Source organism: Neolamprologus brichardi, chromosome 15 (assembly GCF_056152115.1).
Source record: "Neolamprologus brichardi isolate AB-2024 chromosome 15, ASM5615211v1, whole genome shotgun sequence".
NCBI classification, from domain to species: domain Eukaryota; kingdom Metazoa; phylum Chordata; class Actinopteri; order Cichliformes; family Cichlidae; genus Neolamprologus; species Neolamprologus brichardi.
The window spans coordinates 5,763,502-5,835,590 of NC_142118.1; the positions used below are offsets into that span (position 1 = coordinate 5,763,502).

The following is a 72,089-nucleotide window of genomic DNA, read 5'->3' on the forward strand; positions in this document are numbered from 1 at the left end:
TTCTATTGAACATTCACACACATTCCCACTCCAGTGAATGCACTGGGAGCATCTGAGGGTTCAGTATCTTACCCAAAGATACTTTGGAGTGAACCAAAAAACCTTCCAATTAGCAGATGACCTGCTCTACCTCCTGAGCCACAGCCATCCCTAAGAACTAGTAAGTGTAGCAAACAGCAAACAAACTCTTCTAGTTATGAGCTCAAAATTAATAAATGAAAGAAATGAGTGACCTGAATCCAATAATACAAATCTCTAGATTCTGGTTCACTGACTGAGGCTGAGACAATGCAGCTGGCCATCTGAAACCCTCCAACAACACAGAAGTAAAAAGAAGGAACCTATGACTTGAATGCACGTGAACAGAAGAATGGCAGCTGCAGGGGGTGTTCCTACAGAGCCAGGTGTGCCGTGTAAGATAATGAAAGAAACAAGCGTGGGCGGCTGGTGCATTATTCAAAGTGTTGCTGTTTCCATTTCACGTTGCCTTTCGCCGCACGCTACTTGAGGCCTCGTCTAGGCTGGTGAGCAGAGAAACTGTAATAAAACTCCCGCTGAGATACTGTCAACTCAATCAAGCATGAGCACACCGAGGACAAGGAGTTCCAGATGCCATTTGACTGTAATGCTGTAATCTTTTAAGAATCATTAATGTGACAGTTGTCTGGCTGGAGGTACAAAAAGTGGACAGATTTATCACTTGACAGCTTCGCATGGTATCGTTCTTAAAATTTAATGAGGATTTTATGACTACCTTCTCATTAAAATGAGAATGTCTGTCTCTCATAAAAATGGCCCCGAATCCACTAATGATATTGTACCTGCATATGTAGATCTGCAAATTTCTTGTAAGAACAGGGAAAGAAACAAAAGGACGTACTTGTCTTACTCAGTCGAGAATCCTATTCTCGTTTCGGTGACATTCAGAAAGTCAGGCTGGCCTTGTTAACATGTTTAAATTGGCACTATACAGAAATAAAAGGTATGAATGTCCACATTTCCTGTGCAGTGCATCACTGCTTGAGGCAAACTGCTAGTTCTGATGAACTGCTGCTCTGCCATGCCTCTGCCGCTATATCAGGTCTGTTTGATGGCAGAGCTGAGCCCACTTTAATATTTCACTTAATAAAACAGTATCTTAATCCAACTTGTGAAACATCTACCTGCGTAGTTCTATTGCTTTCCCCGCAAAATCTCTATTTCTGTCAACAAGAAGACTAAAGTATGCCTTTTTATTTGAGTGTTGAGGGAGAAAACTGGGCTTTAGGCAGCTCCCAAGGACTGTGGGCAGACACTACTTTGACCTCGTTGCTTTGCTTTGAGTTATCCATTTATTTTGTTGTATTCACGTTTTACCCCGTCCACTTTAGTCCCGGGGAAGATAGCTTTTGAATTTCATAGGCAGTCATGACTGTGCTTGGAGCTTAAACGTTTATTGGAAAGACACATACAAAAGCCAATATAGAAGCAAAAAGAGATTAGTTTTCACTTCTCCTAAAACATGTGTTTTTGCCAAAAGGGAGGAATTTAAATGACTCTGTGTGTGTGTGTGTGTGTCCCTTCTCGGGTGTGTTGGAATGTTAATCAGTTGTATTTGAGACATGAATAATCTGACACTGTTTCAGCCTGTACACATTCCCTGTGGCATCTTATTGTTAGACCTATTGTTACTGTTACAAAGGAAATGAATGGACTGTAGCATGAAGCAGATTCCTGAAACCCTTTTAACCAATGGGAGTTAAGGTCACATGAAGGTAAATGTAAAGGCTTTCTCTCTGGGTGGCCCACGGATGTGCGTGAAAGTTGCATGTTTGGACTTGCTGCTATTTCCCCCAGCTGGAACCTATAAATACATTACCTGTTGGCAAAAAGTCTCTTTCCCCACAGACCACTATTATATTGTAAAATGGAAGTCTGCAAGAAATCAACAAAAATATTTGTATCCTCTGAGGTTTTCAGCATGCCCAGTCCCCAAAGATTATCAGTGTGTTTATTGATCACAATTTCCGCCGTTTATTTTGATGCCGGGAGGAGACTCAAATCCCCCGGTTGTGTCAGGAAGGGCATCCTGCGTAAAAATCTGCCAAATAAAACATGCGGCTCTACCCGCTGTGGCGACCGCTTGCGAATAAAGGAGCAGCCTTAGTTTATTTTGGTTTATGGCTTGGATCTGTTAATTCAACTGAGTTGGGTGTTTTGATTCAGTGTTATTTTTCCTGTTTTCCTCTGCGATTTATTTGTGTTTCCTGTGGAATCTGCAGTTAATCAGTAGTGGCGAAGTCGGGTTTGCATGATTAGATCCTGAGCTGTGAGTGATTGGGGCACAGGAGCAGAACGGGGAGAGAATAGGTGAGTGCTTTTCGGTAGTCATTGACATTCTGTGAATATGTGGATGCACAAGATGTCACAGGTATCAATTTTTAAGGAGAGCCTGGGCAGGAACCAGGATGACCTTTAACCTTATTGTTGTAAATATATTTTGTGTTATTTGTGTGTTGATCATCCTCATTCCTGAAAAATGGCACATGCACAAATTTATTAAAATTTAATATTACCCAAAATGTGTGCCTGATCCAGTGTACCCAAGTGGTCAAATGCACTGCAACTCAAGAAAACACAAGAAAACAAAAAAAATGTAACACTGAAACGAAACAGAAGTGTTTCTGGGGAGACAATAACCTGACAGAGCAGCTGTGGAAGTGACAAGCTAGCAGTAAAAGGCTAATGGCAAACATGTATCTACAGTAGGGATGCAACAATACCAATTTTTTCAAACCGATACGATACCGAATCTTGGATCTGAGTACTTGCCGATACAGAGTACAAAAACCAATACTTCTACCACACACACACACACACACACACAAATGCAATGAATTGGAAGACAGGTTTTATTTTATTATCTGCCAAAAAAAATTAAATCTTAATAAAAATGACCACAAAAAAATTTCAAGTGAAAAATAAGCACTTCTGTTAAATTATTGCAGAGTCTCCACATTGTAATTTAACAAAATACCACTGAACTATTGGCACTGTCTCGAGCTTTCAGAATAATAAATAAACACTTCTGTTTGGAATCAAATAAATACAAATTAGGTTTGAGAATAAAATAAACTTTTAAATTATTGCAATGTCCATATTGTAAACAAACAAACAAAATAACGAAAGTATTTGGCATTAACGAACTCCTCATCTGCCCGTGGATCATCAGTCCACTGTGCCGTTAAACCAAGGACTGACATCGCACACACACCGCTTGTCTTTACCTCTTCAGAAAGTTTTGGCACCATTATCTCCCTGATGTATGGGCGGTTGGGAATTTCATATCGCGGCTCGAGTATGCTGAGAAGACGGTGCAATCCTATGTTTTCCACGACCGGCATTGGCTGGTCATCCAGAGCGATAAAATGAGTCAGAGCCTCTGTTATTTAAACTGCCCGTGGATTTTCTCTTGACATTTTTCATCGCTTTTCCAAAACCTGAGCTAAAGTTGGCTGTTCCGGTCCACACTGCTGACATTTTGCTTAGCCTAGCTACAGCAGCCGTCAGTTTGTCTTTTTTATCTGGAGCCACCAGTCTCACTCGCCTAACCCTGTGCCTGTTTAGCATGGGATGTCCCCCTAGTGGCCAATCTAATAAACTACAACAGAAATGACAAGCCACCCTCTGATTAATGAAATAAGTTAGTATCGGTTCATGGTATCGGTTAACTTTTACGAGTATGAGTACACACACATTTTACAGTATCGGCCCCGATACCCGATACCAGTATCGGTATCGGTGCATCCCTAATCTACAGTATTATATGAATCATGTGATTAAAGCACATATTACCTGCATCTTTCACTAATTCCCAACACTAATGAATCCACCACTTCTTCTAAGTGTGTCTCAGCGCATTGCTTCACTCATTTGGATTTCTTTCACTTCAGCAGCCGGTGCATTGCGTTTTTCAGTCCGCAGAAATGTTTCTTTTGTGTTCTGTTCAGTTCCTTTGTGCTTTGTGTGCTGTTACTGCATTTTTCTATTTGCTGGCATTTTCTTGAGTTGCAGTCTGTTCGATCTCTCAGGTCCACCATAGTCTGAGAACATTTTTCCACATATTTCACTGGGATCATTAGTCTTTTTGCAGTTTCGGGTATCGTCCCCTGGTGGTGTTTAAAAAGAATGCAGGTTATAGGAACCTCCATGTCGGCATCACTTTTCAGACCCAGAAGCTACATCCATCTTTTATTCCGTCTATGCTCTTGATCTAGCTTGCAGTGGCAATCTGCTTTTTACTCCCATGATTCTTAGCTATCATTTTATTTTATCTTCTGATCACCTCAACCACCCAGTTGCTGCCTTTGACCAACTTTGAATAACTGCACAAATTCCTCCTCTAATCCCACACTTCCTTCTTGACTTCGTTTCCCCTTTGCTTGCTTTTGAATTGATAGATAAATCTTTACAGATGTATCTGGGTCTTTCCCGGGGGATTGAAAATCCATAAAATTAGCTCTCTCTTGCCTCTGTTCTTTCCCATGGTTACAGACAAACGGACGAGTGCAGCAGCAAGATAAAAGCCAGTGTTATGTGAAAACATGAAATCACTCACTTTCATTTCATTTGAAAGGATCTTCCTAAAAAACACCACTCCCTTTAGTCAAGGAGAGGTGGAGAGTCATGGATAGAGCAGCACAGCAGTAGTATGGTTTCAGGCTTTACTAAAAACAGAGATTTTTGTCTGTATGAGATGTTCTCAGCCAGCTCTGTGTTATTCACCTGCTCTGTAGCCTTACTATCCACATGCTTTAGTGAGAAACTGACTGAATATGTGTTAATGCACATCCTCCTCGACTCAAAGCGCCATAGCTTTTTGCAGGCACGTAAAAATAAATGTATTTCACAATAAGCTCCTCAGTCTTACGAGTGCACAGAGTCATACACATTCCACAGTTTTGACAATATTCATTTAACTGCAGCCAATTAAAACGCAGGTAACAAAATGAATGGCTCTCTGGCCCTCACTCTAAAGACATTTTTTTAACTATTTCTCATGAATAACTGACAAATTCAGTTATTCAGCAGGGACATAATTTTATTCTCTCTGCTGAGGTTTCTTTATTGAAAGAGATAAGTGAAAGCAAATATACCCACAAAGAATATCCAGTCTAAATATATTGGCAGGAATAGGAGAGATAGATAAAGCTCAGTTCAGTTTGAAAATGCAAATACTTCTGTGGGTTTTTTTGAGGGTGTGTGTGGGTGATGTGATGTAAACTGTATCCTTGGGGTCTGCTCTGGAAATAAAGCTGAAATAGCCCCGGCTTGGCTAATACTGTCATCTGAGATGGAAACATTTAGAAAACACAACATCTGTGAGGCGTTTTTGTTTTTTTCTTAAACTGTTTTGGAGATCTCGGTAGAAAGAAAGGCAGCACACACTCCTCTAAGCTCTTTTCCCTGAATAATCTAGCATTGCAAATTCACAAGGTATGCTCAAAACCAGCACCTGCTCTTCGTGCTATTTTTATAGACAGCGCCTGAGTCACATAAGCTAAATGAGCCTCTTTTTAGAGTTTGCAGTCTGTCCAAAAACCTCCTTAATACCCCAAGCAATTTCATTAGAATCCAAAATTAGCATGTTGTTATTGTTTTTAAAATGAGACAACGCAATAACAATCCAGCCCAAATCAATTATGTTAAACGTACTTCTTATTTTACAGCTGTAGGGAAATATCATATAGTGGGAGGAGACGAGGGGGTGCTTGCTCTTCAATTTTCATTTCCATCAGTCTCCTCTACCGATATGGAATCCTCATGGGTGTCTTGGAGCAAGTTATCTCCTCAAAAAAAAAAAAAAAAAAAAAAAAGACAATTGTTGATGGGGTGGGGGTGCTGGAAATATCTGGGTTGCCATGCATTACATCCCTAAATCTATGTGCAGAACATTTCTGCAAAAAGTTTATTTTTCCCACCAGCTTCATTTTCATCTTTGTCTCCTTCCGTTTGCAGGAAAATGGAAAAAATGCAGGAATGAGAATTGGTAACTGCAGTGCACGGCAGCTGAGAAGGAAATCACACTTAAAACCACGAGGGACATGTAGTGTTGACACTGTAATTAATACCCAAATTGTTTCTGTAGTTTGGAAGCTGCTCCACATGTCTTTTTTTGGCTTAATCCACCGCTAAACATGATTACTGGAACAACTCCACTTGCTCACAGATTTTGTTATGCATAAGGGTTCATAAAGGGAGGTTTCCAAAGAACCGCACCATCCTTGAGTGAAACACAAAAACGCATCTCGAGAAATCCACTTGTAGACTGCAGTCCAGTGCTGTAGCTTCCAGTCAGAAACATGAGGTGAGCAAATACAGCCAGCCTGTTTCTCTCCTGGAGGAATCTCTGGCATTGCCAAGAAACGCTCGTTGAAATGATGAAAAGTGACTCATCCACAGATGAGAGCAACCGAGGAAGTTGCTTTGCTTTTTCTTCTTTGTAAACTCTCAATAATTGACAGTCTGTGAAGATTTTATTAGTGACTTCATAACAACAGGCCCCCTTTCCTGCACCTTCACAAATGATTTAATTTAATCTAAATGTACAGAAGAAATCCCTCGTGCACAAATCAGACACAAAATATTTTTCCCACTCACTGTCTTGTTTTCTCTGGCAAAAGCACGGAGCATTGGCAAACACAACAGCCTTCTTTTGATCTATACTGCTTATTAATTCAATCTGCTTGTTTGTCTGCCTGTTCAGCATATCCTGATGGAAAAAAAAGTGAAACAAGCTCTTTGTTTTGTTTCATATGAGCACTTTTCACCCTGGATGACTAGGCAAGCATCTCATCATTGGTTATTGTGCTGCAGCATGTTCACTGACAAAGACATCAGCATGTGACTCACTCCTCACTCTCCTACTGTAATGAGAGCTCTTCCCCAGCTGGTGCTGCAGTCGCTGCTGTTGCATGTATGCTGGCACGGCAGAGCTGCATTTAACCCTCTCACAGAGGAGATTCGGCTATGCAAATTTAGTTTCTTCATTCTTAAGGAGGAAGGCGTACTTCAGTTTTTGTCAGCATAACTAAAAAAAAAATGCACATTCATCAACCTGATTCAGCTGCAGGATAGTGACACCAACAAATGCTTACAAACTGGAACATGCACAGAACCGGCTGGCTACAAGTTACAAATTAGCAGCTTTAAGAAATAAGTAATTCAAATAGCTGTGTGAAATGTTTGAAATTGTAAATAAAACAAGCTGTTGAAACCAGCTAAAATGATTGTAATTAATGTGCATGTTAGCTAATGTAATAGCTAACATATGGTGTATTGTACGCCTATTAAGGCCCCAGTTTGAATTCACCCCAGGTTTACTGGCTGTCATTCCCCTGCTGTTTCTCAGCTTCCTTATCTTCTGTCTACTGTCCTATTCAATAAAGAAAAAAAAATGAAATGATAGAGATTAAGCTACATACTAACCTTTATTATAGTTGGTTAATAGACAACAGAATTAACTGTTAGCTAGTGTAAAAATTGAAAAGCAGTAGCTTGAAACTGTAAATACTAAAGGGAAATTAATCAGTTACTAAGAGTAGGAAAAAGTTGCAGCTGATGGTGACTTTGAAAGAAAATGCAAATAAAATATCAAAAATGTAATGATGAACTGAAATAGCTGAGCTTAATTCAGGGAATAATCCTTTTACAAAATTCATGTGATACAGCCAAAGATTGAGCTTGAGAATCTTGGTAAATACAGCCAAGCAATGATGCGATGCAGAGTTCTAATACTTTGACTTCACCATTTGCAAACATTTTCAAAACTATGTGTGATAAATGTAGTCTGCTGAGCAGTTTGTGATGCATAAATTGCAGATAATGCAGCACTTCCCAAAATCCTCACCCTGTAAACCTATTGACTATAATAGAAAAACTCATGCTCGATGAGGCCACGCTCTGCCGAAGGTATGATCTGGCCAGTCAGACTTTCAAATTTGCCTCCCTGGTGATGCTGGTGACCTTTTCTTCTTTGTGACAATACCAAAGAAGAAAAGTGCAGACAATCGCTATTTGCCTTTTTACTAAACCACCATAAATTAAAGAAGGGACACAGTTTGACAAGTTAAAAGTCGTGGAGATAGATGAAAAAAATCTGCTTTTTTTAAGCCAGCAGTATTCATATTTTAGGAAACAAACAAGTAAAGTGGTGTTTGCGGGCTGCACCACACCCGTTGTGCTCATCTGATACACTGTGGGGGTATGTACAACAACAACAACAGAAAAAAAAAGTTTAGAGCCATTGATAATGTGCACCACAACCAACAATCACAACAGAATATAACATCATTGCTCTTCTTTGTCAAAGTGACTGCCGCAATAATAGGACACCATGTGGGAAATGTTAGCTTGCTCTGTTGGCATTTTGTTCACTGTGTGAAATGTTGAGCTGGGTAGGCAACAGCTCTGCTGTTCAATAACCATAATGGTTGACAACACAAAGGGAAATGTACTTTCCTGCATGCAGCAAAGAGAATGGTGCAGTTATACAGATTTCAAAGCTGCTCCTCTGTCTCTTTCTGGCAAAACCACCTACACCCCATGACTCAGTCTGTGTTTGCTTTTGCTTTAAGAACAACTCAAGCATCTCAATTGCTCAGCCAGTTCCTTCAGATTGCGAAGGGCTTTTCACATATGAATCCAACTATAGAACTTCACATTACAAAAATCAGAGAAATAATTTTTGCTTCAAAGAAAGGCCATCCTTCCCGATTTATTTGTCATTACATTTGAACATGTCTTTATTTGCAATGTGTACATGTTGCCGTCACACAAGATAGGAAAGAAATCCCAAAGATAATGTAACAACATTGTTTTTCTTTAACGCGGCTTAAAAGCACGACACGAAGAGATCACTATCAACCTGGCATTCAGCAAACTTCTTTGTTGCATGGATGTGTAGCTCATCACAATGAGGAAAAAAAAAAAGAAATAACAGCATTAAAACTTACGTATTGTTGTAACACTTTGCACAATACCATGTTGCCAAAGAAGCCAGCTAAAAACACATCATTTGAATGACACGCTACGAAACACAAAGTATCTTCATCGCTATCAGCAATAAAACTTTCTCCGTGAGATGAAAACAAACTTTCACTATAGGTACAGTGATGGTCATGTGTGCATACACTGCAATCGGTAGCTTGTGAGTTAAGTTTGGGACAAGTGGTCAAAAAGGTGTCAAAGGTTATCAGACTAAACATATACAGATACATTATCCTGTCTTCAGAACCCCTTAAGAGTGCACTGTGGTCCGTTTCTGACTTATTTTAGTCAGAAGATGATTGTTTACCCATAAAGGCAGTCAAAGACAACATTCAAAAGAAACTTTGGGGTTTTTGAATTAAACTGCAGCTCGGACCCCAAACTTCAAACTTCCTCATGTAGAGAATATGGAAAGATATTCACTCGTCATTAGCACATGAGAACAGAGTTACATTTTAGCCTAAAAATTTCACAGACCCAAGGATGTGTGTAAATGGATTGTTTACTTGCCTGGTTTGACAGCAAGCAGTGACATCAAAAGTGGCTTATTAGTGAAATTAATGCGGTTGTGCTATTTTAGGGCTATGCTCCAGAGAATATGCATTCCTTCAGAAAAAGCCATTAATGGGAGCTAATTGTGCACCATAACTGTCAGGTATGACTAATACAGGACCTGTGCAGGGTAGCAAAGTGTATATCGTCACCCCTTGAGGCTTCACTGCTTGAAATAGTATCTGCCAGACTTGTGTAAAAACACAAGCTAAAATATCAGTAATTAATAAGCCCTTCTTGCAGAAAATCTGTGAACTTGTCTGTTGAACGTCTTCACCTTCAAAGTGCGAAGGAACAAAGCGAAATCTCCCCTGTTTTATTAGCTGGAATAAGGGAAAGTGGGAAAAGGCATTGTGCAAAATATGAGCCTTTTGGTTTGTTTTTTAATTTAACTCAGTTGAATTTATGATAAAGCTCTAAATCAAATAAATGATCAGAGCTAAAATCAGGACTACCACACTTGGAAAAGTCTACATATATATATATATATATATATATATATATATATTAGGGGTGCAAAAATACTCGTATATTGAACCGTTCCATACAGTGCTTTCGGTTCGAACAATACCAAATTTTCTATGTATTTTATCAACTTTTCTTCTGACGATGCGGTCTGTGTTGAGAGCTCAGTGGATCTGCATTTGACTACTCCGCCTAGGCTTCACTGTCGAGTGCAGATCCACTGAGCGCAGCGCAAGCTAGCAAGACAGAAGCTAAGCTTGTTGCAACATGGCAACTGCCTCAACGCTACCCGAAATTGAACCTCCCCCATCCTCATTCTCTGTATTAAACTCTCTTTTCCAAAGATGAGTGATTCCTCGATCAGATAGATTTATTTTTTTTATTATTTTGCTTTTGTTGTTTCAGCAACATTAAATTTAAAAACTGTACTTTTGAGTTAAAATATATATTTATAATTTCAATAAATGACAAATTAAAAAGGCATGAACATTTTTTTGTATCGAAAAAATATCGAACCGCGACACCAAAGTATCGAACTGAACCTAACCGTGAATTTTGTGTATCGTTGCACCCCTAATATATGTATATATATATAAATATACAGTTAGGCCCATAACTATTTGAACAATGACAAATATACCACCACAGTGAATTCAAACAATGAAGATGAGAATGAAGTGCAGACTTGAAGCTTAAATTCGGTGGGTTAACACTGTTTAGGAAACACAGTCCCCCATTTTTACAGGTTCAAAATTAACTGCACAAACTACATCAGTTTAAGTAGTTTTTAATACTTTTTATTTAATCCTTTGCAATCAGTGACTGCCTGAAGTCTGGAATCTATATACGTCACCAAATGTTGCATTTCCTTGCTTCAGATTCGCTGCTAGGCCTTTACTGTGGTCACATTTAATTGCTTATTATTGGGTTTGTATTTAATGACATGCTCGGTTCAGACAGATACGCACGAATTACTTCACCATTGAAGGATATGTAACTGTTTTGCCTTGGTTTGCTTTCCATTTCCACTGTGAAGTTCAGTGTGATCAGTTTTACAGCTATAGCTGAATCTGAACAGAGTGTAGCCATGTCATTATCATCAATAAACACCAGTGACTCAGTTCCACTACCAAATGCCACATTTGACCCTTTGAATCTACTCCAGATCTTTTATTTGCTTAATTTATAATAGAATGGTGCAGAAAACCAGGCCTCACCTGGCTGTGTAACTGCTTGTTAGTCCATTGTCCAATTATTAGTATTTTTTGAGCCTCTTGAAATGAAATACTAATTAAATACTTCTGTTAAACCACTTGAATGAAATCTGAAAGTCTGCACATCTTGATCGTTTGATTTCCAACAAACCAAAATTTACACAATTAAGTCTTTGTCCAAAAACCAAGAACCTAACTGTATGTAAGTCCTGCTTTGAACTGACATTATGTACCTGATGTATATGGCATCCTGGCTCATGCTTCATTTCATATTTCATGCTGTGTTATCAGATGTGTCACTTGTAGAAACACTGGACACCATTTGCCCTGAATATCTGACCATCTCACATCTGTGCTTTACTTCAAAGGCCATAAATGAACATTAGTTTAAGCAGTATTAATGAAGACACTTTTTAAACAGTAGAGAACACAAAAGAACAAACATTAAAAAACAAACAAAACAAAGCACATTTGCATGTATGCAGGGAAACATATCTGCATGAGCAGATTTTAGGAGTACTAGGGATTTGACAGATGGCTAGCTTTACTGAGGAAAAATGCAGGCCTGTGGCTCCATTGAGATTTTTCTGATTCATGCCAGTGCATTTGTTTTAATGAGAAGGGAACCGTGTTCCCTATTATAATTATTATTATTTTGATTTTCAAGAGTTTGATCCTTTATTGATGAACGCTCTATATTTTTTTCTTATGTCCCTCTGGAAATAAGTCCTCCTTTGTCATGGTTTAAGAAACTGTAAATATTCTCAAATGTCTTTTTTTTCTTCTAATCTTGCAGTGTGAGGCAGTCAGCCCAGAGACAAATGCATTTTTGAGCTGATGGGGGCAGATTATAGTATATTAAAGACAATCCTAGGTGGCAAACTGAGATGATACAGGGCAAGACTCCACAGGGCAGCTCCAATTTTAACAGCAGCTCAATAACAACAGTATAGTATTGGTTTAGGTGAATAAGTTACACTGTGTTGATCTGAACCTTCCTAAACCTCTGCTTGGTAATAATTGGTAAAGGTCAATAGGTTACTGTATGAGCTTCTCTCTTCAAAGTTTCTTTAGGGCTTGTGGAACCTAAAAATCCGTAAGGAGAGGATGAAGCCAACATGGATTTAAGCCATTGCGATGCAAACTGGGCTCCAACATGGAATGCTTCCTTTACTCAAACCCTCTGTCTCAGCAGTCTCTCTCAATCCACAGTCCTCCCTCTTCTTGCCCTCTTGCTTGACCTCTCTCTAGTCACTGTGGCAAATCTTGGATGACACGGGCCTGCAGGGAGAGAAGTCTGGAACAAAAGGAAGGTGGGGGGGGGGGGGGGGGGGGGGGGGGGGAATTGTACATCCTGGAAAAACTTTCCTCAAAGTCTGCAGGCGCAGTGACATTCCCCAGAGGACGGTGTTCTCTTCCTGGGCTCCCTGGAGGTGTTTGGAAAGAAGGTGTGACTGCTATATGTGCCCTGGTTTAGAGAGGTAGGCAATGAGCGCTACCACTACCCCTACATACACACCGGTGCCTATAGTGATGGAGAGGGCAGCTAAGAACAAAGCCCTTCGGGAGGCGATGTTGGCCAGCGGGAAGTCACCTTTGTTCACTGCCTTAGTGGTCTGTAAAAGAGAAAACAAAGAAGAAGAAGAAGAAAGTCAGAAGCCTGATAACATTTGCAACGACTTCAAGAGAAATGGTGAGCCACTGAAAAATATGTTGTTTATTGTTTCTATTGCAATGTAAAACCTCAAGTTATGGAAATGGAGAGACCAACTGACTGACTAAATACACGAACTGAATAAAAAATGCACTGCAGGACTAAGAAATCGCAATCAGTGTGAAAATGTGAAGGACAGGAGGTTATGGTCACCTCAGCTGCTGTCACTGAATGACAAAAATCGTATGGGGGGAAACAAGATTCACAATTTATCACTGAACTAAAAAAATAATAATTCTTTTCATATTTATATATCACACAGTTAATCCATGCTTTCATGTCACAGAGTTTAAAGCTGGTTCTTTGTGTGCCCACACTGCTTTTTCCCCCTCCAAAGAGTGACTCCCACTGACATGACCCATTTACAACAGGCACATATAGATCCTCTTCACGAGCCCCTGTTAGTGTAACTAGAAAAAGCAGCCGTTAAACCGCAGTAAATACTAGTTTTTGTTTTCAATCAAATAAGAATCCTATATATCCTTATATTTTGTCCTCTGACATAAATTTATTTTTCAAGCAATCTGCTTTAATAACAAAAACCACTCTGAGAGCACAAACCTCCACCAAGGCTTCTCATTGTCTGGGCAGCATTTGCTTTCAAGAAAATGGCATTGAGATCTTTATGCATTCATTTTGCTTTATTTGTTCTTTTTATACATTCTTGTTGTGCAATAAAAAGTAATTTCAGGCTTTTCGTTTTTCTCTGTTGAAACCCATTTTAATATACTTGATATGTTTTTCAGTACAATTATGTTTTACTTTACTTACTAAACTTAATTTTAAATGTTTAGTGATAAATGTCAAGCGAAAAAGTTTCTATTGATCTTTTATTTGATAGTTTTGTTTTCCAAATAAAATCATAGTTGTTCACGAGCATGTATTCAAATTGTTATGTATTTAAACACTTAGCCTTTTACTGTAATGTATATAACAACATCAAAATAAAATATTAATAATATTATAATAAATATAATATTTATTCACTATTTTCCCATACGTTGTCAATACAAACAACGGCAGTGATAAACATATTTTTAAATACCTACAGCATTACTATCACTTTGACTTTCAGATCAACCTATTAACATTAAAGGAAAGGTCAAATGGGGAATGATATTTTATATTGTTAGACTATACTGTACTTTCAATACTAAGAATCATAGTTTATAGGTGAAGTTATAAGGCTTTTGTCAGTTTTTAAATCCGTTAATCATTAAGCTGACCTTTAAGACCTTGTAGGATGGAAGCCAAGTTTTAATGAACTGTTAACATCACCCAACTCTACACACATACAAAGTTTTATCAGAAGTAATTCAAAACTCTTTGAGCTTTTCTGTGTTTACAGACATGAATGATGACACGCATGCAGGTACTGCAGCCTTTTTTTCTAAGTATATATACTGACAAAAAGGAAAATATATATTTGTATGTATACATTTACAGTATAATCATGTATATATGATTTGCCATTTGACTAAATTTGATTTATATATTTAATCTGTCTAATTTGTGTTTCCAGGAAACTACTGACTTTGTGTTTTACAGTGCAAACACTGAAGCGATTATGTTGCATGATTCAGCGTAATGAATAGAAGTGTATTAGAAGAGTCTATGGTAAAAGCAGAAACTAAATTAACACTGTGAGATTAACAATGGGCAGTACTTACACTCTCAGAAATAACAATTATTTGATACGTAATAACTTCAGAAATAAACAGACTGAAACTTGGTTATGTTTTGAAGTGGTCCATTTCCTCATTAGTCACTGTAGATGTATATTAAACATGTTGGTTGTATTTAAACACATCTAAATGTAATTATGTAGGCTAGAAATTCATCCTAATTTTGTGGTGATTGTAATGTGAAGTCTGGGCTCCAAAACACTGAGCTGAAAAAGATTATAAAGCAGGAAGCTGCAGAGTTGTGCAGTGTTTGGATGTAGTATTTGGAATCTACATCAAAACATACATTTTTTTTTTAGCATTTATCATCACACTATAATGATTGTAATATATGTATGCATGTTTCCTATCTCCCACACATAGAGCGGGGGATTTGCTAGTTAATAATGGTAAATAGAGAATCTCCTCTCTAAAGCAGGAGCAGGTATAAACACTTTTTGCAGCTGTGCTATGTAACCTTTAGCTATCTTCTTGTTCAAAGGGATTTCCTCGCCAGAAGGGAAAGGAAGGGAAAATAGACTATTTTGATTTCTCTTTTTCATTTAGTTCACTGAGTGGAGGTTATCCCTGAAGCAGAAATTACAGAGCATAAACTGTTATATTGGCGTTTTTCGGCCTTTGTATTGGCTTTTTAAGTTTCTTGTTTCATTTTTCTTCCACTAAATTAAAATAAATTCAGTTTTTTTATTACAATGCCTTCCTGTATTTACTACTTTTTTTTTTTTTTACAGCAGTTGCAAAGATTCAGCAGTCTCCAGTGTTCAACATGTTTATAAATTACAACCATAATTCAATGTGCCAACAATACAGTCAGATGGGTGTGAACCTGTGCTAACAGAATTTTGAAATGCACTGTGCGGATGCATGAAATAGCCTTCATTATTCTTGTATCCAATTTAATAATGATGTGTGGCATGTGAGTATGATGAAGTTGGCCTTAGGGTCACACTAGCTCACTCTGCCGCTTTCATTTTGGAGGTGAGCCACAGCACCAAGTACATGAGGTAACACTTCTTACTAAAAATCAAGGTTAACAGGGATTGCGTCTGCTACTCAGGTGCAGCTCTGTCAGTAGTCAGACAGTTTGCATCTGGCAGAGACAGGGAGTGGAACCCTAAACACAAAGTCTCCATTAAAAAAAAGAAAGAGCTATACTTGGTTTGACCTTCGACTTTGAAAGTCTTGCATGTGAGCTGCTTTTGTAGAATTGCTTTGCTCAACAAAAGGGAAAACTGAGAAGAATTCTGAAATCTTCTTCTCATTGAGAAGAGCGAGCTGGTTCAGGTATGCAGTCTCATGGCATCTTTCTTTATTTAAGTGTGGTCTTGTTGGATATCTGAGGGGAGAGAAGAAATACTGACTGGAGTAAGGAATACTTGCAGTTTACTTTTTTAACATAGTATAATTTGAGATAGTTCTCGAGGCTTTCTGAAGGCCTTTCAAAGTTGCTTTTCCTTAAAGATTGGCTGTTTGGTTTTTTTTTGTGCTAGTCATATAAATAGTAAAACAAAATCTGTCTTTGTAACATTAAGCCAGTATAATGTTTAAGTATTGCACTTAAAATTTTATATTTTATACAGTACTGTATAGCACTAATACTGTTTTTACCGCCTGTAACAAAAACACATAATTTATTCTAATTTCTTTATTTGAATCCACAAAAAAAAAAAAGAGCCAAAGATGACATAACACGGTATTTTTGCAGCAATAAAGTGATTCCCAAATAGCTGTTAGCTGAAAACGGATCTTGGCATCGAGTGCAGCATGTCCTTAAACAAAATGAGGGCAGTAGAGAAAATACAGAGTGGAAGATGCAATAAAAAGTGGCAAGACTATTTCCTAAATTATATTTGAAGGTGATGCTGACATTTTTTACTATTTACAAAGAAAAAAAATCCAGCAATGACGTTTGACGGGAGCCGAGAGATGCATCTGGCTCTTCAGTTGATCCATCTACTAGCGTCATTAGAAATGGTCTTACTGGGAGACCATGTGAAACATACAGTGGAACAGTATCAGTCATGGATTGGCCTCCCCAGAGCTCGGACCGCAACATTTTTGAAGCAGTGTGGGAACATCTTGACAGAACAGAAGAAAAGGCAGCACACATCTAAAAAGAGCTTTAAATGTCCTTCAAGAAGCCTGGAGAACTATTCCGAATCATCAGAATCAGACTTAGAATACTTTATTAATCCCTAAGAAAATTATTTGGTCACAGTTGCTCCAACACAATAAGAACAGTAACAGACTGAACTAAATTAAATAATACAATATATTACAAAGTGACAAATTTAAGAAATTGGCTCTAATATATGCAAACAGCTTAGTTCAGTCTTTCTTGAATAATAAAGGTGCTCATACTAATTATTGACATTCAAACTTATTAGAATTGTACAAACTCTGTCTTTGCCTTAAAAACTGTATTATGTTTGCACGTTTTAATAAATCGCTGCACCTACTTCCTGTTCTACCAGCAAAATATGAGGAAATATCAGAAGGCTCAACTCTTTTGCACATTACAGTACATTTTACAGAAACAGTGATAACAAAAAATGAGTCCAGTGTGCGATAAATCTAATGTAAAATATATATTGACATTTCTATCAGGAAGATTGTCTTGATGCTAGCTCTGTTTGGATTACCGCACATCCCTCTCTCCCGTTTCCCCACTTCAAACTCATCATTTTTTCCCGAGGTCATTTATTCGCTGTCAAACCAATCAGATTGTGCTTTCTCTCCCACTGCCAGGTGTTATTTCAGTGTGGAATTAATGCAATTCTCTTCAACCTTACTGGTGGGTTCTTCACATCCGTCCAGTTCTCATGTCATCCCTCCTCGTCCACCACCAGGGTCTAGACTCCATAAAATGACTAACCCGTTAAAATAATGACATCACAATGGGGTCTACTCACCAAAGGCTAATGGCATATTTCTTTTCCCTTTTGTGCATATTAAGTCAAATACATTATTTTAATTACTCTTTAAGTGTCTTGCTTTATCGCTCTCTCCTGACAAAAATATTGTATTATTCATAGTCTCTGCCAATTTGCACTACAGTCATGCAAACAGCGACAAAGCAGCTGAACCAGAATATGACCTCTAGTTACTCATGCCTTCCTCCATTTAGCTCAAAATTCTGGATCTCATTCTCTGCAGTTTCTCACCAGGGTAAAATAACTCCAGTGAAGCAGATGTAAGTGAATTTTGCATATTTATCTGGCTTTAGCCAATTATATTAGAACAGAAAGACAGGCATTGTTTATGTAGTCATTTCAATATATTGTTAAGAACATAAATGCAGACAGGATTAATAATCTGGTTTTTTTCTGCTTTTAAGGATGCATTGTTAATTGCCAAGAGCTCAGAGCTCAAGAGGATTTTTTGATGCTCACTGGACTGAAAACTTTGTGTTGGGGTTGTTTTTTAGGGTACGGAGACAATTACGAAGCATTTAAACAAAATCAGATGCCTAAAACTTTCAGTATGTTTCTGCGAGCGCCCACAGCAAGTGAAGAAGATGTTTCACTGCACATCACTGGAAAACCAATCACTTGTTTGAATTCCTGACTTTTGTGGATGTAACCCTGGCTCAGACACAACGCATCTGTCAGAACCTTCTGTAGTTTTGCAGAATGCACGCAGAGTGGCCATTAGGAAGGGTCTTGTATCACTTTGATTGTTTGAACTTAATAAAAAAACCCAGCACAGGGTATTTCCACTTTGCACTGTTTCTCTAAGGCTGAGCAGATTTTTGAAGACAAAGTTAATAGTCCAAGACAAAGACAGCTAGATTAGAGCCAACGAGAGAGGCTCTTTAGATAAATGCCTCGAAAGGTCAGGAAGAAAATCCAGACGAAATATGTGCATTCGAGGCAGCCTTCAGCTTCCACATCAATACAGTAATCACTGGAACAGAAGCACCATTATGAGGGGTTTATGGGAAATTAGGCTTTAATTTGCTTTCAAAATGACACAAAGCACATTCTCCCTCTGACAATATATTAGCACAACCCCACAGAGGTCTTTGGGGACACTAAAATAGTTCTGACTTGTTTTGAGATTCAGACTGAAGAGGGTCTTTTTTCTACAGAGGCTATTCAAAGGGCACTCACTCGAGGGTCAGCTTCTCTGGTGCATTTGTCAAATATGATACGCAATGTTTGTCAGTTAAAATGAAATCAAGGCATTTTGTGACAAACTGAAATAATGCTGTAATGTGGACTGAGAGTGACGAAAATATCGCAGCTTAACTTTTAACACTGTCAATCATTGTATTTTTCCTTGAATACCCTTGAGAGCAAAATGGTTAGAAGCATTTAAGGCTTTATCTCCACCACCTTGACAAAATGATTGAAATGTGGTGTCATAGAAAAAAGATAACATCTGAGACTCGGCTGCACGGAGACTCGGCACCCTTAACGGGTTTTTCTTCCAAACAAACAACACTCGACGCCCCGTTCTCTGTGTCTGTGTCTCCGCCTCCCTCGCACAGACAGGCACAAATAGAGAAACAGTTTCGCTATAACGAGCTCATTCATTTTCATTCTTTATTATGGCTCGTACGCCATACGATAACTTCAGGGGAGTCTTATTTGCAAGATCGTGAAATGGATTGTTGCTGCTCCTCAACTCTGCACTTTCCAGCGCAGATGTCTCAGAGCTAAGTGACAAATTCATCAGCATCTTCAAAACAAAACACTCACCCAATTAGCGGCAATAATTGAAACTCAATTCCGCTTCCCAATCAAATGCTCAAAGCTAATTTCCCTCAGATATTTATGGTATTCCAGTTATTATCAGCTGATGCGTGCGCTTGTGGGGCGAGGTTAACACTGAATCTCAAAATTGTGCACCACAAGTTACCATAAAGACATTATGCACAATAAAAGCTGTTGTCTTTGGCGAACAGCGTTACAGCAGCATATGAATGCATGTCTGTTTTTGTGTTAAGGTGTTTGCTGACGCCTTCACTCACTCGTCTCCTTGGGAAAGCAGCGGCGCTGTATTTGACTAGGCCTGACCTTCCAGTGGAACAAAAACACTATTGATCTGCCATCCACAGAGTCTATTACAGTCGCTAACGTGTTTGTTTTTAAATGTCCTTAGAGTAAGTGGTGAAGCTGATGTGCTATCATTTCTAAAATATAAATAAATAAATTTCTTTGCCCTTGTCACATCTACAGTGTTCTACAAAGACAGAAAGCTCTGCCAAAGCAATGAATTGAGAGGGGTGTGTATATGTGAAAGGAACCTGCGACAGAGGTAAATCCCTATCTTATAAAATTTATTTCCATCCCAGTTTGCATATTAGGTGTGTTTTAACAGTCGGGTACAGGAGTGGATAAGTCATTTTCCCAGGGGGCCACATGAGAACCTGGGACTGTTGTGGATGGTACGGCCTTCTACAACAGTCCCAGTTTCTCAAGCAGCCCCTTAAGACAATTAATTGCCCAGCCTCGGTCAGGTAGCTTGTTGTAGGTAGGCAATATTTATAAGCATGGCTTAGGGTTGCTTAAGCATTCTCTCTCAGTAGATCTATTGAAGCTTTCTGATTGAAGTAAAGGGCAAATCAATATAGTTTTCATATACAGAATTTTCTTGATTTTCCTGATTGGAAATTTCAAAAACGTAACTGATTTTGCTATGTGGTCCACAGCTCTTCCAAAACAGTGCCCTCAACATCAGCGAGCGAAACGCATGCTTTGTTGTATCTGAAAGCTCCATTTGTTTGATTTTTACCCCCAAACATCATTGTGACAGACAGATTACCTTAGGCAACAATAGGGATGGGTATTGATAAGATTTTCACGATTCCGATTCCATTTTCGATTCTGTTTAACGATTCGATTCTCTTATCGATTATTTTTTTTTTTAAAAAGGAGAACACTAAGGTCAATTAGCTTAGATCTTTGTTTTATATCTTCTCTTTGAACAAGATAGAAATTTAGGAGTAACAAACCCAACAGTGAGATCTTAACAGATCCAACCTACGGCTCTTCAATGGGGTGTCACAGGGTCCCCAGGAAAAAAAATTGTGAATGTAAAATAATAAAATAAATATTCTTCTGTAGCAATTACACAAGAATATCCAATAATGTCCCTGCCTACAATTAAACACATTCACTTACCGAAAATCGGGGGCATCTGCTGTGGCAAATGGGTGCAAACCTTTTACCACAAACTTAGTCACTGCTCGGTGACATTCGTCTATCCTGGCCTGAAAGGAGACGCTACCGGCAGACTGTAGCAAGAACTGCCAGCATCTGAGCCAGACTCTGTCTGTCTCTCTCATCATGGTCACCTAAATGCACAGTAATGGCAGGTTTTGTAATAAGGCAGATCGCGCTAACATAATATGCACTGTTAGTTGATTATTTACCTGCCGTATTAACGGGAGAGGACGTGCAAACGTTACCGCTGCTGCTGGGTTGAGATTCACGAGTCCGGAGCGGAATTAAAAACACGACATTCATTTAAGGTTATCGCGTGTTTTGTGAGCAAATGTTTTTGCATATTCGTAGTGTTTCCTCCCTTAAATGAAATATCTACTTTGCAAGTATTGCAAGCTGCCCTGTTGTCATCCGTTCTCGTAAAGTAGAACCAAACTTTTGAGCGTTTGAGCCGCCATGTTTCCTGCCAGATAAATGACGCTCCGCAACGTGGTGACGTCATTCGGGGCGACTGGAATCGATAAGGGAATCGTTTGAAAAAATGGCAAACGATTCCAAGGAATTGAAACAGTGGGAACCGGTTCTTAACAAGAACCGGTTTTCGATACCCATCCCTAGGCAACAATGCAACATCTGTTTATTGTTTTCTCTCATCAGTTCTGGACAGCACATTCTCATCCCAGGGCATCACTTACTGCTGTTCTGGCAAATGACGCAGGCAGAGATGCACACAGGGTGCGTGCCATGGAAATATTAGATTTGGAAAAATAGCTGTCTTATTTTTGAGATCTACAAAGTACTCATTTGGAGTGGCAGTGGAATAATCAGCCAGAAGAACATGGCTTTGAATTTAGGAACTTTGTTTTGCTCTTTGCTTTGCTTGCATCGCTGTTTGGTTAGGTTTGGAAATTGAAACAGGGTTCGCTTGAATGCTCGCAGGATTGGGATGTTGGTATCACTAAGGGTAGGATTCTGAGATTAACAAAGTCAGAATGATACTATTGATTGTGCGATGATTGCACAGCTTAGGAAGACCAGTTGCTAATCTTGCTATTTGCACCTATGTCTAAAACAAAAACACAGAAAATCAAAATTATCCTTTAATTATATTAGATAACATCCAATCCAAAAAGGAAATCTGACTCAGCTTCAGCTAGTTATGGTTTGTGTCAGCTTCTTTTAATGAGTCATATATTCCTCAGCCATAATATTTTTATGAAGTAAAAGCTGATAAAGATTCTGATTTTACCTACATGCTGAGTTGATATTGCCATTATTGGCCACCAGTGCAGTGCAAAATGCATCGGTAAGCATAATCAGACATGTGCTCTGCTAGCTCCTATAGAATCACCACTTTCAGGTTGGTCCTTCTGAATAACGGCATGAAACGAAGACCAGTGAAGTGGGTTATTGAACTATAAAATTAAGTGATCCCAAACTTCCTCCATATCTTTGAAATCCTGACAGCTCTTCAGGAAAGCACCTTCTAAAGGGGGGAGATTGGCAGAAAAATCATCCATCCCTAAACACAGCCATCACTTTCCCATAATTACCCAGGAAGAATCAAATTAGCTCCTGACAAGATAATTCACTGACGGGCTTAGACTACTTGCGCCCAAGATAAGGCAGCTAAATGCTTGAGCTTTTGATAAGAATTTGTGGTCAGACGCAGGGCAATTTAATGAAAAGCTTGTCTGTCTCTAGCACGTTTGTGTGTTTGTGTGTGCAGCGCGTGTGTTTACATGCATTTTCGGACATGCTGTGTGTGTGTGCATGCGCGTGTACGCTTGTGCTGATAGCCTTTTAATGTGTTGTCTTTATTATGCTGATGATTCACAGGACAGACTTGATTAGCGGCAAGACAAGAGGCACTCCCTGTGCTCTTTGGTTGACATAACATCATCAGAGTCATTTCAAAGAGAACTGAAAAGAGGGAGGAAGTCTGTCTGGAATCTATTAGATACCTATTATGTTGTGATTGCAGACGTTACTGAAAATAAAATATTGGTAAAGCTTCTTGCTTCAGATTACGTTGTTAAGGGTCATTTTTAGTATTTTTTATGCTGGACTGCAATAAAACACGATTAGTTTTTAGCGCATCAGCCCAAAGAATGCCAGTGTGTCTGCAAAATAATTACGCCTCATCTTTCCCAAGGGCTCACCATCTTTAATACATCAGCCCACCTTTAATTGGGTTCATCTTCAGTCCTCTTGAAAAGTCTACACGTTCACAGAGACCCTCTCTCATCTTATTATTTTGAATACAATCTTTCTTGGCATTTACAGATAGAACCTTGGAAGTGATTTATAGACTCTTCCTAAAGGAGGCTCTCAGCCTGTTTACAGAGCATCAAGCAGCCATTACAGATTGGCCTTGAGTTATTGATGCGTAGCTCAGTAAAAATTGGCCTTGCAGTAAGAGAGTCAGCTGTCAGTCCTTTTTTAAGAGCGAAGGCTCTTAATGTTTTGGTAATGAGTAAAGAAAAATAAAGATAGATGTGTGTGTTTGCATGTTTGTGTGTTCCCATCTCTACGAATTTATAGAAGCATGTGTATGAGTGATTGGGGGAGGGGGGGTGGGGGCATGCTAGACCTTGACAAACAGATGCTGCATCATTCATGTGTGACAGACCACAACTTTGAAAGGGTATGCATTGCATGCCTGTGGTAATATGTGTATGTGTGGCCTCACCCCTTGTGAGAAGTAAAATGCTGCAATCCCCAAAGGCCAGAAACAGCAGAGCATGGAGAATATGGCCAGGCCGAGATGATCTCGTGGAGGGACAACTATGAAGTTGTCTTCACTCTCGCTGTCGGTAGAACAGTCTGTCTGCACAGAAAACAGCAGTTAATGTTAAAACATGTAGCCATTTAACATTTCATGACGTATATGGGCAGACTGTATAGTTTCAGTGGCGATGTAGCAGTAAACAGGTGGTTTGAGAAAACACTGGAATTGATTCCTTTTGATTTTTGATGCAGACAGATGCATCAAAATGCAGACAAAGACTGATGCCACTGTTATGCTTTGCAAAATTTAAGGCTATTGACAACAATCAGTTAGTATACAGCCTGGAGAACTGTAGAGACTAACAGCTAATCTACCTGCACAAAAGCCCACAAGCACTTCATTAACTGAAAAGCTATATTTTTGTCACAACTCATAGCCAATGACAAGATGGGTTGTTATGCCAATTGTGACTTTGTTTACAATAGTAAAAATAAAAGTAAAAATAATTAACATGAAGTATGTGGAGTCAGAGGTATCAGTTGTGGCGTGGATGATTGAGATAAGCTAGGTTGGGGTTGTGCTGGTTCAGGAAATGACACAGAAGTCAGTTGAAGGAAGTGAGTCCTTATGCTGTGTGGTGAACCCTACACATGTTCCAATCACATTTTTCTGTTGTTGAAAGTGGAGTGGATCTTTTTGTTACTTAATTTTCTGAGGTAATTTTTTTCAACCCACAAGACAAAAATTTTTGTTGCTAAAAGTTTTCGCTGCATCTGAAAATTTTGAGTTAAGATCTCAAAATTTTGAAATGCAAAGAAAAAATTTAAAAAGCTAAAACAAAAACAAAAAACACTCCAAATGGAGAAAATAACTTAAATAAATTTCAAGCTACCAAGTTGGAATTTGTGTTGACTTGTGAATGAGAAAAAATGTTTGTTTACTTTTTTAGTGCCAGAATGAAGCTTCCATGGTAAGTAGGCAAGCTTTGATTCTATTTGACAGAACTCTGTTTTATGTGCTAACCAGTTTTTGGTTGAAGACTAAAGTTAAAACCTGACCAACTTAGGTTAGATATTAGCCATTTGTCTTTTGGTATCGGCATATATAATAGCCCAAAAATGAACATTTAAAAAGATAGCAACCAGCTGATCCATGCAGAGTCAGGCAAATGGTTAAATGAGTAACTAAATAACCAAACAAAACAGATATTAGCAATATCTGTTTATATTTTGTTTGTGAGAAAGAAAAAAACAATCAGTATCACCGTTTTAGATATTGGTATCACTCTTAAAACAGATTCAATATCCTCTAATCCTCAGTGAAAGCACAAGCATTATTAACCGTTGAACAGTTTCTAACTACTGAGATGGAAATTTCTCATAGCAAACTCATAGTGATACAAGTAATACAACTAATATCACCAAGACACCTCATCCTGTATATTTTTGGGCGCCTAAGTCCAACTGTGTGGAACTTCTGTAAATTTTCTGTCACTGGATGATGAAATTTGCCAACAAACATGCAGATAAAAACAGGATTTACTTTAAAATACATATGAGTAAGACTTCATTTATATGGTACAGCAGTCTTTGTACAGGTAGAATTGGTTTTCAAGTTGAGTGGGTGGGAAAAGAATCTCCACTTATTGAGAAAGAAAAAGGCATTTGTGTAATGGGAAACAAAACATACCAGCGCATGCAAGATCATTTGCTTCCACATAATGTCACAGCTCACATTTATAGACTTTTGGTGATGGCCCATTAGTTTCTCATTAGTTTTGAGATATGCAGATTCCTACATTTTGGCATCTAAACAACAGATGGCATGAAAAAAAATAGCTACGGTTGAAAGTACACCCCATTTCAGATGTGAAATAGTTATGAATCAAACACACCTCCTCCCTAAAGCTTTATGAAACTATTTCACGCTCCATGCAACATTCCTCACAAGAAACTGCAGCAAAAGAGAATAGATGCTCATACATCTGCATACAGTTTAGGATGATGCAAATTCAGAGTCCTGATCCAGAGCTGAAAAGATCAGTATGTGTTACAATTGTGAAGTCGGTACAGGACGTTCTGACTACGTCATCCTCTAGCATGCACGTACACAAACACGTTCCTCTTGCGGCTTTGTTGTTGGATTCTTTGACGAAGCCAAGACCAAGTACAGAGATTTATTTTCCAGGGATGAAAAGAAGTCTCAGATTGAGGCCACAGTTTCTATATGAGACATTAAGCTGCATCCTTCCCACATTATCCTGTTTGAAGGATGATCCAGCATGAGGGTGGAACATGGAAAATAAATGAAAAATACAATCAAGGCTAACAAATTGTGGGTGACTATTGTGTCAAATAAATAGAGTTCAATTTTGCTCAACATTTCAATAAGAGAGATGACGTCTGCACAGATGTTGGATGTCAGGCAAAAGGTCAGGAAAGGAAGGCAGAAATCGTTATGATATATGATCTGACCAGATAATAATAATTATTATTTTTTAAGATAGCTATAGTGACAATTTTATTCTTTTTTTATACAAGTTCTGGTTAAGGCAGGGGTGTCAAACTCCAGTCCCGGAGGGCCAGTGTCCTGAAACTTTTTAATGTGTCCCTGCTGCAGCACACCTGAATAAAATTAGTAGGTCATTAAGAAGACTCCACAGAACTTGACTGTATGCTGAGGTGGCAGTTCAGCCATTTGATTCATGTTACAGAAGCTCATGAGTGAATGAACATGGTGCAATAAAAGTACTTTTAGAAGTTACCACCTTTCTTATCACACACACGTTGATTCCAGATATTGTATATTCTATCGAGAACCAATCCTAGACCATGGCTGGCTTGATAGAAGAGTGTACAGTTTTTACTTAAAAATGCATTTCTGATGTTTATTTTTGTGTTTCAGATCAGTGAACAAGAGTGCAGAACAGTGACATTAGCATTATATTGAAAGTTACGCTTCTGTAAATATGTTAGAGTATTGGAAATACATTTGCTTTGAGGGCAAAACAGTTTTTAATTAATTTCAATAACACACCCTCCTTGTAACAATGTTGCCTGATTGATGATGAGGATTAGCTTGTGGGTGGTTGAGATGTATGGGGGCCCTGCCCACCGATGGAGGGGGAAATACTGGTTTAATCGTCTCCAAAAATAGACCCTTTGAATGCAACCGTATTAGAGAAAGTAATTGAGCCGCAGAAGAACATTTGTAATTTCTCTGTGCACTCAGACAATGCCACGCTGTGTGAAAAGCTTTGCCTACAAAGCTGTTAAAAGCTGCAAAAATGGGCCCCTGTCTAGGTGGTCAATATATTTTCATGCTCTTTATAATGACATGTGGACACCAGAAGGTTGCAACACATGAACATAATGAAGCTTAAAGAGTGCATAATGTCAGTCTGCTGTTGTGGCCTTAAGCAAGCACTATGGTGCAATCTCTGCAGAGCCAGCCCCGCTGTGTGCTGTGCCTTAGAGCTCCCTGACAATATCTGCACAGCCTTCTGGCTGTTTGGAGAATCAAAACACACATCATCCAGGGATTCTACTGGCTTAGATTACTGCGGGGAGAAAAGTTCAGGAAGCAGGGGAGGCAGGCAGGTGAAGATTTAGGTTGTCTGAAATCAGTGCAGACCTGCAGATAAGTCTGTGTTTAAGGAAGGAAGGAAGGAAGGAAGGTCATTAATCACAAACCTTCAAAGTAAAACAGGCCACTAACCCGTCTGGAAGACTGTCTCAGTTGTCAGTGAAATGACTTTATCTTTTACAGCATTTTTCTCAAAATTAATGATGGGTATGAAATCAAATCAAGAGCTGAATGACGTTACAGGTCGCAAACTTCTTTACAGAAAAACCCATCAACAAAAACTGTTGGATACTGTTTGTGACCACAATATTTGAACTTGGCCCTGCTTCCTGGCCCAACAAAAGCTTATTATTGTTATTAGAATATAATGGTTATTAGAACTGGAAAGTGAATGATGACAAAGGACAGCGTTAGCTAGAACAACACAGTGGATCACAGAATAGAATAGCCCTTTATTGTTATTGTACATGTACCATGAAATCATGGTTGATCCACTTCAACTGTGTAGGAATAAAATGTAAATAGCAAGGCAGCAGCAATAAATAACAAACTGGAGAAATATATAGAAATAGAAACATTTCATTATTTATCATCATTTATTTCACAATGATTGCTTCTCAAAACACACACACACACACACACACTGCTGCTTTAACCTCTCTGCTCTGTGTCTCTGTTAAGCTCAGCTAAGTTAAGTAGACACCTAGACCACAAGCGTTCCAGATGAATACACCACCACACACTTTTAGTTTGTAATAGGAGATGCTTAACTAAGAAAACCTTTATATTATTTATTATAGACATATTTATCTGGAAGATGCTGTAGATTATACCTTCAGTTTAAACAGCTTTGTAGTTTTTCGCCAAACTTTAAATGAGCAAATGCGCATGTGGGTTTGTTATGAATTGTTTCTCTCTCCAGTAGCAGAAAGGACTAATGACTTGTGTATGCAGATGATGCTATCTGTGCTCAGATATCTCCTACGAGGTGTAAATCCTGTCAACATGCGGTAACTGGCTGACAGTTAATGAACAGCTAACTGATGATTTCACCATTCTGCTGTGACTGCTTAAACAAAAGCTTGTGTAATTTGCACTACAGGAAATGTGCCCTCCGACCCGTAGAATTTAATGAAATGTTTTATTTATTGATTTATTTTCATCAGATCTGTTGTCATCTAAATGTCACAATTCCTGATGACAACAGCAAGATCATTTTTAATCTTTGCAAAAATCATAGGGAGGATTTTCACAAATTTGGGTACCGAAGCATTTTATTTTATTACACATTACATGTATTATTTCATAAAATAACCCATTGTGTGTGTGTCTACCCGATAGTTTAGTATGCACTTCTGCCATTATTTTGTGAACAAAATTAAATACATCCTTTTCCACTAATATACAAAACAGTGCAATAAAAGAAAATTAAAGTTATATCTTTAACTACTTTAAAAGCAAAAGCCAGTACTACAGGATGGTCTGAATGTAGAAAGAAACTACTTAACAGCCACAGGGCACTGAATTATTTACCTGCTTAAAATAAATAGATTACATTCAGAATATTTATATTTCGGGTGGTGAATATGAATTCAGGTGAAATGAAAAGAAATTGTGCAAGAAAACAAAGAACGTTAAAGCAACAAGCAGACGTCTGTAGCCACTAGCGATTCAGTACTAATCGACACAAAAAAGCACTACTGTTTACATTAACAACCGTATCGACACTAATGGCCTATTTCCATTAGTACCTACTCGGGTCACCTCGGCACAGCTCAAAATGGTTTTTAGGGATTTCCATTAGGTCATAGTACCTGGTACCAGGTTTTTTTTTTGTTTGTTTGTTTTTTTTAAATACCTACTCGACCAGGGTTTCAAGCTTTCTGAGGCGATCCAAAAATGTGACATCAGCAGACTGCATGCCACGGATTGGCTAGTCAGTGGCATCACTCAATGATTTATGAAAGCATCTTCTTCACAGAAATCAAAACAACCATTTATGAAACTATGAGGGGAGTGGCTGCACAGAAACAACACTCTGGTGTTGGAGTTTGACAAAAGAGCCACAGACTGAGTAGCAGATATCACATAGAAATGACATTATGGGGTATTGCCATAACAACCCCATGCACATTTGGTGGTACTCTGTTGTGTCTTCACCTCTAGCTGACACTCAACTTTACAGTCAGGTAGGCACACAGCCCCTCACCTCACTAGCAGCTGAACACAAACAGCAACAATAGAACAATGAACTTCAAGGTCAGTTGAGCAGCAGCATTGGCATATTAAATATTTAATGTAACTATTAACCTGGCCAGTGTACCCATTAACATTAACCATTTAACTATCAGAAATTCCCAGATGGATAACAAACCCAGCCTCAGCGCATCATAAGCTAGCATACAGCTAATGCCGGTATCAAGATAAATGCAATGCGTTAGGAAGGGCATCAGACATAAAATCTGTGCCAGTTCAACCATGCAGGTCCATCCACAGTGTTAATTTAACAGGATAACACCAAAAACAGTTATGTTTCTCTTAATGTCCCAGCCACTAGACAGAAAGAATGCTAGCCTACATCACCAACTCCTTATCAAATCAAATATCTGGCATACAAACACCTTACAGTTATGCAACTGTATTTTGCTTTATTTTGCACCACATCAGACAACCTAAAAAAAAAAAAAAAAAAAAAAAATAGTGTTGTCATTGGGGTTATTGTTTGCACTGTTCTAATCACAATCATTTTTTCACTCCTATGCTTCTGAAAATGGTATAAAGTATCAAATTTAATTTAATGTAATGTCTAAATTTGCATTTTCTTCTAACTAACAGAGCAACACTGCTCTGGTTATTTAAAAAAAAAAAAAGCCTCATCACATTTGATATAGGACCTCAGTAAAAATGTTCCTAATAACCATATTTTCTCAGATGTTAGTTTATAGTCTATCAATACAGCACAATGTTTATTCTGTAACTTGTGGTTCCATTTAGAGTGAAAAAAAAGTATGATTTAGGGTGCAGATACAATTTGCTACCATGAGTGCTCACCATCCCTTATTCTCACAGTCAGATCCCCATTTAGCTAGTAAAAAAAGATGCCCTAGATGTGTGGTTTTAGGGGTTTCAGAGGAATAACAGAAGAAACAGCAAGTAAAAAAATAATATAATCTTTACCATATGATTAGTAAGATTTACACAGTACCTGAGTGCACAAACTCTGGGTCGACGGCACTCCTGTATGTGAGAGGGATATTCAGTATTAAGAGCTTTTCATGATGTTGTTCTCCCAAACACGTATTGCAGTTATAAGGGGATGTACTCGCAGTGTTGGATTAATGAACAAAATATTTGTTATTTTTCCTTTTCGTTGCCCCGTTGCTTCTTGTTGACAGGTGTGCAATTTAGGATCGTGTAATGAGGCTGCAAGAGGGAAACACTACACATCATGCTTAGCATTCACATCAGGTTGTGTAAACAGGTTGAAATGCATAAGCTAAACTGTGCTGTTGAGCACAGAAATTGGTGATTAAATCTGACAAAAATAACAAATTCTTGTTTTGTGGGACCCCAGTACAAGTTAGATTTGATCTTTTTTTAAAAACACTTTTTAAAGGTGCAGTTGTAGCCTACAGGGTTTCATGAATCATGAATCTGACTGGTCAATCCAAGGACTTTTGTGTGTGCTGTGTGTTGCTCCCCATATAGTACTACCATTCATTCCCATCACTTCTCCACTATGAAAAGAAAAGGCATACATAGCATAAGGAAAAATGAAAAAACTCTATGACAAGGTAAAAAGATCAAAATAAAAAAAAATTAAAAAAAACATACAGAATCATGGATCATGAACTTTGTATAAACCATATAAGTTGCAATACTAATGCAACTTATATGGTTTATAAAAAGTTGCAACTAATAATATTTCAGCAAACAGGAGCACACTATGTTCCTACATTATGCAAATGAAAGAAACTCCTGAAAAAACTCAAAGGATAGGGCTGTCTTAACTAATCCAAGTAGCTTCAGAATATAGAACACCCAAAACACCTTCCTGCAAGTTGGGATGAGAGCACCGTCACCCCAACTGAGACGGTAGCTGCATTAACAGTAAAAAGGCTTGCATCTATAATTTAGCAGGTAATTGATTCGCTGGTGCCTTTAGCTGTGTAATACGTGATTTGGCATGACTGTATTACATATTCACATCCATTGAAAAGGTGTCAAGTCAGACCTGCCACAGTAATGGACAGGGACAGATGGGATATCAATCAGAACACCCTCTTGGTATTATAACTAGCCACAAATTTTACATATTGCTTATTTTGTGAGGGGAAAAAAAACCCTAAATCCAACAGACTAATCATTACATGTCTGCCCATAAAAATAAATAAAAGAAAGAAAGAGGGAAAAAACTGCTCAGATTTGCAACATGTAATCACTCCCGGAGGGCTGATATTACTCGAAACTCATTCTAAAAGCATCTTTCTCATTATTCACGTTTTAATACTCTGAACTGCTATTCAGGCAAGGATTAAAGTTGCAACAGTGACGTCTGGCAGAGAGAAAATCTGTGCTACTTCGTTTCTCTTTCAGGAATCTTATTCAGAACCAAAAATAAGGAGAGTCTTTTACTCCTTATTCTGTAATTAACAGTGAAAGCCACATATCATATTATCCTCATTTAGGATGACCAATTATGCCTGCTGCTGCTTACTGACTCCCACTCCTGTTCTGGGTAGAGACTGTGCACTTGAATCACTATGATGACCATCATTAATGCTTTTTCCTCTGCCTATTCCGAGAACCCAAATTGGTGTGCTCCTTTGTCTAAACAGTGGCTATGGGTAAATAAAAAAGAAAAATGATCTTTAAGATTAAATAAACAACTAAAAAGGCTGTTTGTGTCTCTACAACAACCTCATTTGACGTATTTATGATTAGGTTCGAGGCAGACTCAGGGTTTTGGTAAAACACTGTCATATTAGGAGATAATTCAGGTGGAGGAGGCACAAACAAACCTGTAGTCACACAGTTCATTACAGTTTTTCCTCAAATGCTAAAACACATTTCACAAACATTTCCACCATGTTCCCCAATGTCTAAACACAACATCCTTTTCTAAAGCTACATAAACACAATCACACCTTCCCACTGCAAAACTCAAACTTCACCACCAAAAGAGCAGCTCGAAGCTTTCAGAAATGTAAACACTACACACATCATTACACACTACAGCAAAACAATTAAAAACACAATGCTCAATTTGTGAGAAGCTTCTTTGTTTCATAACTGCCAATGCATATTTTCAGAAACCATACAGTAACGGATTGTCGTACATCTCTGCAGAGGATTAGGCATTTAGATTTGTGAGTTTCATATGAAGAGTATAAATCTATAGAAAATCCTGCATGTACGTACACTAGGGGAGACCGGGGATAGTTGTAACGTGGGTCAGTTGTAACACTTCCAATTTCTCCAATCAGGGCTAAGTTTCAAATGATGTGACTCATCCTGTGCATGCCCAACTCAGTTCTGCTATCACATGTGAAAAATCAGCACATTTTGTCAAACACAGACAACACGAAAAAAAGTAATTTGTATGCCAAAAAGTAAGTTTTTCTACTTTATTTCAATTTCTAATAGCATTATCTTCTTTGCAGTTAAACTCATCAAACTTAAATTATGTTATTTGTATGTCTGTGGGGATATATTCTGTGTAGGTCTTTAGTGCTAATGTTTTAGCCGTTGGCTGTAATGTTAGCTAGTTCATGGCTACAGGAGTCTGGGTCAGTTGTAACAGCAACAGTCTGGGTTAGTTGTAACAATAATGCAGATGCTAAAACTTACCACACTATTACTTTAACTCATATTAAACAAGTTGGGGCAACGACATCAGCAGAGAGAGGTTCACTGGTCGCTTTTGTATATGCGGTTAATGCCATTGGCAACACAATTCCTCCACGGTTTGTGTTCCCACACATACATTATGCAGACCACTGTGTCAGAGATGGACCAGTAGGAAGTACTGGTAGTGGAAATAAATCAAGATGGGTGAAAGAAACAGATTTCCTCATCTTTCTGAAGCACTTTGCAAACCACACCAAGGTAAGCCATGATAAAACGTAATGGAATTGCGATGCTGGTGCACAACTACATTTTTTCAGCTTCATTGTTATGTTCAAAATTGGTGCAAGAGTTGTAGGTTATACTGCCCACTGAGCCAATGAGGCCAAACTCAAGGAAGACCAACCAAAATTAATGAAATATTCAGTTGCAGAAAATTCCATAATGTGTCTTTTTTGGGGGGGTTGGAATATGTTCAAAAGCTAGATTTCTGCATTCTGTCACACACACACACACACACACACACAGCTACATAAATGGCTCTAAGTGCATTCATGTGTTGAATAAACAAAGATTACATGTTAATGTTTTGTCTGTACCCTTATTTCATTGTGTTACATTTCACCCCAGAATATGTTACAACTAACCCAGACTATGGGGTTAATTGTAACATTTCACTCTTTGTGTTTGAGACCATACAATGGGTAATTGTGCTGCAGAGAAAATAGCTGCACTATTTAATAGCAGAGACATGTAAATACTTTGCATTACATTTTGAATCCACTACCTTAAAAGAGCTTCAATTTACAGACAGAAATGTCAAAAATGTTACAACTATCCCCGGTCTCCCCTACTGTAACACAACTCAATGCAAAAACAGAATCTATTGCACACAACAGTACTCCTGAAAACATGATCAGCGTGTGAATTTCTTATTTTTTTATTTTTATTTACATTATTCACACCACAATCACTTGCCAGGCACCGTGGGGGAAAAAAAAAAAAAATATATATATATATATGCGCCCTGGAATGGCGAATCCATCCTGGGAAGGCCTCTGCTGGGATGTCAACACAGGCCAGCTCCATTGCCCATTGACAAATTATGCCTGCTGCTGCTTACTGACTCGTTGCTCGCATCACGTCCGTAATGATGGTGCGAGGTTGTCTTGCTCTCCCTCCTGGACCTTCTCCTCTCCCATGTTGGCCGCCTCCTCTTCCTCGTTGGCCTGCTCCTCTTCCTCCTCTCATTTGAACTCCTCTTCCTTGTTGGCCTGCTCCTCTTCTTCCAGGGCCAGCTCTTCTCCCTCCTCTGCATCGACTTCCTCTTCCCCCGACTCTGCCTTCATCCATTGTGTTTGTTTGGACTCTTCAGCATACTGTGCACTCTGAACTTGCTTTTATACATGTGGTCACAGCATTAGCAACAGGTGTCTTCAATTTTGAGTTGTTGTGTGTAATGACTGACGCCAGGTGTGTTCATTGTGTTCAAATATTGCTGATTGTGGCAAGCATGTTGCATCACATGAGCCTTCATTTGAGAATATGAGCAGAGTTCTTTTGCAACGTGTGTTTTAGCAAGGAAAGATGTGTTTAAATTTATGACAACGGAGGTTTCTAAGTTGTATTAGCTCAAAGTGCAGTGGAAATGTTTTCCATAATCATCGGGTAGGAAAATACTAATGGAAAAACAAAGGTTTATGTAATTAAAAAAATCTACAAAAAATAATTCCTTATATAAAATTCTGCAACTTTAAAAATCTGTCATTATGCACACCCCCTCAAGGCCAAGTTTGCTTAATTTTATAATTCCTGTGGAACTAACCCTGTGGCTTTCCAAGTGGTCATTTGTATAATATATAGGGCCATGTATTAATGCATGCTGAGTGGAAGAGAGCAAGGCCATGCCAAACAGTTAATGAAATGCTGTGACTCAAACTGATATCCCATTTTAATACCACACGATCCCAGGAAGCAAAGATCGTCAGAATGCAAACAGAGTTTGGTTGGCATGTTTTATTTGTGTGTGACTTAGTATTGCATTAGACATAACATCACTGCCATACTCTTCCGTTTAACAATCACCCAAGGACTTATGATGTTGCTGTTAATACTTTTTAAAAATGTGTCCATGTGGTTGGAGGAGGATTTTAGTGTCCTATTCCACTGCCTTTGCAGTGGTGCCTTTCATACTTTTCTGGACTCTTTACAACTTCAAATATACTAATCATGCATGTTATCACACACAAACTGGCAATCTGTCAGAACTCTGTTGCAATTTTAAGGAGAAATTCTGAGCCACTATTTCAAAAGTAGTTTTGGCACGAGATCTGATTCATTCTTTAAATGATGTAAAAAAAAGGCAGCCAAGGGCAGAGCGACTTAATAAATACATATAAATGAGCATTCCTAAATCATTTTATAAATTAACATTGAAGAAAAACTTAATATGGAAATTACTGACATTCCAAATGAATATAACATCAAAGGGCAAAAAGGTTTCTGCCTATCATGACCACATTTTCGAGTTATTCTCGGCCAATGGAAGCAGTGACTCACAGACTCTGGAAAGTTACAATGTTCAATCATGTTTTTGGAACCAGAAGATTTTGATAAGTCAGAAAGATTTTCGAAGCTGAGAAATAAATATCTTTAGTTTGAAAAGAGAACGCTTTAATTTTGCTGAATTGGGAATGACTCAAGAGATTGGTCTGTCATTTTCTGCCACAAAGAAATGTCTGAAAGATTTCACTAGAATACATGAAACATTGTCATAATGGCCAGACCTTTCAGAGGAAGAACAATGTGCGTGCAGTGAACTGAAGAATGACTACATTTTGGATTTAATTAAGCCGTAGGCACTCATATTCCCACAGATTTAGACAGAATTGATAACCTTTTCAATCAAACTGGTCTGATTTGAAATTCAGAAAGGCAACAGAGGTCATTTATGGTATTTCTTTCTCTGGATTTCTCCTCAAGGCTTAGGGTTTTAAAATTACAAAGCTGAAGAAAGACAGGATTTAATGATTTAATGAAATGTTGCCAGTGAATATGATGTGCACTGATGATTGCAAATTCTGTACGCTGAAGAACATGCAACAGATGGTGCAGCCATTTTCAAACTCAAGTTTTGGTAGTATTCGTTGCTGTCATTTATGCTCCTCTTCCATTAACACTGTGCTGGTGAAGTCCTCCCATTCTAGGAAAGACCACCAGGCGTTTTTCTTTTCCTGTTATATTTCGGAATATGTAGCTTCTCAAAGCTCATTCCATGCTTAAAGGGGGTCATAAATATAGCACTTATAATGGAACTGTTCATATCATTAACACCATGTAAGTATGTTTACCAGCGAGGGTCAGAAGTTTTTCTCAAATTAACAATATGTGATATAACAAACAACATACACTAGCATAATGCTGCTGCTGTGACAGAGACACATTTACTCACATGATTTAAAGAACACCCATATTCCAGTATGTCAACGCCAGTAACACGTTAAGCCTGTTCATCCCTGATTCTATATATGTATAGTCAGAGATGGGCAGTAACGCGTAATCTGATTACTTTTTTCAAGTAACGGGTAAAGTAAGGGATTACTGTTGCAAAAACGGTAATTAGATTACCGTTACTTTCCCGTAGGAACACTGCGTTACTAAAACTGATTTTTTGCGAGAGTGTCTCATGACAGTGGCGTAAGCGAGTGCGACGTTTGTGACAACAGCTGTGTGCAGATCGACAATGGATCATATATCGAGTGCGGGAGAGAGTATGAGCGTGCAGCGTTTAAAGCGTGGAAGTACTGACCTTACTTTGAGTTTGATTCCATAAAAAGTGACAAAAACATTAGTGTCCGCTGTGCGTGGGAAGAAAACTTCTTTTTACAGCGAAAAAAAACCCCTAAACAAGCACCGCGTGCGCTACGACGTAATGGGAAACTCACAGAGAAACTGCCGTATCCTTCCACTGACCGCTGCGGCACACCTGCACCAGGGTAAACTTCCGCCTATCCTACTCCTGCTTTACAGGTGAAAATAGAGCAACAGGACCGCTAGTCTTTGATGTTATTTATTTTCTGCTGTGTTTTACTTGCATCTATTTGAAAGACTGAGTGTAAACACAAAAAATATTTTATTTTATGTGCTGGAATGTGCAGAAAATAGGTTTAAATGTTAAACAAATTTCTTCCAGTCAGAGAATGGTGCATATAATTAAATTTTTTGCTTGATGCATAAAGTTAAAAGATTAAAACTAATAAAACAAGTTTTAAAAAGAGACGTTTTCATTTGATTACATTTTGTATGATGGATTATGCAGAAAAAGTAGAATTGGGCTGAAAGATCTATCACTTTATCACCTATTCAGGTTGTAAATCGTGTTTTTAAAAAGTAACTAAGTAACTAAGTAATTAATTACTTTTGAAAATAAGTAATCAGTAAAGTAACGGGATTACTTTTTTGGGGAAGTAATCAGTAATTAGTTACTGATTACGTTTTTCAAGTAACTTGACCAACACTGTGTATAGTACACACATAATCGTTACACTAGTATCAGGGTTTCAGCGTGAAAGTTAGGACCTTGGGGGGAGGGGTATTAACAGGACAGTTAAACATTGACATTGCAGCTCTCTGTACTTCTGTGCAGAGCTGCTGATGCTTTGTGGACAGTGAAAGAGAGAGGATGGGATATGGGAGGATGACAGCTGAAGAAACAAAACAGTAATAAGATGACATATTTTAATTCTTCTCTTTTAATTTTAAACTTCTTTAGTTTTAACTCAGCCAACAGTATAAACTGACTTGAACAAAGCTAAATTAGTGTTTGCAGCTTAAGTATAAGAACAGTTTTAATGTATAAGTTAAAAACTGCCCCAATTATTTGGCCTGTAAGTGGTCAGTTGGACACTTACAGACCTCTGGGGCCCAGTCAAAAATGAAATTAAACCACAGCCATAATACCTACTAAATCAGCCTACTACAATGTTTAGCAATCATGTTATGATTAAGTTAAAGTGTCATTTCATGACACTGAAGAATTTGCCATCTAAAAACCCAGATACTGAGGTGTGAAATGGTAAGTAATGGGAACGGGTTATGATCAAGGCAAATCAGTTTCTGCTGGTTCATTAACTCCACCCATCTTCTCAATTTGATACCACCAGCACTATCACGGGATGAGTGATTTCAGGTAGTACCGTGGCCTTGGCGTGTTTTGTCCTGCCACATCATGCTTCCTGCAAGTACTTATTTGATTGATGCACTCTCTTCAAGACCTATCCACCAGGTCGCCACCTGCCCCTGTGTAGAGCTTACCTGAAAAAACATCTTTCACCACCAAATTCAAAGGTTGCACCTCCCACTCAAATGTATTTATTTATTTTTTGCAGAGGATTCTCTCTCAACCCTGACTTGCAGTGAAAAATGCTCTAAATGCATTTTCTTCCCTCTTTCTTTGGTTACAGTTAGAAATACATCAGTTACACTGTCCCCCTACTCAGACTCTGCACACCAGAACCGTCACCTTTAACTTGATTATATTGTCACACAACTAAATAATAAAGAAGAGCAGTAACTTGCCAACTGTTGTAATATGAGCACTGGCATCTTGACGGCCTGTATCAGTCACTGTGACATGATAATGACATTGTCTAACAGCATAAATTAAAAAAGAATAAACAAATAAATAAATAGTTTACCTCTCGTGTGAAATACTTTATTGGCATTCAAGATTAGTGACTACAGCTGGGATCTGAGCAGGCATACCTTTTGCATAATTTTGGAAAAATCAGTGCCTAAAACACAGGAGCTCTTTCAAATCGAGCTGACTGTATGTTCCCACCTCACAAAAGTGAGATCAGGAGCAAGGCAGAGAAAGAAGGCTTCATTTGGTAGACCTCCTTTGGTTTACGCTGATAAGAGGAGACAGGTGAGGTTTCCTCAGCTGTCTGGCACAGACACCTCGAACACGTAAAGTGTTTTCTGAAGGCAAAACTCTCACCTTTCATGTTCTACATGGAGTTCACAATGCAGAACTGTGACCTTGCAGCTGGGACCGATTCAATAATTCTGGTGCATGCCATTATGCTGCTTCTATTCAGCAAATGTTCTGCTTACAAACTGCTCTGCTTTTCAATATTTCACTCAAAATAAAAGAAAACTAATAAAGGGGAAAAACTAATAAAGTACTCTAATGAGAGATGTAAGACTTAAAAGGGGCTTTTGGACAGAGGATGCGTTTTGTAAAAAGGAATCTAAGTGTTAGTAAACAAAAGTTAATCATTTGATGTTTTAGTGTTTTGAATAAATTATTGGGTTTTTTTTTTTTTACACTTGAGATGTTACTGAGCTCTAAAAGTGTTTAAAAAAGACAAATGGTACTTTGAATCATACTGAGATTTCAGTTTCTCCAGTAATATCATTAAGAGCTGCTTTACTTCTAATTTCATACTTGAAGAAATTGCTATTCTACTTTACTGATTCTCCTCAGAGGCTATCTGTAATTTACTCATGCACTTTGATCATTGGAGAGTTTGTGCTTTATATAATAACTCCTTTCAGGCCCACCCTTTTAAAAATAAAATACTTCTTTCCACTGCAGTAATTCTCTCTTTTTATCTGTTTTTTTGGTAATTTAAACACACATATACACACATAATCAGCAAAATAAAGGAAAAGTAACATGAGCATACTGTACTGGCTAAGCTGTTCATTCATTAAGTTAAAAAAAAGGGAGATAAACCTGATTTTCTCAGTAATGTAATCTTGAAATGTCCAAGAAAGGAATCCAACCAACTTGAGTGGAGCCACCCTATGCATATTATCCATCCATCCGCTTCCGCTTATCCTTTTCAGGGTCGCGGGGGGCGCTGGAGCCTATCCCAGCTGTCATAGGTCGAGAGGCGGGGTACACCCTGGACAGGTCGTCAGTCTGTCGCAGGGCCAACACACAGGGACAGACAACCATTTGCACTCACATTCACACCTAGTGGCATTTTGGATTATCCAATTAACCTATCCCCACAAGCTGCATGTCTTTGGGCAGTGGGAGGAAGCCGGAGTACCCGGAGGGAACCCATGCAAACACGGGGAGAACATGCAAACTCCACACAGAAAGACCCCGGCCTGATGGTGGAATTGAACTCAGGACCTTCTTGCTGTGCGGCAACAGTGCTAACCACTGTGCCACCGTGCCCTATGCATATTATAATTTATGAAAATATATACGTGTTTGCATAGTCCTAATAGATTTCATGATATATAGTATATTTATATATAAAGGAAGATATGTCCTGGAGAAAATTCTGACACAGATGAAGGCCCTAGCATGAATAGTGGTCAGAAGAAAGCAAAAAATGTATACTATGGACAAACCGAGCCAACCCCGCTGGGGCGCGGGGAAAAATGATCGATATGCTTTTTGTGACATTTTTGTTTGGTGGTGTGCCGCATGATTTTTCTGATGTGAAATATATGCTATGGCTCCAAAGGTTTGGGAAAACACTCATTTAGACTTTTAATTATTCCTCAACTCAAGGCTCACTTAATTCTGCTTTTAATGAGCGATGAACTTCTTCTGATTTAAACCCTAATATTATTTATATGTATTTTATTCATTTTAATGCAATATATTCTGTGGGATTTGTTCCAATATGACAGGTATAAAAAATCTTTTATTACCCTTCTGTGTTTAATAATAATAAAGATTCAAGTACTGCTGGAGTAATGTGATACATTTGTGGTAGAAGCCTTATAAGTAACCACAGCTGTGTAGCGGTAGTGTATATAGACAGCCGTTCTGCTATTGTAGAAGCTCAGCAATGACATACAATTAGTTAAACTGTACTTCTTCTCACTGACAGGTTTAATGAGAGGTGAAGCAGGCACAAGTATTAATTGAATGTTTTAGGGCGTTTCTATATCCAGTGGATAACTGATGGAGTGGAAATGAAGCTCTGGCATGTGCACACAGTTCGACAAGGACTGAGAAGTCAGACAGGAGACAGATTTACTACAGCACACATTTGAATTTGGCTATGACTTTGAGTTTTTCTCTGGAACAATCTGAGTAGGCATGGCACGCATTGTCCCTGGGACCGTAAGAGACTTACACAGTTAAATGTATATATTATGAACAAAGAAACTTTTGCTATTGCAAGAAAAGACTAAGGAATTCGGGAACTTGCAGATCTGAAGTGGGACAATATCAGAACAATTTGGTGAGCACAGCTCAGGCAGTATGAATGCCACCACAGGTATAAAGTGTGTTAATTGGGTGAGACAGCTTCGAGCCTTAAATGGTTGGATAGAAAGGAGCTTGTGACTAACATCTTGTGACTGAACTACCATTTAAGGTAGGCAATATATCAGATCTAACATGATGACATTTTTTTTTTAAAATTTGGGATCCTGCTCAGACCATAAACCACCCAAACAGTGAAGAGGAACATCGTGCTACACACTGACAGAGGGAATATGAGAGTTAAGTTAGCTGTAGTGGAAAGTGCACTGTTTGAATTCATGCAAGCATCCATCAGCAGCAACAGAGGTTCAGTTCGTCATGACTTGTGTGACTTCACAACACAAGTCATCCTTAACCACTCAACACTCACATAGAAGCGAGAACTAAATTGAGGGAGTGTGGGGTGGAGGGCTATATACATTTTGGAAAAGACCAAATTTAATACAGATATTTAGTTGTTATGACAAATCCCATTCTACGTCAAATCCAGTTCAGGTGATTTGTGGTAATGGACCATGAAATTGTTTGCAAACCATCAAAAACAGCAATATCCACGCTGAAAAAAACAATGCTCCCTGTCTGCATTACTGTGCGTCACAACAACACGAGGTCAGGAACACAAAGTGAATTAACCAAAGCTGCCAAACTGCTGCCAATGTAGGGGCAATGTGGTAAGCAGAGAACAAGCAGAATGAAACTACAGCACTGATGCCACCTGCCATTTTAAATTCCATTGTAATTGGTGCCAGGCGTTTAATACTTTAAGCGGCGCCAGACGTTTAAAACATGTGATGGCACCAGGCTTTTAATAAGGGCGATGCGGGCAAAGACAGCTGGCTGTGTAATGTAATGGGTAAGACAAATACCTTTCATGACAATCTGGGGTTTACTATGGGGAATGTAAGAGAATCCTGTAAATGAGTTTATCACTCAATTAAGGGATAATTGTATTTAGCATGAGTGATGTATCGATTCGCAATGCAGATACGGATTATATGATTAAAAAATATATCAAAATTTAGACTTTTTAAATTGTATTTTGTGATTCTACATACTTCAAACCTTATGTATATAAACTCTGTGTATTAAGAGAACACGTTCTCACTCCCAAAGCGTCACATTTTAGGCTAGGTGACAAATCGTCAACATATTACGTTTTCGGCTACCCACCACGTTCCGAAATGACGACCTCGGAAAAATGAGGAAATATGAGAACCGTATGGACTCAATCTACACATGTTCGCTCTTTTTCTTCAAATCGCTTAGAAACACGCTATTTAACATAATTAAAGTCATGGTTAAGGTCAGGAAAAAGGTTATGGTTAGGGCTGGAATACAGGGCTGGAACATCTATTACCGCGGGAGCGTCATTGCACTGGATTTCGGCCATAACCCGCCGCGTACCATAAGAACACCGAAGGACTCCTTTCGCGTTCCTCAGGAACGCCCCCGGGACGTGACAAAACGTCGGCATGTTACGCCTCGGGAGTGAGAACGGGCTGATTAAGAAAAGGATATAGCCAAGGTCAACATCATCACATTTCTTGAAATTGCACATCATGAGTGAGTTATGGTTCCAAGGTAGAACCTTAGCAGACAGTGAACATACACATGGTAGTCTGCTGTCTATTTTAAAAATGGAAAAAGTTTACAAAATAAATATCATACTCAGTTGAAAATGACCATTAACTCATATGGTTACTTTTTTGTAGTCTGTTACCTCTTCCCCTCTCACTCATGTTACGGACTAGGACACTGTCTCACCAGGTTGGAGAGTGACTGTGTTCTGTGTGTGATGATCATAGTTCTTCTACCCCTTGCACTAGAGTGCTGGCTGTTCTCAGCTGCAATACGATAAGCCTCTTCCATCCACAAAGCCCACTTTTTAGCATAGCTCTGAGGTGTTTCAGTCCCGTCTCTGGCTAACAAGCCAAAAATGAAGTCGACCAAACACGAGGTAGTGGGATGAAAAGCCTGTTGCCTCATGCCTGGTGCAGTTGTATGCGTGTACTATCTGAGGCAGATGCTCTTTCCAGCTGCTCTTTGCCTTCTCCTCCAGTGTCCTTAGCATTTGAAGAAATGTCCAATTAAATCGCTCAGCTGGGTTGCCATTTGGATGGCATGGTGTTGTCCTTGAGTGAGCAGCTCCAGCCAGGTGTCGTAGGGTTGCTGATGTGTTTGACTGGTTTCTTTTGCTTAATGCAGGGGTGTCACGGCCTTTTATGTTCCAAACACCAAAAAAGTCCACGAAAAGGCCGTGGGTGGCAACGGGAGGTTTGTTTTAGAACGCACTTCTGACTTCATTGTTTAAAAATCATATGTTGTTTATTTCGTGGAAAATTAGAAACAAAAATCAACCAAATAACTTCTTAAAACTTAAAATTCAACGAAAGTTAACTCAATTTGCTTTAACAACTTCAAAAGTGGTCAAAAAAATCATTTTCTAACCCTCCCGTCTTCCCATCAGACATTTGGCAAACAAAAAACCATCTTTACCACACCCCTCCAGGGTGCTCTTAATCCCCTGATTAATGGGAGGGTCCATAAGCCAATAAACCAATCACTTTCCAAAAACTTTTCCAATAAAATGGATTACAAATTTACATAACAAAACTAGGTCAGCATATTCTTACAACTTTAAAGAAAAAACAAAAATGAATACAAATTGCGTTTTATAAACATTCAACAAAAATGGCCACAACATTCCGGCCCCGGTAGTCTGCTGTCTATTTTAAAAATGGAAACCCATTTTTAACCCATTATGATTATTAGATGACAGTGAACAAGTAAGTTTCTAATTGTTAAGAATAACCCATAGCTGGACTGCCAAATTGGATCATTTTATATTGGTTAATAAAAAAAAGTCCAACAAGAGCAAATCTCAACTCATTTGATTGAAATGGGAAGTGAAGGAAACGACAAGCGGTCCAGATCAAATTCATACTAATTTAAATGATGCCAAAAAGGTGAGAAGATCTACGAGGATATCAGCTGCTATACTAGTTCTTTTGGGATTGGGTGGATCAGGTTGACAGCCTTTTCAAAATGGCATCCAATTAAGAGAAATGAAGAGAAACGGCAGGTGGTGATATTAAAGTGGCAGCAGAGAGAATGACACAAATTATGACCCCAACAGCTTTTCGTGTAAATGAAGACTGCCTGATTTATAAAGCATGTTTTTGGATGGGCCCAACCGGCCAGGAATGGGGTTTGTGACTAATGCTAACACTGTGCCTGCCTGAAATGCTGCAAAGGTCTGTTTATAAGCGATTCTAAGCGAATGGGCTTTATAAATTTGATCTAAATAATTTGCATTCATATTTCTGTCTTTATATAAAACCGGTACATACAGTAGTATTAAGGGACAGCGCACCAGTAAAAAGGCTTTTGTCCAAATCTTAACCAAGCTGACAAAAATACCATAACTCTAATCACCAGAATCATGCTTCAAGCAGACATAGATCACATTATGTAGTCGGAAGCACTTCAATGTTTGCTGTTCTATAAGCCTGCAATTTTTTTTGTTGCTGAGTTTGGTTGATTAGCTTTCTAGTTATTAGTTTTAGTAATTCAGAAACTTTACAGATAATATGCTTTTTACTTTGGTGGTATCATTCCTGGTCACAGGAATAATGATGATTATGGATTAGGCATCGCAAAAGAAGTAGTTTTGGTTAAGCAATACAAATGGTTCAAAAAGAAAGAAAGAAAGAAAGAAACCATAGAGAAAAACTCTTTTCTCATTGCTCTATTTAGCTGAGTCGGGCAAAAACCATTACACCTTACTGATCCCTTTATTAAATCAATACAACTCACTAAGGAGGAGCTGCAAATAAAGAGAAGCAGAGTAGATAAAAGGATTAAAAACTTCAAAAAGTCAATGTGGAATAAACAAAAAAAAAAAAAAAAAAAAAAAGGAACAGCAGTTTAAATTCCTGAAATAAGTCCCAATTGACCCGGCAACACCAGACAGTGGTTCAGAGAACTGTCCATTAGCAAGCGACTAGTGAATTTTCACTAATGAGAAAACAAGTTAACACAGTTTATTCACAAAGTATATACGTATATGTACGAATGAGCTAGATTTCATAAATCACCTTTCAGGAGCAGGTTATACCTATAAACAACATCTTCACGACTAGTGACTTTTTAAAAACACTGTATTCTTTAAAGAGTAAGGAAACAAAATTGTCTGTTGCATCAAGATTTTGTTGTTTAAAATATTAATACTTGCAGTATTTAATACTGTGCATATACAGTAATTAAAAAGAATTCTTATATAATAAATTTTACAATATACATTTTGTGACACATTCCTATCAACTGTCATACTGAAGCCATGATTTACATTTAAAGAAAAAGCTACAACCTTAAAATTAAATTATTACCAGAAAATTGCCTACAAAAAGGTAAAAAATTTTGTCACATCCCAAAGTAAACAATTCTTCTGGATTTTGGATCAGTTGTGCATTGGTCAAGTAAGACCTAGTGCCTAAAACAAAGGATGGTAATATATGGCAGCGCATGCAGAGTGTCACACAAATTGGCACCCATGTTATGCTTTAAACAAATAAAATTGTGTTACATTAGGCAAACTGTATTTTTCATATTTCACAATATGCCTTAAAAGTCCACATGTGCTACACAAAATAATCTAGTACCTCTTCACATTTAGGATTTAGGATTTTCAGTTTCAGGTGGGTCATTAAAGGCACCCTGTTGAGTTTCTGCTACGATCTCTAAAGAACAACCTGTTATATGGGATTTATATGGGTTGTTATATGGGAGTCAAAATCATAGACCGTATAAAAGGTGGGTATAGGTGCTGTGATATTACCCATCGGTTTTGGAGCCTCAATATGGGAGTTTCTGCCATCATCATCTTGGTTGGAAACAATGAAAATAAATTACATGACGAGGAGGCCCTAGTCTGACTGAAAACTGCATGCTCACAAGCTAACAACTTTATACTGGCAAGTTGTTAGCCAATAAGCATACAATTTCCTACCACAGATAGTGTGTTTCAAAATGGACGACTAAGGCCGAGACTTGCAAAATAGGCTCAATTTGTTTTAATTCAGTGTGACCCAAAATGGTGACTAAGCCAATAAAGTAAGTAAGAAATTTAGAGAGAGAGTGTTTATATAAAGGTCAAGTCAAAAAGCGGTTTTCCTATATACTTTCCATAGACCCATTCCCATTTTGAGGCCTTTAGACAGAATTAAGTTAAAAGGCACTTTGATGTTGGATCTATTTTTACAACCTATAAGCTGAATCCATGTGTTTTTATTGTCCATAGCCACAGTCCTGCTGTGACTTTCAGGTTACTGTTTGGAATAGTAATGCATAAAAACTATAGCAGAGTGCTAGCAAAGGCAGTGAAGAATACAAAAACTAGTAACTTGCATTCTGTGCAAGTTACTGATGTGTATTTTTTTGCATGAGAGAACAAATCAATATGCTATTGATTGGTAGCTGTTTGCTAGTTACATTGCAAATACATCCTGTATGGCAGTGTTTCGAATGTTAGACACAGACGAGTTTTTGCATGTCAGTGTAGGGGCTTTCTAGTCTTCCTTCTGCACATTGTGTCAGACTGTGGGCCTGGTGGTAGAGACACCGCACACTTTGTGGTGTCAATGATCTCCTGTTGGGAGGCTACATAATGAGTCCCACTGTGTATTTGCCTCTTTTACATCTCAAATCTGGCTGTGGGGCCTGATGATGCTTTTTTAAGCACTTGTTCATTTTTAAACAGGAAGTGTGTGGAAAAATATGAACTATATGGTAATGTGTTCGCTTAACCTTTGAGTGGGTTGAAAGGAACCTCTAGAAGTCTATGAATAGAGAATTTGTGTGAATTCAGTAAGAATTGTAACTCATGTATTCGCTCTTATTTTGTGTGCAAATCTACAACTACAATGGAATAAACCTTCACATCAGAAAATCTGGATTTTATTTGCTCTTGGCATTTGCACATCAATTTTTTTCCTGAGCTCATCCCAGGATGAGCTCAGGAAAAAAACTTGATGTGCAAAAGTTTGATGTGCAAATGCAGAGAGCAAATAAAATCCAGAAAATCCAAATTTCAGTTAATCATTTACATTCCTCCCTTCCCCAGTTTCTATTTCTTATCCTATGAGCTATATATACCCATTTCACGTAGCATTTCTGCAGCTGCATGTTTATCACTGCAGTCCAGGTTCATTCTAGTGGACTCAGGTGTGTGGCAGCCAGTCCATTAAGCGTTGCAGGACACTGGTCGACTCTTAACACCCTATTCCACCAGTCCAATCCCCTAAATCCTTTGGAGTGCTTTGTGCTATTGGTCATGTTGGTTGAGAGTGAAAATACTGTGGCTAAAGCTGTGGTACCTAATATTTCTGTGTGAGGCAGACATGGGTGATTTATTATTATCTAACGATGAATTTTACACAAGTTGGGAATTGAGGCCAAGGTCAGTGGATCAAACGGATTTGTGTTTAGTAAAAATGGCAGACTGATCCAGGAGCTAAGCTCAATCCTTTGGTGTGATGCTATAAATGCAGATCTACCACAGGAATACAAGCAAGCTTGCTGTCAATTAACAGAAACACATGCACACCCACATTAGCTGCCTGCTTTGGATTTTTCCTACCAAACAGAACAACTGCACATGCGTCTATGAATGACTGAACTGAAATTTATTTGTATATTAAAATATTATATATATGGTACTATTCGGTACAATTCACTTACAAATCCCTCAACATTCTGGTCCTTCGGTACCTATCTGACCTGCTGCACCCATACAAACAGTCTCTAATGCAATGGGCCTACTTCTGTCCCTCGCACCACCCTCCACACCTCTGGGGACAGAGCCTTCAGTGTGGCAGCCCCCACCCTCTGCAACTCTCTGTAATCTGAACTTTGAAACACCCCACACTGAACTCTTAAGAAACCTCTCAAAAATAATCTCTTCAACAAAGCCTTCACCCTGTAGCCTTTTTATTTACTTATATACTTTTGTAAAGCATCCTTGGGTTTCTTGAAAGGCGCTAAACAAGTTCATTTTTTATTACTTTTGGATTCTTCTATTTTAATTTTAGTTCTACGTGCTTTTTGTTAAGAACAGAGCAAATTTTAAAAAGTATCTAAAATAATGCAAGCTTTCTATCATGCATTGTCTTTCCATGCATTTTTTGCCCTTACCTCATATTCCACATACTCCTCCTCCTCCACCTCATAGGAAACCGTTTGGATCTTGATCTGTTCGCCGTCCTCCAGCAGCTTCGTCTGGGGTTCTTCCGTGCTGGGCGTGTCTGCCCCAGTTGTGTTAGACACCTCCTTTTCCTTTTTCTCAGTGAAGGTGGTCTCACAACACTCATTTCTGTATTCCTTAGCCTTAATGCTGCCACTGTCCTCCTTGTATAGGATGAAATTGGGTCTGTAGAAGGCTTCTACTGCCAGATGTAGCGAGGTGGCATCCAAAAACTGCTGGGATTTCACCTTCCCGTTGGTATTGTAACTTCCGCTCACTGCATTGCCATTACTCACTTTTCCTCCTCCTCCACCTTCACCTCCTCCACCTCCACCTCCTCCTCCAGCAAAGTAGTTTATAATGTTTTCCTGGTAATGATTGTTGGGGAATTCTCCTCCGTAACCATTGATCATGTGTTTACTGTTTTTGTCCAGCAATGGATTTTGGAGTTCACTGAGATTCTCCATAATCAGCAGGGGTAAAAAAAAAGTGGAAGGAGCTTCTCGGTGACAGCAGGGAGATGAAAAAGTGATGTGAAAGAGGCTCCTCGGTGACTGGTTTATGTCAGTGAAGGAGTTAATGGCATTAAGCACTCTGAGACCTAGAGGAAAAAGAAACAGCAATAGAGAGGGGGAGCGTTTTTAGAGTCAGTGGAAAACTTGGAAGGAGAATTTTATTTGTCGTGTACCAGCAGGTAGCAGTTACTCAAACCTCGCTCACATCAGATCAAAGTTTAGCTGTCGTTTCCTCAGCAGAAAGACATTTTACAACATTCTGCTTGTCGAGAGGTGCACCCTGCAGACGACTCAATTAAGTTTAATTTGCTTCCTTGCTCTAGACACATAAAATAACATGAACACACACACACACACACACTGGAGTATTAACAGCAGTACATCATAGAAATTTCCATCTACTAAAAATATCAACCTCCACCATCAGTGTCCATGTGTTCTCTGTCCACCTAATTTGATTTTTATCTCTACATTGTTTATAGAGATGATTGGGGTGTCATTACTGTCACGGTCTGATCCTGATAAGCTGAGGCCTCCTGGCCATATAAAGCTCAGAAGGCTCCCATGTATGTATAAATTTATGACTCATTATACTAAAATCAGTTACACATCGGTTATGAAATGTACAAATGTACGATAAATAAAATAACACAGCGGGTAGAGCATTAAAAATGATTGGCTAGTATTCTGTAACTGTATTGTGATGATTCATAATAGTGGTTCACATTCATCTTACACTCGAAAAATATGGTATAAAATCTGTGCCAAATCAAACATGTGGATACATTCACTGTAGAAACCCTTTGAGAAATAAGGGGACATGCAGAACGTTCCCAAAGACTTAAATGGCCTCATTAGTAAGGGAGCAAATAATGATCCCGTGTTAAAAGGAGTTACCTGGTGTTTGAGTAGACTTCAAGTTGGATACATGTAAATGCAGATTTTAAAATAATTCTTATTTTGATTGTGTATAAACTTGCAGATTAGAAGTGAGTTTTGAATTCAACATTCTTAAATATTATACTTTAATAAACAGTTTCTCATAAGTTTATATCCAGACATAAATTACATTTGTAATTGGCTTCCATATATCTATATTTTAGGAGCAGGAAACTATGTATATAAATATAGCTGTTATATCTGTTTAATAATCTGGGATTCTGCCATGAATGTATACTGCAGATGTGCAGCCTTAAATAGCTACAGGCTTGTAATACTGAAGCCAACATTGATTATTAGCGTTATAAACATGTATAATATTGATGCAGTGCAAAGCTAAGAAAAGTGTGAGCTTCAGAGGATGGACCAAATACTTAACACCAGACTTATAGGCCTCAGTCAGCCCTAAAAAGCAATCCAGACCAAATTACAAACTTCCCCTCCTCCCAGCTATTTCCATACTGCAAAAATAGTCCAGAGTTTTCTGCCTCCCAGTCGGCACCCTGAACTCTCGTCTGATTAATCTGCGTTTAAAATAGAAATGCCAAGAGCAGATTATTTCTGGGGGGTCGTGACCCCAATCATGTATATCTGGCTTGCTGGCGTATTTCTAAATGCTTGAAGGTAATGTATTTCCAATTGAAGACAACAGGATTACACAAAATGCAAACTGGCATTATGGTGATGGGATAAGGATAATAGTCTGTCAGTTCATAGGTTAATAATGTCACGGAAGATTCGTGTGCTTTCTTTGTAGATTGATTGTGGTTGTAAAGCACTGGTGATCATATTAGAATAACGTCTAATTCTTCATACTGTGTGGCTTTTGTGTTCTGTGCCATACATTTATTCTTCCCTTAGAGGAAGATGAGCGATGATCAGGAGAAGTTGTGAAAATATTTAGGCTTTGTTTTGTTTTTTTTCTGACAAATAATTCATCTCAAAACAGGCAGTTGTTTTGGAATAAACTCTAGAACAAGAGAACAAAAGCCCCTATAAAAGTCCAACATACTCAGGTTCGTGGAGGGGAAACTGATTTAGAATCATCTAAAGACTCTTTCTATTAACATTTCTTCTCTTTATTCCTCCATCCATGCTTTGTATGTAACAGCTTCCTTATCATACTCTGTTTCACTCTTTAATTTGTTGCGTATTCATCACTTCCTTCTCAGATTCCCCGACTCCCCTTCCCTTATTTACTTTATATGTTGCAGTTTTCTTTCTTTCGCTTCCTCAAATTACCTCGATGTAGGATTTTTGTTAGCTATCCTTTTTATGTTTTCTGCGCCATGAATAAAACACGAGCCCCATGCTCCCAGATTTCCTGAAGCTCTGTAAGCACTGGACAGCCAGCAAAGTTTCCATGGTTGCTCCCTGTTGGACCTCCTGCATCTGAATATGCTGACATTGTTGTTCCGTGCCAGTGCTCCTTTTGGTCCGTGCATAGCCCTGGGGATCACATACTTCTTCAGTTCGTCAGATAAAACTGTGAGTACCTTGTAAAAAAAGATGAGCCGGCCCTGGGATTGCCAAATACTTTAGATGCTGATGTTGTGTGTGTTACGCGCTGTTGTTTAAGCAGCAGGATGCTCTCTGACCCATGTGTGCTTAAGTGTCAAAAATCTACAGCCAGCAGCCCTGACAGCTACAAGCATTGCTGAAAATCATCTGCAATCTCCCTGGTGGGGTTAATGAATAATCCATGCAGATTTTGTGGACACAAAGTTAATTTATATTTTAGTATTTGTACTGCTTTATATTAATTGGTTCCAACAGGGAGTGAGTGATAAGCGTTACATAACACACCCCACGTCCAAGTGTTTTCAAAATGTCAAAGGACATCAAAGGATCAAGACTTAAAGGGGCCACAAATAGCATTTTAACATCAATAAATCACGACTGCATTAATACTAAAGTACAGCTGCGATTACCATAATCATGTGGGACAGCCACCAAGCCTGAGAGCTTCAAGGGGATAGTAGTAAGTAGGCTCTGTTCAAGGCCAAGTTGAATGAAACCTCAGCTGAGTGAAATTGTATGTACCCTTCAACCAGTGACTGGTTGGGTATACAACTTATGGTGGTGGTGGGAGTTGGTTATTGGGGTTATGTCATCGCTACATTTACTAAATCTGCCAGATGAATTGGAGTGCACTCTACCTCATAGAACACATTACCCCAACAGAACACTTCACTTTCAGACTGCTGGCTTATCTGTGGTTTCTAGGATATTTAAAAGTAGAGTAGGAGGCAGAGCCTTCAGCTTTCAGGCTCCTCTTCTGTCGAACAGGCTCCCAGTTTGGGATTCAGGAGACAAACACCCTCTTTACTTTTATTGTTAAGCTTCCCGCAATGCACTGTGTATTTCTTCTTCATTCCTCTTTCATTACTCACTATGTGTTTATACACCACTCTGCATTTAATCATTATTTATTGGGGGTGGGAGGCAAGTTAGGGAGGTTGTCCCTTCCTTCCTATATGTCCTGGAGGAAGCAGCTTGAGGTGACTGTGGTTGTGATTTGACGCTCTTTAAATGAAATAGAATTGAACAGAGTCCATTAAAAGCTAGAGTAACATAAAAAAAGACAATTGAATTTGCTGTTAATACGTTTGGAACCAACTCTTAACTAAAATTTTAGCAAATGTAAATTTAATCAGACCAGCAATCACAGCGGCAGACGGGATCATTTTTCCCCGTTAAAAGTAACATTACCAAAGGTCAGCTTGGACAGACAAAAATCTGTCGTATTTACCAAAAAGAATTAGCAGCTAACTTCAAAACTACAGCTATTCTTTTGTTAAAAGCGCAAAGTTTGCGTCACTGAGTAAATTTGCTCCGATAACGGCTAAATGGGATTTTCATCTTCCAAAAAGGTACACAAGATTTTGTGACACAAATTAACATTTTGCTTTCTTTTGTGTCCAAACACACCAGTGCATCAGCTAATGCAAAAATAAATGCTAAATAATTCACTCTGACGTGGGCTGAGGAACGAGATACGATGGGCTGTGATGCACACAGCCCAAAAAAACATTTCCTCTAAACTTCCCAGCTTTTGCTTCTGTAAAAACTCCCACTCTGCACAAAGCTATGAGCTGACAGCGGATTACTTTTCGTGTCATTACTTAGGGATGCTCCGAGTAATCTTTTTGGTGCTGTCATCCTTGCAAATACATTGCTGCCACAATGCTGGTGCAGAGCAAGGGTTATTTGGCTGCAAACAGGAATTAAAGTGTGAATACAGTATTTTAGTGCAAGCCGAAGACAACTCAGTATGGATGATGATAAATGCTGAAGAAATAAGAACAGATTTGTGTGTTTATTTATGTGCGCACATTTGTTTGTTGGAGGATGTGTATTGTGCGTGTGCGGCTGTGAGTAAATAAACGTGTGTATGAGTGGGTGGAGGTGTTTGGAAAGGAAGGGAGAGTAGCAAAGAGACAGGGAGAGAAGATGGGTGGGAGAAAGCGAGAGAGAGAGAGAGATCACACTTTTGTGCGATTCTCCGGTCGAGTGCATTTGGGCATGTTGGCGGGCAGCAGAGGTTATGGAGTCGTAAGGAGCTGGGAGGTATGGCTGAAAGCGAATGAGGCAGAGCAATCGTTGTTGCAAGGGAAACAGTTCAGCATGAGAGCGACAGCACAAGAGGGGGCCTGTGTGCTGCAGTGCCGCCGTGTAAAACATCTCAGAGGTGTCTGACAAGGGGTTAAAAGATTAGAGAACAACCTGTAAGAATACAGGTGTGTGAGGGTAAGAATGAGGCTGTGGCACTGCTAACATGTCAGACGCGCTGATACGTCTGTGCGCTCCAACCCCATTAGACTCCAGTCAGCACAATCAATTTTCCCATGTCAGCCCATTGCCAATCAACCTTGGACCTCTGACCCTGAAGCCAAGCGTGGGCATTTTCAGCCGGCGGCGAAGAGCAGCTGAATACCAATGTGTCTCATCCGTCGGCCATGTTTACCAATCCGTTCCGTCTCTCACAGCTTTTCCTGTGCACCGCATGTAGAGATCTGCTCGCTGCACCCGACAACAACAACTTCATCTTCCCGTAATTTCATTTAGAGGCAGCGGCTGGCATATAATATGCATAATAAGGTAGCGCCCGGCAGTTATTGATGATCACAAATCGGGATAATGCACGAGATCTTATTGCTGAAAACGCAAATACCAACATAGGCTACATTTGTCAGTGAACCTTACTCCCGGCCTCAGCACGTGAAGGTCCACTGACAGATTAGGAGACAGAAAATGACGAAGTGAAGTAACTGACTTAACACCATGTTGACTGATCCTTTTATGAACTATTATCTTCAAAGGAGACTGTGTAAAATGTCATAATCCACTTGAAATTAATCTGAAGCCTATTCCTGTTACAGCAGCCACTGCTGTCCCGTCTGTCTGCATGTCTATCTGTGAGCTGATAAAGCATTAAACCCTTAGCAAGTACCCTTTAACATAGACGTCAGGGCTCCTCTGAAGCCCCTGAGCTCATCATCTGGCTTACTGTCTTCCACACCTTTGTTGGTTGATTTAAAGTGTTCTTCAGTATGTTAATCCACCATCTCTGTTACGTGTTTGAATAATTCACTGGTTGGGTGTTGCAGAAAGCAGCCGTGTATGCCTCTGCTGGAGTGTTTTGTTGTTTATGAGATGCAGGCTCTGGCTAAGTTGCCTTTGTTGTTGCCTATTGATCACCATCTCCATTAGCAGATGATAGCAAAATTTAGGTTGTTTCTAGTCTGTAGCACTCATTTCTAAACGTGCTCGTTATTCTGCAGATAGACAGATGAATGAATGTACAGTAACAGAATGAATCCTTTTAAAAAATACAAAAAAAAATAACAAACAATAAAAACAAGACAAGGTGGAAGCTGAAACGTACCACTTTTCTCAGTTCCAGCTATTAAAGCAGTTAAAGCAGAGATCAGGCCTGACTTTGCTTGTGCTACCCCAATTATTAAAGGCACTGGGGGTAGATCAGAGGGAGGGGGCAGTCTCTCTATCTGTGTGTGTGTGTTGTGTGTGTGTGTTACTCATAGATGGGCCATAAATCTGTTTGCACAGGCACATTTTGGGGAGCTGCCGCAAAAAGCAAAACCACACATATAATGATTTGATTTAATGTTGGTGTGTGTTAGGCTTAAGTCATCTGAAGTAATGTTAGTTTTTGTGTGCGGGTGTGTTGAGTGTGCAAGTGTGTAAGTGTGTGGGTTAGAGTGCATGCTCTTGCACTCCTGTTGTATGCCCCCTTATTTTGCCCTCACTACTAAATCTCTGATATAACTATAACTGTGTAACAGCTGCTAGAGTATCTCAAACCATAACTAACTACATGCATGACAACAACAATAATAACAACAATAACAACAACAACAACAAAATATCCTGAATGCACACAGAATCATCACTTTGGTTCCCTTTGTTTATGTTTATGAGGTAAAAATGACCCTGGTGCATTCTTTGGCCAAGTGTTCTAGTCTATTTGCAGAGGGACAAAAGAACCAAAAGGCGCTGTTACAGTAGGAGGTCACAGAATGACTTGATGACTTCATGCCAAAAGCACTTCTCACTTAAAAACACACAAAGACAAGGAAAAGGATTTTTTTTTTTTTTTTGGTCCAGCAATCGCAGGTGGAAACTGTGCGGAGAGTTCTTCATCAGCATCATCCTACATCCTCCATCACAGAATACATTGCAGTGCGACATATTCATTACTTATTTCTATTTATAACTTAAACATGAACATGTGTGTTCACGTAAAAGCGCCGTCTGGGTGCACAGAGTTTACTGTAGACAATTAAATAAAAATAAAAAAGCCTTAAAAAACGCACACTATTAAAAGGCAGTTTTTAACAAATAACCGAAGAATGTTCTTTACGCTTTAACGATTTATACATATTTTTCCCTTACCTCTGAGTTCTCGTCAATCCAGATATTGTTTGAAGGACGCAAAGACTGGCTTGTTTTTGCCTGTACATTATGGCTCGGATGCTGATGGTGTCGCCCACAGAAAAAGACATTTCTCAGACTTTCTCATTTGAAGAAATGGCCAATCGCTCGGGAAAAAAAAAAAGAAACCCACTGCCGCCTGCCACAGTATCGTAATTTCTCTCCTCTATAAATTTGAAGGTCGCTTTCTTCAATAAGCCATTTGGCCACTGAAATTCTGTCGTCTTTGCAAAGTTAAAATAGCTTCTGTGAACGAGAAAGAGAGAGAGAGCAGGAGAGTGAGTAGGGAGGTTTAGAGACGCGGATGATGAGATGAGGTGAGGAGTGTACACGCTTCGCAGTGCGCGCAAAGCGAGAGCCCCCAGAGCAGCGTCCACCCCTGCCCGTTTGCATGCATCTTACTTTCACAGTACTGAAAACGGTTGCGAGGTTAATCTTGTCTTACAGATGATGTGTGTGTGTGTGGTTTTTTTTCTTCCTCTTGCAAATCATTAAGAGGTAGAGGCAGGCTTTAAAAGCTCCACCTCTGAGGAGTGTGGGCAATTGCCCATCATTTAGACGCTCCGTGATTTCAATCAATTATTTCAGACAGCAGCCGCTTATGTCACGGAAGAGCAAATAACTACAACAAATGTTCTGCTAGAGATTAAAAAAAGTAAGAAAATAATTCTGTAATTGTTGTGATTATTCGTGGAAAAAATAGTTGGGATGGACTGTGGTATCTCGAAGTGTTTCACGGCAGACAGCAAAACCTTTCGCAAGCTGCCTCCACAATTAGAGCGATTGGACTACAGCTGATGTCTATTGTGACTCTGCTGATTTGATTAGCTAAAATGGACTCGGTAATCTCAGTAAAGGCACTGGGACATCTGTGCGACTTTAATCTTTCATTTCAAAGTAGACACGGGGAGCCACAACTTTCCTATGATAGACTTTGAAAGACCTGAAAGCAGAATTGAATGAACTTTTCAGTGATTCCATCTAATATGATTGTCAAAGTCACAGCAGTAGGCTGTAGATTATTTTGTACTGCGAGATTTTGTGTTTTTCGTGTAAACTTGAAGGTTTATTTCTATGTGGGCGTGGCTTAATTGAGTACAGGTCATGTCACACACCTTTAATGGCGTGCAATACTAAAAATGTTGGTATTGATCAGATACTGATTTTATAAAGGCAGCTTATGTAGAAGAGAGCAGTGTGACCTGACTTATGTAACAAAACATCAACAATTTGCTAGTTCTGAACACATTTAATGACCAATTCACTGTATTCATTTTTACTTTCCACAACAATCAATTCATAATGTTGTACTAGTACGAATCGAATACCAATACCACTGCTGTTATCCATACTATTGATATTGGGATCAGTCTGTGTAGGAGCCATAATTAAATGTATTGAATTTTGACATTCACTGGGTTTTCATTTGTTTGGTTGCTATGGTGATGGGTAATGGGAGTCACGTGGGTGCTAGCGGTGACATTAAGAGGGCGTTGTTAGTCTGTCATTCACTGGTTTGATTTTGACAGAGAGGAGGGCTGGATAGCCGTAATTTTTGTTGACCGCTGCACAACGAGTTTCCCCTTGTTGCGTTAGATCCTGTGATGTTTTAAGAGTCTGAATCGCGAGCCAATCACATTACTCTGTAAACTGTCAAAGCACTTTAATAAACAAGTAAGCAATTCCACCTCTCGCATTATTGCGTAAAGTTGACAGCGCGTCAGGCAAAGAGGCAGGCTCCATCCCGGCCTCTAGCGACTGTGGAAGTCGCTACAGTCTGTCTATATCTAAATTTCTAAATTTGCTAATAATATTGATAATAGCTGGATGTCATTTAAAGCGCTAATATATATATATATATATATATATATATATATATATATATATATATATATATATATCCTTTCTGTTTTCGTCTCACAGTTAAATTATTTGGTAAATAATTAGTTAAAACTGTCAGTAGTTCATTATGAAAGTACATGACAGTAGTTCCTCACATTATAAAATTGGTCTGTTAATCACAATTTGAGACGCTCATTCTTTGAGACCTTAACTGGCTTAAAACCCCTAAACATTAAGTTAAACTACTACATTAACTTTGCAATCTCAAATGGCTACATGAACTAGGACGCTTCATTAACACGAAACAGCAAGTTTACTCAATAATCATTTACTGCATAATTCAGTCTTTCCCTATATTAAGCTGAACCTTGATTGATCTCCTAACCAATTATAAATAATAAGATTATGATTTCTCAGTATCCCTGCTACATTTAATCCACGCACCCATTAACACATCAATATTTTCTAGCTGTATTATTTTGAATGTGTCAGACATTCTATAGCCAGGGGTAATAACAGTGTACTGCACATTCAAAAAGAAACTGTATTTTATTCTGGTGAATCACAATTATGTTGTATTTCAAGATTTTTGCTGACCATCATATAGGTAGGTAGGTAGGTAGGTCTTTCAGCGGCATGTATCTGTTCCTTATGTTAAAGGAAGGGCTTTATTTAAAGTTCAAGGCATTCTTCATAGAGTTAATGTAAATTTCAAGTGCTTAATGTAAGTGAACTTCAAAGGAAATCCATCTAAACCGTCTTTAACAGCATGAAAGTGGAGTCCTGACCACAATCTTGTCATTTTGATCTTTAAAGTAGAAACTCTTGTGTTTGCAGCCAGGGATTTTAGGAATTGAAACTTCCTTCCTTTCATGTATAGTGTGTTGTGCACTTGACATTTGGACCAGTGCACTACTGAGCAAGATGGAGAAAAAAGATCAACAAAAAGCCAGAATGTTTGAGGATCAGAAATAGTCAAGATCATGAGCGAGGATGACCAAGACATGGACAACAGGGAAGAAAAAGGAGGGTAAGTCCAAAGGGAGGTGATGCTGTGTAATAGCCTGAGTGTTCTGAAACAATGCTCATACCTCCATTTCACCGCTTTTACTCTGTACTGTCACAACATTTCTGTTCTTTTACTTGTTTTGGGGGTTTTTTGTACATTGTCGTCCACTGTTTTCTATTTTTTCTCCCAACTCAATATCCCTGCTATCATTTCTGACAACTTGATTCAGATTCACCGGTCAGCTGCAGTCAGGACCTCATCAGAGACCTTTCAATCATAGAACTCATACACAGCTATTCTCCCTTCCTTCACTTCTGTCATTTTGAACCCAGCTTGACCACTGTATAGTAGGCACACTGAAAAATTCAGCCCTATCCTCCTCTGCTTTTTGGAGGTGTTCTACTTGTCATACCTGCATGCATGTCTTGCAATGCAGATGAGCTGTAAGATCCAATTTGTTTGTGTGGAGATGACTCGAATTCCTTTGCCACAGAACATTAGGGCTGCAAATTAATATCCCCGGGCTCACTGGCTCACAGGTCTGTTTCGAGACAGAAGACAGGCATTCTGGGATAATGGCAGATGCATGGAGAGAATTCTTTAAGACCCGCAGTGCCTTGTCTTTATAAACCCTTCTCCACTCCAACATTTTCCCGCTTTCCCCTTATGGTTTCATTTGTCACCTGTAGCGACCTTCTCCTAAATGAGTGCAAAAGAAAGCGGGCTCATCTCTAGTGTCGTGCTCAGAGTTACAACATCTATAGTCTCTGTCATTCTCCGCAGACACTCACGGGGAACGATTGGAGGGAATACAAATGAGCAACAAAGTATTTGAGGGACAAAAACCTGATACAGATCTCAGCTAGATGACAGTATGTACAGGTCCTCACTGGTTTCACTGATACTTATTTCAGTCATTATTAGGATTTTCTTTTTCAAAACAGAAAAAAATAAAAGTTTATTTAAATAAATAAATGTTGACAATCAAGAATTAAATTCAAAGGGAATAACAAAAAGTATTTATTAAGATTATATAGGCTGAAGCTTAAGCTTATTGTGCCTACACTTTAATACATACAGACATTTTTTACTAGAGTTTCTTTGCTTTTGTGTTAGGTATTGAAAAGTTACTTACACTGTCTTATTTTTTTTTCATTGCAAACATAGGCAGTGATGTTGAAATATGGTACATGAACGTAATTAAATGATACATTTACTCCATGTCATAATGTAAATTTGCTGCTGGCAAAACTGGTGCAGCCTACCATCTGTTTTTGATCATTAACATTCACTATGCTTCTTACAGTACATGATTGTTTGGCTGTTGAAAGGCTGCACATAATACATAATTGTTTGGTTCTCTGCATTTTAGATACAGTTTTAAGGAAACTGGTTTTCCCTACTTGACAATAGTTGGATAACAACTGAACTCTCAGGTCTGTACATATGCCCCGTAAAAAAACTGAATTGCTTTTAAAATTTATCCTTTTAAATAATTTTCTTAAATGCAACAAGTGAGATACTTGTTGGTAAATCTAATGTAGACACACATTAAATTTTCCTCCCATTTCCTTAAACAATGTTGGACACGGTTGCCGAGCAACCGTGTCTCAGGGGGTTGGGAAGCATATCTGTAACCGGAAGGTCGCCGGTTCGATCCCCGGGCTTTCTGTCCTGGTCGTTGTGTCCTTGGGCAAGACACTTTACCCTACCGCCTACTGGTGTTGGCCAGAAGGGCCGATGGCGCGATATGGTAGCCTCGCTTCTGTCAGTCTGCCCCAGGGCAGCTGTGGCTACAACCGTAACTTGCCTCCACCAGTGTGTGAATGCGAGAGTGAATGAATAGTGGCATTGTAAAGCGCTTTGGGTGCCTTGAAAAGCACTATATAAATCCAATCCATTATTATTATTATTAAAAGGCTCAGCTGAAAAAGAAATGACATTCTACCTCCCTGTTAACGGGTTTGTACCAGCCTGTTCATTATGAGCAAAGTATTCTTACTCACATGTGATTACACACTCATGCACTGATGATGGGTTAGGAGCATATTCTCATCATAACGAAAGTTTTGGTGTCATTTTCTAACATAAGAAAGAACAATAGTGGACAAGAGTATGAATAAGAAGGCAAGAGAGGGGACAGATGCATAATCAAAAGGCAAATCTTACCCATCTCTGAGAAGCGCCTGACCCATGTTCTCAGTTACCATATAATTGGATATGCACAAGGTGTGCTTTGGCCACAGTGTTATGATGTGCCAGCTGAGAAAATGCTGAGAGCCCTCCTGGGAATCATAGTCTCAACTCTTTGTTTAGGAAAATTAGCCATCACAGGTAAATGTTTTGCATGCCCTTTGTTGGATCAGCTAGTTACTCCTGTACAGGAGGTCTCGACCAACTCCTTGTTCAAAGGGTTCAAGTTTCTGATACGAAGAATTGGTCCCCAACAGTTAATGCAGAAACTGAATTGAGTTGGTAGTGAGAAGACTCAAATAGCTCTGACTTCTTACCTCTCGATGTCCATCCCAGCCTAATTTTTTAATATGCAAGCTTAATTGTGTGAATGCTTATCATATGAAACTAACCAAGACATCACAAACCTCTAAAACAGGACATAACCAAAGCTGAAAAGTTTTTTTTACACCACCTCCATTGCTTCTCTCTTGACTCTCTTGCTTCAATATTTCTGCAGTCAGTGCGTCAAGGCACCAGCAAAAAAGACAGCAGCATTTGATGCCCTGGAGAAAGCACTGGTTTTCCTCAAGAAGTCAGACTTTATCAGGACAAGTAACTGACCTTATCACTTACTTCTATCAATTGTTTCTTTTGTAATGTTTATCCTGACCCAATGCGTGTGATGTTTTCAGTCTTTTTACTTCCTTATTTATTTATCTTTATTTATTTATTAGCACACATGCTTCAAGGTTAAAGTACCAAATAATAATGTTCAGTTGTGCTATGAGCTAGCTTTTAACACATGCAGTATATAATAATAATAATAATATAATAATAATAATAATAATAATATATACCTCCAGAGTTTGAAAGTTGCAAGGAAATTTTCAGATGTCACAGCTGTGTTAAAATATTAATGTTTATAAACAGAAGAAGTTGCTGAGAGTCTGTGAAAAGTTGGATTAAATTCCACCTGAATATATTTGTGACTTTGACACTCTTGTCAGAAGTTAATAGCTGCCAGGTGGGTAAAGTCTATGTGCGCGTTTAATGTGGTTGAAGGTTTGCATGCAGCATACTAAAACAACCAGCTCAAAGTAAACAAAAAAGCTGGTGTTGTGGGCTGCTTATCTCTAAAAGCCTTCCTCTGAAGGTAAGATCAGTAGGTAAGAACATCAGTCACGTACGCTCCTCTACAGCACAGTGCCTACACAGTACTGCTGCATTTTTTAAAAGATACCTCTGGACCATGAACAATGATAGTGTATGTTTATTGCATGCCAGACCTGTACAGTAAGGGAAATGATGATTTGATCCCCTGCTGAATCTTTAAGTGTGCTCACGTACAATGAAACGAAGAATCCCTTGTTTTTTGGGTAGTTTCATTTTAATGGAGAGTATCAACCAAAAATTCAGAATATAAACAAATATTATATAAATTATATATTATATAAATTGATTAGCATGTCAGAGAGCAAAATAAGTATCGGATCCCCTATAACCCAGACACCCGCAGATTAGCTGTGTGCCCATGTGACACACAGATTCCAATCAGTTCTAGATACTCCTGATTACGTGTATAAAGCACGCCTGTTCAAGGAGAGCTGTCAAAGGACATCAGCGACAAGGCTGTAGACCTGCACAAGGCTGGAATGGGCTACAAGACCATCAAAAGAAAAATTAATGAGCAGGTGAAAAATGATGCTGTGATTATTTAGAAATTGTCATGGCTGTGTAGAGGCAGGCAGGATGGACCCAAATCCAGGAGTCCAACCACGAAAGACGTAAACTGAGAAAGGCAGCTCATCTTTACAAAAAACGTGACAAAATAAAACAGACTTCAAATGCTGAACTAGAACCTACACTGGGGAACAGGTAACCGAACTAAGACTACTTGGGACACGACGAGAGGAGACACAGCACAACGAGTGTAATAGCAGTAGTTGTAGTATGACGCAACAAAGAGCGTTGGAAGACACGCACTAATACACAGGCAGGAACATGAGGGAACAAGGAACAGGTGGGAACACAGCCAGGAGAAATTAGACTTAACAAGACAGGGGAAGCAAAATTAGAATCACTCATGTGAAACAGACTTTCAAAGCATAACAGGAAACACCCAACAGACACAGACTTGACACTGAACCAAAAGGGACGCGTGAACAAAACCTAAGAACTAGAAATCACCGAACAAAGAACTAGAGCACTAGAAATACAGAGAAAGAAACCTAAACACTAATAGTGATAACAATGATGAAAATCAAACATCAAATCAGAACACAAGTCAATTACAACAGCGGTCCCCAACCCCCGGGCCTCGGACCGGTACCGGTCCGTGAGTTGTTTGGTACCGGGCCACGAGAGTTGAGGCTCAGGTGTGAAATGTATGGTTTTCAGGGTTTTTATCGGTTTTCAGCGTTATTTTGTTATCGTTTTTATCATTAACTCGGATTTCCTGGGTCTTTTCACGTGTGTTATGAATAAATCTTTTTTTTCGGTACCGGTACTAGTTTTATTTTGTTGTATTTATCCGCGACACCTTAAAGGCCGGTCCATGAAAATATCGTCAGGCATAAACCGGTCCGTGGTGCAAAAAAGGTTGGGGACCGCTGAATTACAGCAAAGAAATCATGGAACAATAATAATAACAGACAAAACGCTGGGACACCGACCCGGGACGGTGACAGAAATAGAAGAAATATAACTGACGATCATTTGCTCTTGCCTCATGGAGCGAGGATGATCATGAGAAACGTGGTGGATCAGCCCAAAACTACATGGTAGGAGCTGTTAATGATCTTGCAGCACCCGACAGGTCACTGTGCTCAAGAGGGCGTTAACTTTAAGTTTGCCAGTGAACATCTAAATGATTCAGAGAAGGCATGGGAGAATATGCTGTGGTCAGATGTAACCAAAATCAAGCTTGCTGGCATCAACTCGACCCACTGTGTGTGGAGGAACAGAAATGCGGAGCATGACTCAAAGAAAACCACGCCCACAGTGTTTTTCTGCTAAGAGTGCAGGACAAAACAGAATTCTTCATCGAGTACTAAGTCATATCTTCCTTGGGGATGAAATACTGAAATACTGGACATTCTGTCCCTCTCCATTAAAATAAAACTACCATAAAAATTAAAGACTAACATTTCTTTGTAAGTGAGCAAACTTACAAATTCAGCAGGAGAGCAAATCAGTTTTTTATCTACTACTACTGGTTGTCAAAGACCAAAATCAGCTATCAGGGGCAAAAGCCTCAGTGCAATCTAGGACAAACATTTAGGAGTCAGTGTTTTCTGCAAACGACTGCAAACGCACATCTCAGACAGCTTCGAATTGAACTGTGCAAAGAAGTCTTAAGAGAAATTCCTGCTTTGAAGACACAGAAACTGCGGCCTGCATGTTATCAACACACCACTGTCATCCCTCTGAACCGAGTACAAAAAAGACAACCAGCTGAAAGCACGGAGTATTTTTTTAATTGCCATTTTATCCTTTGACGTGTCTGTTTAAATCCGAGACACTTGTTTCAGCAGTTTAAATGAAATACCACGCTTTTTAGAGGTTACTCTTTGTTTACGCATTCATGGGATTTTACAGTCAGGATAAAAGCAGATCACAGCAGCTTTTCAAACAATGGGTTTTGTGTTCTCACCACCAAACAAAATAAAGAACAAAACCGGTCTGAAGAAAATCAAACTCAAAGTGGACCCATCCTTGGTCCTCCACACACACTGTTCCGAAGGGGCTTTGGAGGTCTTTCATGACTTTTGTTCTCGTTTGAATAAGAATTGAGCAATCATAGCATATTATTGGAGAAGGCGGCGTCCAGACATATCTCTCCACTTCAGCTATGTCTTTTATGACCACAGTTTAATTTAGGCAAATCTTCAAAAGTGCTCATGAAATGTATTTTCTTGCCCTCCCCCATGTTAAACATTAATTGTTTTTATGCTTGTAAGCACCCTTCTGTTTATGGTTCTTAGCTTTCTACTAATAAGCTTCACTGGGAATCCATCAAGCCTTTCATTTTAATAGTTTTCCATTTTTTTTGTTAAGACTGATGTTTTTTTGTTTTTGCTGTTTTCATTTACCACCTTTAAATCTCACGCAGCAATGTATCATTTATCCCAAGAGATCATTCCTCCCTTTTTATAAGACTTGGAAAAAAAAAATAAGAAAAAGAGGTTAAAAAAAAAAAAGCTCCTACATCCTTTTTGTTTGCACAGAAAAACTACAGGTCCATTTTAATGATATCGTTAGTACCATACATGGCGCAAGTTTTACTTAATTTTTTTTAAAGGCGCATATATATGTATATATAATACATAACATATGTATAGAATTTTGGTTATCCACACGTGAGATGGATTAAGACCAGTCACTTGTTAAAAAATTGAATAAACAATGAAAGGATTAAGAAAAATATCAATTAATTCTGGCGAAGAAAAATTGTAAGGGGAAAAAAACGTAATCCAGGCATAAAGACTTACTGGCACTAACATTAATTCTTTATCAAAAGGTCTCCTGTCAGAATAAAGTGAGCAGAGTGCTCTGTTCAACTGTGCATTGTAATTTTTCAATGTCACTTGCTTAAATGAATAGTTTAGATAAGAGAATTAAGAAATCACAGATTTGTTCAGTTACCAAGGGAATAAGCTTATCCAGTGTGTAATTTACTAGACAGGTATTAGCGTTGTGACTGATGAGAGTAAAGTAGCTCGTCAGTTTTAATTGTGGTCATTATGCTGCATGGAAGGTGAACAGACTGTAAAAGACTGGCATGCTAGAGAGCTCTTTTATGAAAAAAATATGTTAATGTTGGCCTAAAGGTGAAAGTGTTAGGCTGGGTCCTTGGCTCAAAGCTTCTTAAAAGTGTCTTATGCTTAACAACTAGTAGCCTTGTTAAACAGTCTTCATTTGGCACTAGTCTGTTATCTTTCGGTGGCTAATATTTCCCCAGGTGGTATGTCAAGGCATAATCTGGATTACAAGCACATCTCATGACTGATGGTCACTCTGAGGCAAAACAGCACCCTATAGTGAGGATACATTGCATCACATTTAAAATACATAATATTATGGCAGTTCTTTGGAAACACATCTCACAGAGGAGTTCTTTAAGGCAATTTCAACCTTTGCCTATAGCCAGAGTTACTTTATCCTACTATATACTATATGCAAGAATGAAAGAAATATGATTACAACATAGTTGTAAAACATTGGTCTCAGCTAATTCCTGTATGGGGTTATTTTTTTCAATTACTGATTAGATATTTGCCATGTTATGGTGGTGGAGCTTTTTTAGTTTTTGTAAGTGTCATTGTCTTACAAATAATATGGTTTTTTGTACTAACTTATGTGCCCAATAATTTTATTAGTGGATAGATTGATTAGCCTACTGATAAAGTTAGCATTGATTAGCAGGTATCTGACTGCAGTATACCCATACAGCCTGTAGATGGGCTTTGATCAAGAAAATATGGTCACTTGGAGCTCCAAAAAACTATAAGACAGAAGTCATGTTATATATTGTAGATTATACTATTATATATCGACTTTGTATTATAACTAATTTGAGCTTTGATACTGAAAACCACAGAGTTGGCCAAGAAAATTTGCAGTCTGGTTGGCAGCCAGGTGGGTGGGGTCTGAGAGGAGTCAGATTCCAACCCTGAAATATTATTTAGTCTACCCCAGCCTTCAGCTCTTCCTCCTCTTTGATCAGGAACCTCTACATCTCTGGTGCACTGCTGCAATGCTTTGGGTCTCTTATAAAGTGCCTTTCAGGGCCCTTTGATTCCACCACCTACCTGCTCTTGTTTGTGATGTGCCTGGTCACGACCGTTTCAAACCCCAACCAGCCGTCCTCTCAGCTTCATGTGAAAGGAATCCCTACAGACTTCCCCACAATCACAGGACCACGCCACCAGTGCATACTGAACAAGTGAGTCTGGGCGAGTGTTTGAATCTCACCAACAAATGCTCCCAGGTGCATTGTGACTCTAGCATCTCAGTGTTCTTGGAAATAACTAAACTTTTAATTAAATTATCATAACTGTAATATATTTTATAAAATTGGTACATATACATAGATCTATCTATTACCTTTTAAGTCTTGTGTTAATTTAGTGTATTCTCTTTAGTTGTATCGTCTAATTTTTATATAGGAAAGTTTTCACGTTTTTATGTGGGTGCAAAATTAGCTTTTATTGGGGATAAGGAATGAGCATAAAATCAAAATCAAACCATAATATTTTTTTTTCATATTTTTCAGTTGGCACTTTTAAAATAACTGCACCTTGCAGAATGACAGGCCTAATTTCACTGTCCCTAAATGCTCAGCCAAGCCTGCAGTGGCTCAGTCTGACTTCTGAAGATCCTGGATAAATGATTGGCAACTGCTTAATGAGGGCCTGCATACCTTTGATTACTAGGCCCCACTAATGAACAGCATGTCAGTTTTGCCCTATTAGCACAGAATACAGTCTTGGCTACCCTGGGTAATCAGTCGAAATGCCAGTCAAAGGGCACATTTGATATTTCATGCAGCTCCCTGTGGAAAATCTGAATAATCAATTCAAACTTTTCGATAGTATTTCTCTGGGGTGATGTCGTCTGCCTGCTCTGTGTTGATGGCTAGAACACCTTTGAACACACCATGATAGCATGATTGTAGTTAATGATGATCTCCCAATATTTATCATACAAGTTACTGTTGACATTACTTTTTCTTTTCTTTTTCAGGAGTGGAACACATGCATATTTCCAACACAGACAGCCACTCACAATGTATTTTCCCCACCTCATTCATTTTTAATCATGCTTTGATCATACATTTCTGCTCATATGCAGATGATAGTTATCCCTATTTAGCAGTATTCTGCCATATACCCCGCCAGACCAGAAAAGGGATCACACATTATAATATTTTGTTGGACCATCTTTAGCTTTGATGATGGCGCCATTTAACATGGCATCTGAACAAGTTTATGCAAAATTAGATTATTTTTTTTCCACCTGGCGATCTCCTGATACTTATGATGGAAGACTGTGACTGCTAAAGTCTTCTCATTAATATCCCAAAGATTTTCGTTGGGGTTAAGGTCTCTGTGGTAGCCAGTCCAAGTGTGAAAATGAGGTCTCGTGTTCCTACAACGGAGAATAGGAAGGCTGAGCAGAGGGTAATTAACAAAGCCCAAAAGAATCATTGGTTTCTCTTTGCCACCCCTGGAGGTCATTGCCAGATCCTGCCAGTTGTCTCAAGAAAACCAGGGCCCTCACAGGTGACTGCGTGCATCCTGCCCACCACCTGTGTGATCCGCAGCCCTCGGTCAGCACCTCAGGTCAATCAGGTCCCACACCTCCAGACTCACAAACCTCTTCTTCCCCTGGGCCGTTCGGACTGTTAACAAACACAATCATGAAAAATGCAAGAATTCCCCAGCAGTGTAAACCTGGTTTGCTTGTGCAGAAAGATGGTTATTGGAGTCACCTTCATTGTGGGCAGACATCTCAAAAATGAGTCAGAATGCACAATGAATCGCTGAAGAAGAAATATTCAGAGCTGAGTGCTGAATCACCACCCAAAAACTGAGTTTTCAAATACATAAAAAGACAGCAACACAGGGCTAGACACCCACACCTGGAGAGATCAGGATTTGTACAAAAAAAGGGCAAAGAGTCAGGACAGTTTTCATTTGTCTCCATTTCATATACTTTATAGCTCCCAGCACATCTTGAAATAAAAAACACAAAACAAAAACAAAACACTAAATGTACTTAAGCTCTACCTTTAGAGACATTTTGTGAAAATGATGGACATATGTTGTGGACATATGTCTTGTAAAAGCTCCAATTTCTTTAAAGCCTCATTTAAGATATCTCATATGGTCAAATCATTTTGTTAAACACGTACTACTACCAAAGGGGGTTATATATGTAAGAAAGTCATAACACTCTCAGGCTACTGAGATTATGAGTGAATGACTCAGCTAGAGGTGGATTTTGGAAGAAGTAGAAAAAAAACGAACTTGGGCGTAATATAACATGCTCATAGAATCTGGCTGTCAAGTTTTTTTTTTTCTTCTGTGAATTCAATTAAAATGTCAAACTCTGTGTTGGTTCATGCATAACGCTGATGTATATTATACATTTTCTGAGACAGAGGAGAAGAGAAATTGAGTGGAAAGGTTGGTGAGTCGAGCAGTAGCTCTTTGAGTAAATTGGTTTTGCTACAAAACAGTTGCAACAGGTTTTCAAAAATATAGGATAGCAGTTAGGGGAGTGAAAAAAAGACTTATTTATTTCTCACAGTTTAGTGGAGTTACAATAAATTAGATTTCTTGGGCATAATGTATTGGAATTCATCAAGGAATCGAACCGTACCTCTTCACCAGTGAGAAAATCTGACATAAGTTCAAAACACCTCAAACTTTGACCCTTTAATGGTGGTAGAGTTTGAGTATAGTCACTTAAATCTAATGGACTCTTCCTTTAACCATGATCTAGATGTCCCAAATGCAAACAAACAATCTTCTTTTTCTTCTTTCATCTGTTTCCTTTATGGGTCGCCACAACACATCATCTGCCTCCATCTCTTCCTGTTTCGAGCATCTTCTGTCACACCATCCTTCTGCATGTCCTCCTTCACTAAATGCATGAATGAGCTTCCTTTTTTTCTTCAACCTGGAAGCTCTATCTTGGCTTCACATCTTTTTCTCAGTTTCACCCTCTCCAAACCATACATCATAGCAGGTCTCGCTAATATCTTGTAAACCTCCTTTTTCACCCTTGCTAATATCCTCCTGTCATAAATCACCCCTGACACCCCTCTCCAACCACTCCACCCTGTGTATTTTAGCTCACTCCTCTCTACTCCTTGGATCATCACCTTTCCCTCTCTCTTTCTCATTCTCACACATATGTCTTCTGTCTTGCTTTTATTAACTTTCTATTGCTTTTCTCTCCAGTGTGTACCTCCACCTTTCCAGGCCTACTTCTACCTGCTTGCTACTCTCACTACAGATCCTAATGTCGTCTGCAACGCTTCATCCATCAGCCGATCCCTGAAGAAGATGCTGTTCTCTGACTTAATCCCACATCCATCGTCCCATGTCCCAACACATCTGTGATCTGTGACTCCTGCACACCTCACCACTGCCTCACTGACCTCATGCCTTACTAAGGTAAGCAACCCTTAAAAAAACCTTTAATGTATGGTTTAGTAGACAGACCGAACGACAGACAGACATACACAAAAAAGCCATGAATATTATAAATATGCCATTTATTTCCCAGATGAAGATTAATTAATTCAGCTGCCAAACCATTAGTCATGCCATAAGGGATATGTATTCATCCGTGTTGTTTTGTTCTGATTTGCTAACAATCAGAGGTTATTAGTATTCCAGCACCACCCTGCTATAAATACACTATCACTCAAAACACTGGTGAAAATGTCCTTTGGTTTGAATGAAAATATGATGTTTTATCTAAAACAACTTATAATTGATCAGGCATGTAAATAATGACTCCGATGTGCAGCCTACAGACAGATTGGCAGACTGTCTTCTACATGTTGCATCTTTTCACTCTTTCCATGGGGTCAGTGTCCCAAACCACCCTTCTGTGGGCTCTTACGCTATTGTTGGTTCTTCAGCCGTAACATAGGGATTTTGTCTTTGCAGTGACACAGTTTTTTTCCACTTCCTTTGTTCGTGGTGAACTCTGCTATCGCTCCCTTTCCTGTTCCAGCCCACTTTCAACCAATGAGGATTCAACTTATACATAGAATCATCCATGTTGAGCTACATCCTGCTGGGTTTTTTTTGACTGCAGACTGCACACATTTGCCTAGGTTGTCTAGGCTCTGTGCAGGCAAATATCTATACCAGTGGACACAAAATAGTCTTGAGAAGACTCATAGCAGCCAGGAAGGACAGAAAGGGAGAAAAAGATTCTACCTCACACACATGCAAAGGAAAACTGACACTAAAAGGCGGGGGTTGTCACAAATTTCCTTAATGAAACAAACAAAACTGGACAGAAAAGGGAACAGAAGAGTTAAAGAGTCAGCCAAAGTTATTATTGTATTACATACTTACAATATTATTATTTTTTTAAATGAAGTTTTCAAATGTTGTTTTCCATTCAATTTGTTTTAAGTCAATACATATATTACATATATTTATATAGACAAATAATGCCTAAAATGATGTGTTTGTGTTTGTGTTTGTAGCAACATGCCCTACTCTGCTCCTGCCTTCCAAAGTCCTCATCCCTGAACATTTTCATGCCATTATGCAGCAGGAAGCTAAACGGGCTAAATGAACAAGCCAAGAACAAGCCAAGGCATTTAAATGGCATTACATGTAAGGCTATTTTTAAAACAGCATAACAGTGTGAATCAAACTGCCTGTTTAAATCATCTTTTTGTGTCCTCTTTCTGTGCTGCAAATGCACAGGATTTTAGAACCGCTTACCTGTACCTCAAATGATCTCTCTTTCTCTCTTCCTCCCTGTTTGTTCATCTCGCCAAAATAATCATAAGAACAAGGAGAAGACACATAAATTCTGGCTTTTCTGAGGGACAACGATTGACAGTGCCTTTTAGAACTTAGTTAGACAAATATGTTATGAGAGGCAGTGTTTTTGGCATCAGAGTTTGATATGTTTTGTTTTCTTGTCTATCCCTGCCATCTGGGTCTTTTGTCTTGGCAGCGCTTGTCTTTTCCCCCCCTTTTTTTATATTGCAGACACTTCTCGGAGGTATTGCTACTGATCCATTCTGTTCAAATAGTCATTCACCTGACAGTGATGTCACATGTCTTCCTCTGATATTTGTTGTTGAGTTTATATAATCGGTCATCCCACAAGAAACAGCATTCATTGTAATCGTCACTTTTATTTCCACCATAAAAAGAGATATGTTTACTTTCAGTACGATTTAGTCATTCACAGGAAATTCTAGCAGATTCATTTGCTAAACTGCACATACATGAACACATAAACAGGTAGATTTTGAGGTCTAAAAGATGTGTAGTCTGTAAAGTGCTATACAGTCCTGCTGAACATAGGATAAAAGGGATAATATTATGTTTTATTGAAAGAGGAAGGGCTTTTTGCAATGCCTTTTTCATTGCATGGTATTTCAGCTAAGTCATAAGGGGCATGTTGTGTGAACTGA

General features: G+C 38.8%; 1 protein-coding gene across 1 annotated transcript; it reads right to left on the minus strand.

The window, feature by feature from the left end:
* Positions 1-12,591: 12,591 nt before the first annotated feature.
* On the minus strand, positions 12,592-56,317 carry syndig1l (synapse differentiation inducing 1-like). The gene is made up of 4 exons (XM_006793057.2): positions 55,840-56,317; positions 48,421-49,070; positions 23,520-23,657; positions 12,592-12,874 (listed from the first exon to the last, which is right to left on the minus strand). Exons 2-4 carry the CDS (start codon positions 48,934-48,936, stop codon positions 12,716-12,718), a joined length of 813 nt encoding a protein of 270 aa, XP_006793120.2. The 5' UTR covers positions 48,937-49,070; positions 55,840-56,317; the 3' UTR covers positions 12,592-12,715.
* Between the last annotated feature and the right edge of the window lie 15,772 nt (positions 56,318-72,089).

Bases quoted from the DNA above. Each gene is read 5' to 3' on its own strand.
- syndig1l (XM_006793057.2), bottom strand. From the start codon at position 48,936: ATGGAGAATCTCAGTGAACTCCAAAATCCATTGCTGGACAAAAACAGT. The intron at 23,658-48,420 runs GTAAGGGCAAAA...TTTTCTGTGCAG, and splicing joins AGGAGTATGTGGAATATGAG to ACAGACTGTTCTACCGACAG. The intron at 12,875-23,519 runs GTGAGGCCACAC...TCTCTTTTACAG, and splicing joins CATTTTACTTCTCACAAGGG to ACCACTAAGGCAGTGAACAA.